The 51,467-nt window shown below is 35.8% G+C and overlaps 1 protein-coding gene, 1 non-coding gene and 1 pseudogene across 4 annotated transcripts; 1 reads left to right on the top strand and 2 right to left on the bottom strand.

Moving 5' to 3' along the window:
- Positions 1-6,593: 6,593 nt before the first annotated feature.
- Positions 6,594-10,871, bottom strand: STM (KNOX/ELK homeobox transcription factor). 3 transcript variants are annotated; one of them, XM_021103882.2, is made up of 5 exons: positions 10,714-10,835; positions 10,062-10,261; positions 9,725-9,965; positions 7,087-7,334; positions 6,594-7,004 (listed from the first exon to the last, which is right to left on the bottom strand). In XM_021103882.2, the coding sequence occupies exons 2-5, from the start codon at positions 10,233-10,235 to the stop codon at positions 6,801-6,803; spliced, it is 867 nt and encodes a 288-aa protein (XP_020959541.1). In that variant the 5' UTR covers positions 10,236-10,261; positions 10,714-10,835; the 3' UTR covers positions 6,594-6,800. The 3 variants fall into 3 exon arrangements, with proteins under 3 accessions (XP_020959541.1, XP_088358063.1, XP_016195470.1); XM_088501937.1 differs by having other exon boundaries at positions 10,430-10,826; XM_016339984.3 differs by having other exon boundaries at positions 10,062-10,871.
- Positions 10,872-20,266: 9,395 nt separating this feature from the next.
- LOC148578616 (uncharacterized) lies at positions 20,267-21,970 on the bottom strand (annotated as a pseudogene).
- On the top strand, positions 21,966-22,071 carry LOC148578615 (small nucleolar RNA R71). The gene has a single exon (XR_015903755.1). It is a non-coding gene; the product is annotated as a small nucleolar RNA R71 (small nucleolar RNA).
- Positions 22,072-51,467: the final 29,396 nt, after the last annotated feature.

Here is a 51,467-nt window from a genome sequence, read left to right as displayed (position 1 = left end):
TGAAGAAAATTCTGTTACTTGGTCGGTCCAATTAGGAAGAGTTTATGCTTTTGGGCCTAATATGGTGACGTAAAGGGTTCTTATGTTTAGTTTTCCTCCTTTTTCTAATGGAAAAATGGAAATTATTTCTTGGATTTGGATTTAATTTGTCATTCTTACATGAATACAACTAGGAAAATTTCTGAAAACATTATGATCATACATGGTTCATTCATGACCATAATCAAAGAATAATATTAGAGTATATATAAGGAATGGTACGGTGTTGTCTACCATGTTTCATTCTTACATTTTATGATATAAATACAAAAAGTGGAATCTATACTTTTTTTTTTCTCACTTTTTAAGCAAGTTAGACACTAATTTTTTAGACACTATAAAATTCCCCATAAAAAATAGATAAAGAAGCTTTTCAAAACGAAAACATTAAGAACTAAAAGTTTATTTTTAACCTAATTTTTTTTAGGATAGGATATATTTAAAATTTGTTTTAAAAGATATATGCCTCATAATTTTTAATTTTTATATTTTTCCTTTTTAATAATTTCAAATATTAATTATTTATTCATAAAGTAAATCGATGAATTGATATTGGAGAAATGTGCGCTTGCTTACAATAAAAGATATTTTTTATAGAGTAATACTACGTAGCCAAAACATTATAGACAATAAATAAACATATATGATTAATAACATTTGTGCGTATAAGAGAGTGTGAATCACTCTCCTAATTTAATTGACATAATAATTTTTTCTATAATTATCTTTTCTCATTTAATTATACTAAAAGTTAATTCCAAATTTAATGAGAATCAAATTCTAAAAATTCCTCTCTTATTATTACTACATGCATTTTTTTTGTTGCCCATAGTATTTCTAGCTTGACTCGAACCCTGACACTTGCTTAAGCGGACGAGTGATCTTACCACTCAATCAACTCAAGTTAGTTTACTACATGCATTTATAATTTTATAATTTTTTCTCCCAAACAAAAATTTCAAATTCTTATATTTTTAATTCTAAAAAAAATCTCAAATCACTTCAACAGTACACATTTTATAAAAAATAAAAAATCTTAAATTTGATTAGTCGCTATATATTGAAAATTAAAAACATCTAAAATTGTTAGTTTATGACCTGCAAAATAAAATAATAATAATAAAGTAGCACTAATTCATTGATTATGGATATTATGTGTATAAAATTATAAATATTATATGTATAAAAGTATAGATGTTAAATTGGAGAATTTAACAACTTCTATTATACAACTCATATTTTACATATAAACTATTATAAAATGAAAAATAAAATATAAAATATAAACAAAAATTAAGAAATAAAATTTTAAAAATAATTATTAACTTGTCATATTAAAATCAATAAATAAATATACATAAAAATAATAAATAAAAAAGATTAAAATTAGGACAATTTACGCAAATAAAATGATTGAGAAAAACGTTTACGCAAATACAACATTGGCAATTTCCAGACGCAAATGCAACAAACGCAACTATATATAATCCGCTACACCCTGCAGCGGAATTTAATTGCACGTAATCCGCTACAGGGTCTCGTGGATTACGTTGAGTGCGAGGTTACACATAAACCGCTACACCCTGTAGCGGATTATGTGTATAGTGGTGTTTTTATGTTAGGGTTTTAAACCCATGATGCATTTAGCACGAATTGATACAAAATACAATCGTCATTCGCAGTAACTGGTACAAAAATACTACAGGTATAATTATACATAACTAATACAGATATAACTGTCACAAGTCGTTAACCCTAACAGAAAATAAATAAGTCATAATTCATACATGGATAACTGTGAGAAATTAAGAGAGTCGGACGCTACTGCTGGTCACCGTCAACATCATGGTCGCCTCCGAATGGACCAAGTAGGTGCGAGCCTGTGCCACATCGAGTCGGTCGCCTAACCCTAGCCGCTCGTCGATCTCCCGGCAGAGCCTCCTGTGCCGCAACTCCAAATGCAGATGGTGGCGTCCCCCCCATCCCGAATCAAGTGTCGTACGGGCTGCCTGCGGGCTCATTCAGGTCGACCGGGAGCTGGGTCTCAGGAACCTGGGTCTCAGGCATATCCGCTGGCTGTGGCCTATACTCCATAGGGTCTGAAGGACCACCTGGGATCGGGCTCTGGTACTGATGAACGTCGTCACCCCGTATGATCTCAGCAAAATCCGTATAGAACTGGGGTCCACCCAACTGATCGTCCAAATTCATGGTGAAAGAAGTGGTAGCAAGATCGGCTAACAGCTGTGTGCTACACCCATGTAGTACCTGAGAGTTAGAGACGTGGGTAAAAGGTGTACCACCCATAGTAGCCTCCGCGGTGCCACCAGCATGAGTGTCTGTATGGTGCTGACGGGACGATCCTGCCTCGTCATCGTGGTGGACGGGAGGTGCTCCTCCACCACGAGCAGCTCGTTGTCTAGCAGAAGATCGACGAAAGCATCGTCCGGAACCTGGGTCGGCCTGGGGTCGGCGAAAGCAACTCCTGGTGAAAGAATCCTATGTGCAACTCGGTGCCACCAGTCCAAGTACTCAGGGGATGGACCAGGATCAGGAACTCTATGGACACTCAACACAGAACGAACTCGCTCGTCCCAATGCTGATGCCATGTCCTATAGTAAGTGGGGAACCATCTATCTCCACCCCTGTCGTCCTTACTATGAAGATACTCTATGTTGAGCGCTGGCTCAGGTAAATGCTGTACGCAGTGCATATATGCGCACAGTCTTCTCCGAAGCATCCGCTGGTAACACCCTGAACCGATCATGAAACCATGTGAAGTGGATTGTGTATAACTTTCTCTTATCAGGTGGCAGAAGCTCACCAAATAACTCCTCGAACCACTCCCATGCCGGTCTGGCCCCCTCGATGTGGATGTGGAAGTCTGTCATGTACCCGGAAACAGCCTGGCCATCCACGGGCAGCCCGAGCTGGTATGCCACGTCCTGGAGCGTGATAGTATACTCTCCGAATGGCATATGAAAAGTGTGGGTCTCAGGACGTCACCTCTCAATAAATGCGCTGACCAGAGGTTCATCCAACCAGAACCAATGCGCGTTCAGCCTAGCCAGGTGGTACAACCTAGCCCTCTCTAGGTAAGGTATGATCCTATCATGTAACGGCATATTCTGTTGCCTACGGACGCTATACACACATTGGGTTGGCTGCATTTTCAGAAATAAAGAACACCTTAAATAATTTCTAACAATAACATCAATAACCAAACTATAGCTTGTATCTCTAGTCTTAAGCTACTTGGGTTTCGAAATTACTAATTTACCTCTCTACCTTGACTATTAATTGTTAGATGTCAAAGTTTATATTTCAAATTTTCATTTACAAACCAAAACCTAAACTAAGTCTCTATCTATCTAATTAATAAATTACTTCCTTAAGATTGAATGAAATATACATTTATTAAAATAGTCTTTGGAAATATAGACACTTACCTCTGCATCGATGGTTCCGGCTACGTGAGCAACGCCGTCGAGCCGGTACAACCGCTGTTTATCCTCCATTCTTCCAAACCACTCAAATATTTCAAAATTTCTCTCCCTTCTCTCTACTTTCTCTCTCTAACTTTTTTGCAAAATAACATCAACTGATTTCCGCTACAGCCTCACGCGGTATATATAGCCACACCACTATACACATAATCCGCTACAGGGTGTAGCGGATTATGCATAAACGCAATCTGGTCATAAACCGCTACAGGGTGTAGCGGTTTATGTGTAACCTCGCACTCAACGTAATCCGCGAGACCCTGTAGCGGATTACGTGCAATTAAATTCCGCTGCATGGTGTAGCGGATTATATATAGTTGCGTTTGTTGCATTTGCGTCTGGAAATTGCCAATGTTGTATTTGCGTAAACGTTTTTCTCAATCATTTTATTTACGTAAATTGTCCTTAAAATTATGATCCTTTAATGCACATGTGAGATAATTTGAAATATATAACAAGACATATAGTTTAAAATAATTTGGTAATATTAATTATAAAAATGTGTTAATTATGAATATTATATGTATGAAATTATGAATGTTATGAGTATGAAATTATGCATGTTATTAAAATAAAATTTTGGATGTTATATGTACCATACCTAACTATAAATGTTATGTGTATCAATTTATGAATGTTATGAATAAATTTGTCAATTAAATAAATTAATTTAAATATTTGACATTCTTTTTACAAATTCAATTATAGTAAAATACTAAAATTTGAAAATATATGCGAATCAGAAGAAATCATTTCACTCTGAGAAACATGAAACAAATTTTTAAATTATCAAAGACGATAATTTAAAAAATTATACGCTGATTTAAATATATGATGTCTTTAAAAAGGAAATATTAAAATAGTTTGAATCATGATTTATTATTACTTTATTAGTTTATATATAAAATAATTTGAAATATGTAATAAAATATAATTTAGAATTAAATAATTATAAAAATGATGGGTATGAATAATAAATGTTTCATAATAAATAAAAAAATGTGCTTTTATTATTATAATGTAAATTAAATACCATAAATATAAATTATGCATATTCATTTAATAAGGATGTAAATTGATAAATGTAGATGCTTATAATATGTTATTTAACACCGAACAATTAGATATCTTTTAAATATTGTCTTTTATTTAGTCTTTAGAGTAGGGATGTTCAGATCCAAACCGATCCAAATTAAACCGTTCATCCAATCCAATCCAAACCGAAAATCGATTAAAACCGCACTAATTCGGATTTGATTGGATCTTATTTTTTGCAAACCGCTGGATTAGATCGGATTTCGGATCTACTTTTCACAACCGATCCAATCCAATCCAGACCGTACAATGTGTTATAATATTATTATTTTATTATTATGTTTACAATTATACTTATAACATATTCAATTTGTTATACATTTTTATATTTTTCATGTATTATTATTATTTAATAGATGTTTTATGTTCAAAATGTGATTTATTTATTTATTTTAACTAACCTATAATTTTATTTCTATTGTTATGTTATCGTTGGTTTTTTAAGATATTATTAAGACTTGCTATGTCATTGTTGATTATTTGAAATTTGATGTTGAGACTTGTTATCTATATTTAATTTTTTTAATTTACAAAACCGTAAATCCAATCCAATCCAAATCGCTCGAAATTAGATCGGATCGGATCGAATTTTTTTAAAAAGATCATCCAATCCAAACCGCACTGCAAGTAAATATAGTGTTTGGATCGGATGAGTTTTGACTCAAAACCGATCTAAACCGCACCGCGAACACCCCTACTTTAGAGGAGAGAGAAAATAAAAAAACAAATAACTTTCCTAATTTTTTAAACAATTGGTACGCAAAAGTGGATATTTAAATTAATTAAATAATAATAAATTCTTAAAAAAACTAACTAAAGGCTGAATTTTAAAGGACAAATAGCATTTTTGTATTTAATATATACAATCAATGTTTTTATATATAATAAATATTACAGTAAAAAAAGATAAGGCGTGTGAAAGTAAGGATGTTCATTGATCGGATCGTATCCGCAGATCTGCGGTAAATATCCCCATCCGATCCAAAAATTGCAAATACGATCCGATCTGCAGAATGATCGGATCGGATCGCAGATATCTACTCAACATCTGCGTATCCGATCCGTAGATCCGCACAATAATATATATATATATATATATATATATATTATTTTTAGTATTATATTTACTTGCTTGTATGTTTTATTTAGTAGTTATTATTTATATATTGTATTATTTTATTTTTGTTATTTAAAAAAAATTGATTAAAAATATTTTTGGAATAAATAAGTTTTAAAAGTGTAAAAGAAACATTTTTATTGAATTTTTTACATAAAAATATAATTAAAAAGAGAAAATTCAATTATGCAGATATACCCGATATCCGATTCGCAAATGTGCGAATAAGATCCAACACTAAAAAAATGCGGATATTATATCCTATCCAATTTAATAGAAATTGTGCGGATCCAATCCAGATGTACGTGAAAGGATAATAATTAAACTTTGCTGCTCATCTCGTTAAATAAAGTTAAAAATAAAAGGTTTTGACTAGTTTTTGGTTCAGTAAATTTGGTTTTCAAACTTTTTTCTTTGTTGTTTTCTACATCATCCTTCAATCCGATATTCTAAAAATTAATTCACTGGAACTTTAAATTTTATTTAAGAATTTATAATTAGTCAATAAATTATTATATATAAAACAAGATTTAAATCCTCAAAACTTTCTTTAATAAAGTTATATATATATATATATATGTATGCCTCTTGTATGTTTTTTTTGTTTGATATTAAAAGTGATTACCAAAAAATTACACCATAAAAAATGTAAAAAGAATAATGTAAACATAATTTTTTTATTTTTATTTTTATTTTTTTGGAGGTTCACATTGAACTGTTTCTTAAACCTAGGTCTTAGATAGAAGGAGAAATTTTACCCGCCGAATTTTATGTCGTGGCCAAACCGCCAAGTCTGACGTTATATTTTGGCCCGCCGTGTGAGAGAATCGAAAATGGCTTCGCTTATGTTTGGACTAATGAATGGATCAAGTCCTCTCATTTTCTTTAATTTAGAAGCTCCAAGTCCAATTACAAAATACAGTTTATGATTGAACACCTAGGTTCCGTTAACTACTTAAGACGTGCGTTGCTCTCTACATACATTACATTTATATCATCACATTAAGTTTGAAGTGATGAATGCCTTTGCATTCATTTTTGTTTCTCAAAGCATTGTGTGAGAAAAATCCATGGGAAAGGGATTGGCCACAACATTGTCAATGTAATAATGTGGATGGCTTTGATCCATCACCACAAACTGCATATCCTCTGAAGGCTTCCAATGCCGTTTCCTTTGATTAATAAACCAGTTGTTTATCTGTTTCTGGTCCAAACCTGTTGACTCTGCAAGCGCCACCTTCTGTGATTCCTGTTCATACATACAAATCTCTACATTTTTCTATCACATATTTCACAAAATTCAAGATCATGATATAGTTTAAGGCACATACAGATGGGTAAGGCCATTTGTGATGTCTGCTCCACCATTCAAGTAGCTGTTGCCTTGCTTCTTTAGGGAGCTTCCCTTTTTTCCTCTTCTTCATGAATTCCTGCTTCAGACTACCAAGGTATCCGCTGTACTTGCGCAATAGCTGACCCTTCAGCTCCCGGTCCTCTGCTTGCGGATCAATTATTGCATTGTTTTGTAAATCAACATCATCCTCGGATGATCCATTCCTATCAACACCTTCATTACCGGCTGATTTGTTTCATATCAGCCGCATTAAGCACCAGAACTCATAAGATTGAATATTAAAGAGTAAGGCATGATCAAGACTAATCATATTTTTGTCAAAGAAAAGTGTATATGCAACTCCTTTTAACATTTGGGCTCAGAATGTGCAAAGAACATCACATCTCAATTTTCTTGATCAAGAAAACCAACAAATTATTCAATTACTTCAATTAATGTTATATGTAGCTGTAATAACTAACCATGTCAAACAATTAACACCAATGAATGACATCTTCAGCAATATGCCATATGTATTAGGCTACACTTTATCTAACAACTTACTGAACTTAGGCATTCATTCTACACCAAATTGGCAACTGCGACGAAACAGTCTAAATACATAATATAGGATCTCCGGTTTAATAAGCTTAATCAAAGACTAAGCTGCACTCAATGTTTTCTCATTCACCTTACATTGGTCACTTGCATAAGTCATAATGCAGCAATAACCTTGGGATGTATGTTCTTGGAGGAACCGTATCAGTATCAGCAATATCTCTAGCAAGAATATCAACAATTGTTGAAATCATAGAAGCTGATAGCCATAACCATAATTCAATGGCTAATTATCCTTAAATATTTATTAGTGGTGTATTAAACTCCTTCACCAATACCATTAAGGTGAAAAGGGGATGAATATTTTTTATTATTACTCCTTAAAATATAGACTTGGATAGTCTTAAGTCTGATAATTAACCACACCAGGACAATTTGCTAGGATCCATTCCCCCCCAATAATCCAATTCCATAATTAATAATGTTAACTTTAGATGAACTAGCTAGTCACACACGTGGGGGACAAAGGACAAAAATATACTATCCATTGATCTATGGATTTATCTCCAAAACCATTTAGCCTTACACTTTAAACCAATCAATGGGGGAAAGGATACTATATTTGGCCCATCAATAGTTGAAAGATTGAGAACATTGATTCACTTAAACAGGTTAAGTTTATATGCAAGCTAAGGCGATATGCAATATGCGATGAACTTTACATGTTTTTCCATCAGTCTTTGATACTTTAGCAGCAAAGTTTGACATTATGGTGGGGTGGTATTGAATTGACATATTCATTATTTACATGAAGATAAAGACAGTGGTTATCCATTTTTAGTTACAAGACAAGCAAATAAATAGTACCACTACATCTTGTTACAAACAATTATAGCAATAATAAGCATATCAAGGATAATGCATCTGCAAATCATGGTAATATGCATCTGCACCTACGGATACAAAAACGCCAAAATGGACTCTATCCGTAGTAATGTAACATTGCACACGAATACATACATTGAATGTAAGTTTTTTTTTTTAAATAATTAAATTGTAAAAGAAAGTTTCCTTGAAAGAATAAGTCCTAATGGGGTACTTGATTGCCAAAATCTTAATTTTAAAAGTAAGATTTGGTTGAGATAGGAAGAGCCATTCTTTTCCCACATTCATTTATCACCACAGAATGGTTAAAAAATAGAACGGAGATAATATAATAACAAAAATATAAATGAGCGATTATGAGACAATAATATGGAATAAGAATTTTTCTAGTTCTCTACGATTATAAACTTGAAAATTTACTATGAGTAATTCCTAATCATTTTTCTAGTTTACTGCTACTATAGTTACTTCTAAAACTCTAATGTAGAAAAATTCTTAAAAACACATAAAGAAGGTAGTAAATTAAATGTGAATAATAAGCACCCTAGAGTAAAGTAAATGCACTTATGCACAAGCCAACTTAAAAGCTATATGAAATTATCAAAATCTAAAAAGACCAATTCAGAAAAATTCATTATTGATCATCATCCATATATATATGATATAAAAGTATGGGTGATGAAATGATGGGAAGCTATACCTATTCAAATTTGGTGGAATGCAACAAAAAACAAATGCTCATCTATGAACTAACTATAGAGTTTCATATTTTAATTTTTTTGTTATTTTTTTCCCCCAATAATCCATGCCAAACAGGACAAATACTCCACCTGGGGATGAACACTAGGCAGCACCAGTTTCCAGAAACCCTAGTAGGTTCATGATAGTCACGGTAAGCATGTGAAATGGGGAAATTTTAATAAACTGACAAATAAATATTTGGATTCTGCTTTTCCAGAAACAGCTGAAATTATGCGAATTTAATTTAAAGTAGAGTAGTTAGATGAGAGAAGCTTCATTCAATGCCCTAATACCGAGAAGACTGAGTTAGCTTGCACACATACATATGTATCTACCACTAGTACTAGTACTAGTACTTTATTTTAAAGTTTTTTCATCAAACAAAATAGTGATATGGTTATTGATAGAAAGAAAGAAAGAAAAGAGCGTTATGGAAGTAGTTGGGTGATCACCGAAGTTATTGGAAGGAGAAATGGAGAGGGATTTGAACTGGGACTCCATGCGCTGAAGGAAAAGCATGGATTCCTTGAAGGGTTTGGAGAGTTCTTGCTCGTACTTGATAAGCATCTCACAGTAGGCCTCCATGAACTGATCCAGAGCTGGATCTTCACCTATGCAAGAAGTTGCTGCCATTGCCGCTGCAGATTCACATGCTTCTTCTAACCTTGCCACCACTTCAGGCGGTGCTCCAACCTGCACAACTCTAACCAGTCAGGGAAACAAAAAGATCCGATCGAAAGTGTGTGATGAAGATGAGAGTAGTCTAAATTGTTTGTTGTTACTGTTCACCTTTTGACAATTGACGTATGCAGCCAAGAGGCGATGATAGTGAGGATGAGACATGATCTTGGCCTTGAGAGCTGAAGAGGAAGAAGAAGAGCTTCCATGGTGGTTGTTGTGTATGTCCATGAAGTAACATATCCCAGTGTTGTTGCGGATTGGTTCTTGATGAGTAGTAAGCATGGGAAGAGGGAAGGAACTATTTGTGTCTGCATTATCATTACTAGTATTATTAGGATTAGAGTAATTAAGATTAGGAAGAGGATTAATAACTGGGGTAGTGAGTAAAGGCATCATGATGATTGGATAAATCCCACTATTATTACTAGTACTCATGATGTTCTCGCCAAAAGCCATCATACTATAAGTGCCATTACCCTCCTCCTCCATTTCAGGTCTCCTTAGAATAAGCAGTTAACATGAGGATGAGGATGATGCGTGTGTTTCAGTCTCTCCCGGAATTTATGGTAGAAAAGAAAGTTTCAGGGTTGTTTTTTTACAGAAGAAAATCCGGAACAGTTGAGTTTGCATGGAGGAGTAGTACTAGAAAGGATACAGATTTGGTGTTGCTTTGGTGTCAGGAGGAAGAGAGGGAGGGAGTTGAAGCAGCAGAGAGCACGCGGGGCACACAGAGAGTGAGAGAGTGAGAGAAGGGCCTCACCTCATTCGTGCACTGCTACCCTTTTACCTTCCCAATGAATTTCCTTCACTACTGCCACTGCAACAAAGAGAGAGATTCAATCTTCAAACCAAACTGTAAGGAACGATCAAATCGAGGACCACCCAACAAGTCACAGGACCCTTATATCTTCTTTATATATTTATCTCTTTGTTCCTTATAATTTCATTTTTGCACAATTATGTCAAGTAATTTTAGATCTACTTTCAATTACAAAACCTTATGTTATCAAAAATAATTATTTTGTATACATATAAGTATATTAAATTTAATTTTCATAAGTTAAAAGTGTAAAGTATAAACTAGCTAAAATACACTCTTTAGAAAGCGAAAAATGTTATATATGTATTTAATTATGCAATAATTATATAAGTAAATAATTACTACGACGGGAATGGTCTTTCAAAAAATAATAAGATTAGATTATTATATAAAATATTTTATATTTTTAATTATCAAAATTAAATTTTATACTATTCATATATATACTCATAATTCCAAAATTATTATTATTAGTAGTATTATAAGAAATACTCAAATGGATCTATATAAAATTTTCATATCAAATACTTTATGTTATAATAAATTATTTTTGCCAGATAAGTTAATATTTGATTTTTTTTTATTTTGGAAGAGATTACTTTGTTACGTATATATTAAAAATTTAATACAAAATAATCAATTTATATTTTGTTTGACTAATTCTTAAAAATGTTATTAATAATAAAAATATATCAAAAACTAATATTTATTGTGATCATCCCGTTCTCTTCTTTAACCTTTAATAAAAGACCATTATCGTTGTCGTTCATTTTTTCTTTCGACATGATTGTTAATTCTCAAATTAAAAATATAATTGAGAAAAGTAGTTTTCAACAAAGACGAATTTTTCTAAAGAAAAAAGAATATATTTATTTGGCTAAAGCTGTATGGTGTGATAATTGTTGCTTAGCTCCTCCAACTATATATACTCCCGTGTGTAAGTGTAGCAGTGACGATGATGATGATGGCCCAGCATCTAATCTAATGTAGAGTAATAGAAGAAGATTATGATGATGATTATTATTATTGAGCATAGAGGAAAGCGCGTACGCAGCTAAGGTAGTAAATAAAGCTGGTAAAGTTAGTGGGACAGTCCGAATGTCTCTTCTTTCTCTCTCCTTTTCTCTATGATTATCATGTCTACAACCATATGTATTTCTCGTTATACATGTACGCTGTATATAACTATATACACCTGCTCCATAACAAAGACTCCGCACAGTATTTAATACTTGATTATATATGATGTACAAACACTAATACGAATACGGAATATAATACGAGATGTATTAATACACTAATTTTAAAATTTTGTAAGACACGAAAACAAATATATATAAAATATACAATATTTTTTATAGAAATTAATTTTTGTTCATCCTACTATTTTAGATATGGGTCACTACTATAGACGTGATTCTGGCGATTTTGCGTGATTACTCATCAATTCTATACGAACACTAATTCTCTAAGATGCACAGCAAGAACATTATGAAAGAAAGGAATAGAATCGCAAAAACGTACAATTTTGCAAGTTAACTCGTGATTCTAACTATCTTGACAGCAACAATAACAATTACAAATTCAAAAAAAAAAAAAAATAACAGCCAATAAAAATTAAGAAAAAAAAGAACAGTAAATCAAGAAGTGGAAAATCAATAGAAGAACAGAGAAAATAAAAAAAAATAAAAAATACTAAGAAGAGGTTTAGTCAGAAATAGAAGAATAAACTTGACTTAGACTCCATTCTTAATGAGTTACTAATGAAGACAGAGTAGTAAAGTGCAGGGACGAGGACGATGGAGAGAGAGAGAGAGCACTATGAGGGCGACGGCGTGCTGTTGGAGAGCTGCTGCGGCTTGCGTGGAGACGTGGAGGACGACGACCTACTACTAGGAGAGGACGAGACGTGATGCGTGCATGGAGCCGTGCTGTGGAGGACGACAAAGAGAGAGGGGCACTACAAAGAAGAAAGAGAAAGAAGAAGAGAAAATATAGCCATAGGATGCGAGTCAGGTTTATGCTGTCTGACAGTGACAATGACAGAGGCACGAAATAAAGAGAGGACGATTTTTTTTTTGCGCTCGAGAGGAAAAGGTGTGAGGAGGCTAAGGGAGGGGTAAATTTAGGGTTCATAGCAAGAAAATGGATTATTTTTGGAGTAAAGAACTAAAAATTAATTTTTTTTAAGGACTTTTTTTCCAAGTCAGGTATAAATTTGGGTATATAAATTAGTGGAAAGTTTTCTTTTAAAATTTCACATACTAAATTATTTTAGATATTTTTTTATAAATGTTTTTTTATTTTTTCAGATCACTCTTATAAAATATTGTATTTTTAATCTAAAATGTTGTTTAAATTATTTGATATTGCAACGTTTTATATAAGTACACTCTTAATTATTAAAGACAACACTTCTCACTATTTGAAGAAAAAAAAATGCTTTTGTCATGTTCAAATACAATTTCCAGTAAATGTTATTTTTGCCTATTTAAGACAACTTTCTCAAGTGTTATCTCGAGTAAGGATTATCTTTGGCAACAAATATTGTAGTGACAGTTTAGTAAAAAAAAATAAAAACCATTAATAACAATGGTTTCCATATCAGCTAGATACATAGGCATGTCTTCTCAATTTCTCATCACCCCATGACAACAAATACGATTGACGCACGCACGGAAGTAAAGATCGAGCAACAAGAAATAAGAGGGCAGAAATATAAGTACATATATCAACAAAAGAAATTCAAGTAAAAGCAATAAATCTGTGGTAAACATTTAAAATTTCCTCCACGATTAATGTAAGAATTTCTCTAGAATTTATAATTTCTGGCGTGTGGTGGCGCCAGTAGTCTCGAGTTTTGGCAAACTACTGCAAAAAGATGCAGCTGATGAAACCTAATCCACTGATGTAAGCAAGTGAAGGTTCGGTTTAATTTGAGAGTACACAGTCCAGACTCCAGACAATAGAGACAAGCAAGCAATAGTTTTCTTTCTTTCTTTCTTTCTTTCTTTCTTTTTTTTTTTTTTTAAGATAAACAAGCAATAGTTCGCATTCATACACATGAACGCTCCATGATCAATCCAATCAGTGGGTCCTAATTCTCCTGACACCTTTATTTATTTATTTATTTTCTCTAAAATATGATTATTGATCAGTTCCAGTTTTACATGCTTCTCATTTGGTGAAGGAGTTTGATTGGTGTAAAATTATGACGATGAGCATGTTAGTTAGTTGATAAATGATTAGGGATAAGTGTAGAGAAGAGATGAGAAGGGAGTAACCGTGAAGGAAGTGGTGGAATGGCGGGGCATATAGTATTGAGGGGACAGCCATCACATAGAAAACAGGAGCAACCCTAGCAGGTAGCAGCTACTACCCCCTCTCTCTATCATCCCCTTTACGTCCCATCTATCCACAGCTCCATGATTGATAATAAAAAATATATCCTTATTTGCGAAAAGAATACCCAAATACATATACTACTAGGTCTTTATCTTAGAGAAAAAAGACCACAACTACTACCCAATCCCACCTTTTGTGTTAACTGGCTACCACTCTTCCTTTTTCCTACTAATAATGTCTTTTATTTTTTTTATAATCAATTTGAGATGGTCAAATAGTGAGCTTATTTATTTGTTTAAATAAGTATTGTGAATTTAAATTTTATCTTATGTATGTAATAATTTATTAGTTAATAACAAATTTTTAAATAAAATTTAAATTTACAACAAATTAATCTTTGATAAGTTAAATTAAAAAAAACAGTAAATAACCAAAAAAATATCATTTTTTTATTTAATATCTCGGCAAATGATTATGTTGATCATTCTATTAATGGACATGGGTTTTTATCTATCTTTTTATATTTTTAAAATATTTTTGTCTTTATTATATATTTAAGCATATTTTTGTAAGTGAATATATAATTTTTAAAAAAATATGGTTTTTCTTGTAATAATTTTATTCAAGGGTTGAAAATTTGATTCTAATTTTAAGAATACAATATTAAAATGATATTTGATGGTTTAAATTCTGACAAGATAATCTTAAAAGATAAAAAAAGTGGAAAAAAATTGTAAAGAGTTAAAATATGACAAAATATTAATATATTAGATATATATTCTCAAAAGATTTTAAAAATAAAATTTTGATGAAACATTTTACAAGTATTAGATAAATAAACTTTTTCACATTCAAAATTTGATGATTTTAAACTATTCAATTTTTTATTTTTTGTGAAGGACTGAAAATAAAAAAAAAGTCTAAAAATTAAATTTTACTCTAAATTTGTGTATATATTTTTTAAATAGTTATCAAAATATTTGCACAAAAATTCGAATAAAATATATGTATAAATTGTTTATTGAATATTAAAGTCGTTTGTCACTTATAAAAATATATTTAGGATTCAAACTGTTCATACCCTAACTTAAAGACACAGTCAGACCCAAAAAGAATAAAGGTCCATACAAGAGATTATATATCCTCTATACCTACCTAACCTCTTTGAGGTCGAGCGTGATGGCGGCAGTTCAACTCTACTTATTTGAATAAGTAGTTAACTCTTAAGATATCTCCTAGTTATTTAGAAGGGAGATCTCAAAAACTTTTCTAAAAAAGGAAACAGTTATCCACCATTAAAAGTGGAACTACTTTGAAAGGTGGTTGGTGCACGAAATTGTGATCATCAACAATGGCGCCAAAGAATTGGAGCTTCAAACGTGAATCACACTTTGTCACAATTCCGCACAACTAACCAGCAAGTGCACTGGGTCGTCCAAGTAATAAACCTTACGTGAGTAAAGGTCGATCCCACGGAGACTGTCGGCTTAAAGCAAGCTATGGTCATCTTGTAAATCTCAGTCAGGCAGATTCAAATGGTTATGGAGGATTGATAATTAAAGATAAATAAAACATAAAATAAAGATAGTGATAGAGATACTTATGTAATTCATTGGTAGGAATTTCAGATAAGTGTATGAAGATGCTTTGTTCCTCCTGAACCTCTGCTTTCCTATTGCCTTCTTCCAATCATTCATACTCCTTTCCATGGCAAGCTTTATGTTGGGCATAACCGTTGTCAATGGCTACTTCCTGTCCTCTCAGTGAAAATGTTCTACGCACGCTGTCACCGCACGGCTAATCATCTGTCGGTTCTCGATCATGTTGGAATAGGATCCATTGATCCTTTTGCGTCTGTCACACACCCAACAATCGCGAGTTTGAAGCTCGTCACAGTCATTCCTTCCCAGATCCTACTTAGAATACCATAGACAAGGTTTAGACGTTCCGGATCTCAAGAATGGCCACCAATAATTCTAGCCTATACCACGAAGGTTCCAATCTTAGATTAGAAACCCAAGAGATACACATTCAAGCTTCTTTGTATGTAGAACGGAAGTGGTTGTCAGTCACACGTTCATAGGTGAGAATGGTGATGAGTGTCACATAATCATCACATTCATCATGTTCTTGGGTGCGAATGAATATCTTGGAGAAGAAATAGACTTGAGTTGAATAGAAAAACAATAGTACTTTGTATTAATTCATGAAGAACAGCAGAGCTCCACACCTTAATCTATAGTGTGTAGAAACTCCACCGTTGAAAATATATAAGAACAAAAAGTCTAGGTATGGCCGAATGGCCAGCCTCCCAAAGAGGGTTCAATCATCAAAACATGATTCCAAGATGATCAAAAGATTAAAATACAATAGCAAAATGTCCTATTTATAGAGAACTAGTAGCCTAGGATTTACAGAAATAGGTAATTAATGCAGAAATCTTTTTTCGGGCCCACTTGGTGTGTACTTGGGCTGAGCATTAAAACTTTCATATGTAGAGACTTTTCTTGGAGTTAAACGTCGGCTTTTGTGCCAGTTTGGGCGTTTAACTCCAGCTTTTGTGCCAGTTCTGGCGTTTTGACGCCAGAATTCTTAAGCTGACTTGGAATGCCGGTTTGGACCATCAAATCTTGGGAAAAGTATGGACTATTATATATTGATGGAAAGCCCAGAATGTTTACTTTTCAACGCAATTGAGAGCACGCCAATTGGGCTTCTGTAGCTCCATAAAATCCACTTCGAGTGTAGGGAGGTTAGAATCCAACAGCATCTGCAGTCCTTTTTCAGCCTCTGAATCAGATTTTTGCTCAGATCCCTCAATTTCAGCCAGAAAATACCTGAAATCACAGAAAACACACAAACTCATATTAAAGTCCAGAAATGTGATTTTTATTTAAAAACTAATAAAAATATAATAAAAACTAACTAAAATATACTAAAAACATACTAAAAATAATGCCAAAAAGCGTATAAATTATCCGCTCATCACAACACCAAACTTAAATTGTTGCTTGCATTGTCCCCAAGAAACTGAAAATCAAATAGGATAAATAGAGTAGAATATACAATGAATTCCAAAAACATCTATGAAGATCAGTATTAACTAGATGAGCGGGGCTTTTAGCTTTTTGCTTCTGAACAGTTTTGGCATCTCACTTTATCCTTTGAAGTTCAGAATGATTGGCTTCTATAGGAACTCAGAATCCAGATAGTGTTATTGATTCTCCTAGTTAAGTATGTTGATTCTTGAACACAGCTACTTTATGAGTCTTGGCCGTGACCCAAAGCATTTTGTTTTCAGTATTACCACCGGATACATAAATGCCACAAACACATAACTGGGTGAACCTTTTCAGATTGTGACTCAGCTTTGCTAGAGTCCCCAATTAGAGGTGTCCAGAGCTCTTAAGCACACTCTTTTTATTTTTGGACAACAACTTTAACCGCTCAGTCTCAAGTTTTTACTTGACACCTTCACGCCGCAAGCACATGGTTAGGGACAACTTGGTTTAGCCGCTTAGGCCAGGATTTTATTCCTGTGGGCCCTCCTATCCACTGATGCTCAAAGCCTTGGATCCTTTTTATTTTTCCCTTACCTTTTGGTTTAAAGGGTTACTGGCTTTTTCTGCTTGCTTTTCTTTCTTTTTCTCTTTTTTTTTCTCTTTTTTTTTTGCATATATATATATTGCAAGTTTTTCACTGCTTTTTCTTGCTTCAAGAATCAATTTTATGATTTTTCAGATTATCAAATAACATTTCTCCTTTTCCATCATTCTTTCAAGAGCCAATAATTTTAACATTCATGAATCAACAAATTCAAAAAAAATATGCACTGTTCAAGCATTCATTCAGAAAAATAATAGTATTGCCACCACATCAAAATAACTAAACTGTTTTAAAATTTGAAATTCATGTACTTCTTTTTCTTTTTCAATTAAAAGCATTTTTCATTTAAGAAAGGTGATGGATTCATTTTTATAGCTTTAAGGCATAGATACTAAGACACTAATGATCATGTAATAAAGACACAAACATAAATAAACATAAAGCATAATTTTCGAAAAACAGAAAATAAAGAACAAGGAGATTAAAGAACGGTTCCACCTTAGTGATGGCGGCTTGTTCTTCCTCTTGAAGATCTTATGGAGTGCTTGAGCTCCTCAATGTCTCTTCCTTACCTTTGTTGCTCCTCTCTCATGGTTCTTTGGTCTTCTCTAATTTCATGGAGAAGGATGGAATGCTCTTGGTGCTCCACCCTTAGTTGTCCCATGTTGGAACTTAATTCTCCTAGGGAGGTGTTGATTTGCTCCCAATAATTTTGTGGAGGAAAATGCATCCTTTGAGGCATCTCAGGGATTTCATGATAAGGAATTCCCTCATGCTCTTGGCCATGAGTGGGATCTCTTGTTTGCTCCATCCTTTTCTTAGTGATGGGCTTGTCCTCATCAATGAGAATGTCTTCCTCTATGTCAATTCCAACTAAATTGCAAAGGTGACAAATGAGGTGAGGGAAGGCTAACCTTGCCAAAGTAGAAGACTTATCCGCCACCTTGTAGATTTCTTGGGATATAACCTCATGAACTTCTACTTCCTCTCCAATCATGATGCTATGGATCATGATGGCTCGGTCTATAGTAACTTCAGATCGGTTGCTAGTGGGAATGATGAGCGTTGGATGAACTCCAACCATCCCCTAGCCACGGGCTTGAGGTCATGCCTTCTTAGTTGAACCGGCTTCCCTCTTGCAACTCTTTTCCATTGGGCGCCCTCTTCACAGATGTCCATGAGGACTTAGTCCAACCTTTGATCAAAATTGACCCTTCTAGTGTATGGGTGTGCATCTCCTTGCATCTTGGGCAAGTTGAATGCCAACCTTACATTTTCCAGACTGAAATCTAAGTATTTTTCTCGGACAATTGTAAGCCAATTCTTGGGGTCCGGGTTCACACTTTGATCATGGTTCTTGGTGATCCATGCATTGGCATAGAACTCTTGAACCATTAAGATTCTGACTTGTTGAATGGGGTTGGTGAGAACTTTCCAACCTCTTCTTCAAATCTCATGTCAGATCTCCGGATATTCACCCTTTTTGAGCTTGAAAGGGACCTCGGAGATCACTTTCTTCTTGGCCACAACTTCATAGAAGTGGTCTTGATGCACCCTTGAGAGGAATCTCTCCATCTCCCATGACTCGGAGGTGGAAGTTTTTGCCTTCCCTTTTCTCTTTCTAGAGGTTTTTCCGGCCTTTGGTGCCATTAATGGTTATGAAAAAACAAAAAAGCTTTAGCTTTTACCACACCAAACTTAGAAGGTTGCTCATCCTCGAGCAAAAGAAGAAAGAAGAGAGTAGAAAAAGAAGAAATATAGGAGATGGAGGGGGCTTAGTGTTTCGGCCAAGGGGGAGAAGTAGTGTGTATGTTGTGTGAAAATGAAGGAGTGAAGATGGACTTATATAGGAGTGGGGAGGGGGGTATGGTTCGGCCATTATGGGTGGGTTTGGGAGGGAAAGTGGTTTGAATTTGAATGGTGAGGTAGGTGGGGTTTTATGAAGGATGGATGTGAGTGGTGAAGAGAATGGTGGGATTTGATAGGTGAGGGATGTTTGGGGAAGAGGTATTGAGGTGATTGGTGAATGGGTGAAGAAGAGAGAGAGAGAGGTGGGGTGGGTGGGGATCCTGTGGGGTCCACATATCCTGAGGTGTCAAGGATATCTCATCCCTGCACCAAGTGGCGTGCAAAAATGCCCCTTTCTGCCAATCCTGGCATTAAACGCCAGGTTGCTGCCCATTTCTGGCGTTTAACACCAGCTTCTTGCCCATTCCTGGCGTTAAACGCCAGTCTGGTGCCCATTTCTGGCGTTAAATGCCCAAAATGGTGCCAGACTAGGCGTTTAACGCCCATTCTGCTACTCTTACTGGCGTTTAAACGCCAGTAAGTTTCTATTCTAGGGTGTTCTATTTTTTATACTATTTTTTCTTCTGTTTTTGCTTTTTCATTTGTTTTTGTGACTTCACATGATCATCAACCTACGGAAAACATAAAATAACAAAAGAAAAGAGAAATTTAACATAGATAATTAAAGATTGAGTTGCCTCCCAACAAGCGCTTCTTTAATGTCAATAGCTTGACAGTGGGCTCTCATGGAGCCTCACAGATGTTCAGAGCAATGTTGGAACCTCCCAACACCAAACTTAGAGTTTGAATGTGGGGGTTCAACACGAAACTTAAAGTTTGGTTATGGCCTCCCAACACCAAACTTAGAGTTTGACTGTGGGGGCTCTGTTTAACTCTGTATTGAGAGAAGCTCTTCATGCTTCCTCTTTATGGTTACAGAGGGATATCCTTGAGCTTTAAACACAAGGGAGTCTTCATTCACTTGAATGATCAATTCTCCTCTGTCAACATCAATCACAGCTTTTGCTGTGGCTAGGAAGGGTCTGCCAAGGGTGATGGATTCATCCACACACTTCCCAATCTCTAGGATTATGCAATCAACAGGGATGTAGTGGTCTTCAACCTTTACCAAGACATCCTCTACAAGTCCATAAGCCTGTTTCTTTGAATTGTCTGCCATCTCCAGTGAGATTCTTGCAGCTTGTACCTCAATGATCCCTAGCTTCTCCATTATAGAGAGAGGCATGAGGTTTATACTTGACCCTAGGTCACACAGAGCCTTCTCAAAGGTCATGGTGCCTATGGTACAAGGTATTGAGAACTTCTCAGGATCTTGTCTCTTCAGAGGTAGTTTCTGCCTAGTCAAGTCATCCAGTTCTTTAGTGAGTAATGGAGGTTCATTCTCCCAAGTCTCATTACCAAATAACTTGGCGTTTAGCTTCATGATTGCTCCAAGGTACTTAGCAACTTGCTCTTCAGTAACATCTTCATCCTCTTCAGAGGAAGAATACTCATCAGAGCTCATGAATGGCAGGAGTAAATTCAATGGACTCTCTATGGTCTCTGTGTGAGCCTCAGATTCCCATGGTTTCTCATCAGGGAATTCCATGGAGGCCAGTGGATGTCCATTGAGGTCTTCCTTAGTGGAGATCATTGCCTCTTCCTCCTCTCCAGGTTCGGCCATGTGAGACGTGTTTATGTCCTTGCACTCTCTCTTTGGATTCTCTTCTGTATTGCTTGGGAGAGTACTAGGAGGGAGTTCAGTAACTTTCTCACTCAGCTGACCTACTTGTGCCTCCAAATTTCTAATGGAGGACCTTGTTTTAGTCATGAAACTTTGAGTGGTTTTAATTAGATCAGAGACTACAGTTGCTAATTCAGAATGGCTTTGCTTAGAATTCTCTGTCTGTTGCTGAGAATATGATGGAAAAGGTTTGCCATTGCTAAACCTATTTCTTCCACCATTATTGTTGTTGAAGCCTTGTTGAGGCCTCTGTTGATCCTTCCATGAGAGGTTTGGATGATTTCTCCATGAAGGGTTATAGGTGTTTCTATAGGATTCTCCCATGTAATTCACCTCTTTCATTACTGGGTTCTCAGGATCATAAGATTCTTCTTCAGATGAAGCTTCTTTGGTACTGCCTGTTGCTGCTTGCATTCCAGACAGACTCTAAAAAATTATATTGACTTGTTGAGTCAATATTTTATTCTGAGCCAGTATGGCATTCAGAGTGTCAATCTCAAGAACTCCTTTCTTCTGACTTATCCCATTATTCACAGGGTTCCTTTCAGAAGTGTACATGAATTGGTTATTTGCAACCATTTCAATGAGTTTCTGAGCTTCTACAGACGTCTTCTTCAGATGAAGAGATCCTCCAGCAGAGCTGTCCAATGACATCTTGGACAGTTTAGACAGACTATCATAGAAGATACCTATGATGCTCCATTCTGAAAGCATGTCAGAAGGACACCTTCTGATCAATTACTTGTAACTTTCCCATGCTTCATAGAGGGATTCACCTTCCTTCTGTCTGAAGGTTTGGACTTCCACTCTAAGCTAGCTCAATTTTTGAGGTGAAAAAAACTTTGCCAAGAAGGCATTAACTAGCTTTTCCCAAGAGTTCAGGCTTTCTTTAGGTTGTGAGTCCAACCATGTCCTAGCTCTGTCTCTTACAGCAAAGGGGAAGAGCATAAGTCTGTAGACCTCAGAATCAACCCCATTAGTCTTGACAGTGTCACAGATTTGCCAGAATTCAGCTAAGAACTGATGAGGATCTTCCAATGGAAGTCCATGAAACTTGCAATTATGTTGCATTAGAGAAACTAATTGAGGCTTAAGCTCAAAATTGTTTGCTCCAATGGCAGGGATAGAGATGCTTCTCCCATAGAAGTCAGGAGTAGGTGCAGTAAAGTCACCAAGCACCTTCCTTGCATTATTGGTGTTTTCGGCTGCCATGGCTTCTTCTTGTTTGAAAAGCTCTGTTAGGTCCTCTACAGAGAGTTATACTTTAGCTTCTCTTAGCTTTCTCTTCAAGGTCCTTTCGAGTTTAGGATCAGCCTCAATCAGAATGTCTTTGTCCTTACTCCTGCTCATATGAAAGAGAGAAGAAGAAAGTATGGAATCCTCTATGTCATAGTATAGAGATTCCTTGAGGTGTCAGAGGAAAAGAAAAATAGAAGGAGGAAGTAGAAAGAGAAGAATTCGAACTTATCAAGAGGGATAGAGTTCGAATTGTTGATAGTGGAGGAGTGTTAGTCCATAAATAGAAGGATGTGAGAAGAGGGGAAGAATTTTCGAAATTAAAGTAAAAGATTTTGAAATAATTAAAAGAAATTTTGAAAATTTGATTGATGATTTTTGAAAACTAAGATTGGGAAAGAAATTAAGTGATTTTTGAAAAGATTTTGAAATTAGAAATAAAAAAGATATGATTGAAAATTAATTTTGAAAAAGATGTGATTGAAAAGATATGATTGAGAAGATATGATTGAAAATCAAATTAAAAAGAGAAAGTTTTAAAATTAAAGTTGATTACTTGACTAACAAGAAATTAAAAGATATGATTCTAAAATTTAAAATTTGATCATTTCTTAATAGGCAAGTAACAACTTGAAAATTTTGAATTAAATTACTAATTGTAGCAAGGATTTTCGAAAATAGTAAAAAAATAAAAATAAAAAAATGGAAAGAAATTGATTTTGAAAAGATATGGTTGAAAAGATATGATTTGAAAAAGATTTGATTTTGAAAAATTATGAAGATTTGAAAAAAATTTGGATTAAAAACAAAATCTTCCCTCTAGTGTCATCCTGGCGTTAAACGCCCAGAATGGCATTCATTCTGGCGTTTAACGCCCAAAATGCTACCTTTTTGGGCGTTAAACGCTCAGCCAGGGTACCTGGCTGGCGTTTAAACGCCAGTTTTCCTTCTTCACTGGGCGTTTTTGAATTCCCAGCTTTTTCTGTTTAATTCCTCTGCTGAATGTTCTGAATCTTTAATTCTCTGTATTATTGACTTGAAAAGACACAATTTTGAAAATATTTTTGAATTTTAATGATGAGAAACAATAAAAATGCAACTAAGATCAAATAAACAATGCATGCAAGACACCAAACTTAAAAATTAGACACTAGACTCAAACAAAGACATAAAAATATTTTTGATTTTATGATTTTATAAATTTTTTTGTGATTTTTCAAAAATCATATGGAAAAGAGAATAAAGAGATTCAAAACTTTTAATAAGAATTCCAGGAATCATGCAATGTTAGTCTAAAGCTTCAATCTAAAAAGATTAGACATGACTGGCCAAGCTTCAGCAGCTAAATTGATGAGAATCAATCAGCTTTTGTGATGATAAGAACATCACCTTGAAACTCTAGAATCCATTCTTAAAAATTCTAAAAAATAAAAAGAAAAGTACCTAATCTAAGCAACAAGATGAACCGTCAGTTGTCCAAACTCGAACAATCTCCGACAACGGCGCCAAAAACTTGGTGCACGAAATTGTGATCATCAACAATGGCGCCAAAGAATTGGAGATCTCAAATGTGAATCACACTTTGTCACAATTCCGCACAACTAACTAGCAAGTGCACTGGGTCGTCCAAGTAATAAACCTTACGTGAGTAAGGGTCGATCCCACGGAGACTGTCGGCTTGAAGCAAGCTATGGTCATCTTGTAAATCTCAGTCAGGCAGATTCAAATGGTTATGGAGGATTGATAATTAAAGATAAATAAAACATAAAATAAAGATAGTGATAGAGATACTTATGTAATTCATTGGTAGGAATTTCAGATAAGCGTATGAAGATGCTTTGTTCCTCCTGAACCTCTGCTTTGCTATTGCCTTCTTCCAATCATTCATACTCCTTTCCATGGCAAGCTTTATGTTGGGCATCACCATTGTCAATGGCTACTTCCCGTCCTCGCAGTGAAAATGTTCTACGCACGCTGTCACCGCACGGCTAATCATCTGTCGGTTCTCGATCATGTTGGAATAGGATCCATTGATCCTTTTGCGTCTGTCACACACCCAACAATCGCAAGTTTGAAGCTCGTCACAGTCATCCCTTCCCAGATCCTACTCAGAATACCACAGACAAGGTTTAGACATTCCGGATCTCAAGAATGGCCGCCAATAATTCTAGCCTATACCACGAAGGTTCCAATCTTAGATTAGAAACCCAAGAGATACACATTCAAGCTTGTTTGCATGTAGAACGGAAGTGGTTGTCAGTCACGCGTTCATAGGTGAGAATGTTGATGAGTGTCACATAATCATCACATTCATCATGTTCTTGGGTGCGAATGAATATCTTGGAGAAGAAATAGACTTGAGTTGAATAGAAAAACAATAGTACTTTGTATTAATTCATGAAGAACAGCAGAGCTCCACACCTTAATCTATGGTGTGTAGAAACTCCACCATTGAAAATACATAAGAACAAAAGGTCTAGGGATGGCCGAATGGCCAGCCTCCCAAAGAGGGTTCAATCATCAAAACATGATTCCAAGATGATCAAAAGATTAAAATACAATAGCAAAAGGTCCTATTTATAGAGAACTAGTAGCCTAGGGTTTACAAAAATAGGTAATTAATGCAGAAATCTTCTTCCGGGCCCACTTGGTGTGTGCTTAGACTGAGCATTGAAACTTCCATGTGTAGAGACTTTTCTTGAAGTTAAACGCCAGCTTTTGTGCCAGTTTGGGCGTTTAACTCCAGCTTTTGTGCCAATTCTGGTGTTTTGACACCAGAATTCTTAAGCTGACTTGGAATGCCGGTTTGGGCCATCAAACCTTGAGCAAAGTATGGACTATTATATATTGCTGAAAATCCCAGGATGTCTACTTTCTAACGCAATTGAGAGCGCGCCAATTGGGCTTTTGTAGCTCCAGAAAATCCACTTCGAGTGCAGGGAGGTCAGAATCCAACAGCATCTGCAGTCCTTTTTCAGTCTCTGAATCAGATTTTTGCTCAGGTCCCTCAATTTCAGCCAGAAAATACTTGAAATCATAGAAAAAACACACAAACTCATAGTAAAGTTCAGAAATGTGATTTTTATTTAAAAACTAATAAAAACATAATAAAAACTAACTAAAATATACTAAAAACATACTAAAAATAATGCCAAAAAGCATATAAATTATCCGCTCATCAGTGGTTATCTTTTCCACTATAAATACACTGACATACTCAAGTATATTCAGGACCCAGTCTACAAAAAAACCTGCTTTGAACCCTTATTAACTTAAGTATCGGAGTCACTTGCAGATACTACCTCCACCTCCTCACGAGGAACTCGGACGACGGTACTTCGACACCAGTTCAAGTCGGACGTTGCCATAAAAAGAGCCTAGATCTCACGTCTAGGCCCAAATATAACCCAGTTTCAGGTAACTCTCGGAACATTACCGCCGTTGTCGGGGACCTGGAAGTTTATACCTAATCATGGCAGACAATCAATTCAAGGACGGTCACATGGCGTTTGAGTCAAAACCAGAACCTCATAACGATGACCGAGCACTCGTGATATCTCCACAACATGAAAGAATGAGTGGCCCCACGAAGAGGGTACATCGGGAAATCCTCTACCATGGCGAATCCATTCTGAAGTTCATCCACCCGAGGATGAGGAGCCCCCTCATCCAACAGAGATCATGAGACTTGTACACAGCCACCATGGCCGATTATAGCAACTTGAGCAAAAGATTGAGCGACAAAGAGAGGCGGAAAGAGATTTACGAAAAGAGGTACGACAACGAAGAGAGTTAGAAAAAAAGCTCTCACAACTAGTAGAGGCCGACCTTCGAAGTCGGAGTAATTGGGTGGATCAGGAGGAAAGTTTTCTTGGAGGAGATGATCCGTTTATTGAAGAGATCATGCGAGCTAGGGTTCCTATAGGAAATTCAAAAGTCCTAACATGAATCTCTATGACGAAACGACCAACCCAAGACACCACCTTAGCAATTTTAAAAGTCGAATGTACCTGGCTGACGTGTCCAATGCAACTCGCTGCAAATCTTTCCCAACGACATTAACGAAAGCGACGATGAAGTGGTTTGATAGTCTACCACCTAGGATAATAACTTGTTTCGACGATCTAGCAAGAAATTTTCTCACCCACTTTTCGATCTATAAAGATAAAGTCAAACATGCTCCTAGCCTACTGGGGGTCAAACAAGAAGTCGGAGAAACTCTCTGATTTTACATGAAGTGATTCAACAAAGCCTGTTTGGAGATCTAAAATTTACCCACAGAAGCAGTAATAATGGGGTTGGTTAATGGTTTTAGAGAAAAGTCATTTTCTCAATCTATATCCAAGTGACATCTGACCTCTTTGTATGAAGTACAAGAACGGGTGGAGAAATACATTAATATGGAGGAGAATTTTTGACTTAGAGAACCAGTTCCAAGGCCAAACCCTCCCTTCAAGTTCAGGACAAAGATAAGGAAGCGAAGAAAAAAGAGGAATACAGCTCAGAGAAGTCTCGAAGATATCATAACTTCACCCTGCTCCGAGTTTCTCTAGTCGACATCTACAGAAAAATTTGCCACACTAGAAAACTTCCACCTTCTTATCCTATTAAGCATAAGAAAGTCGAAAGTTGGACAAAATATTGCGAGTATCATAAAGTATATAGGCATTCCACCAATGATTGCTATGATCTGAAAAATGTGATAGAGAAACTGACTAGATAATGTCGATTAGAAAGATACCTTGCCGAAAGTTTGGATGATCTGGAAAAAAGGAAGAGAGGTGATGAAAATAAGGGAGGACGAGATCGGCTACCATAGACCCCCTGATAGGCAAATCCACATGATAGCTAGAGGATTTGCAGGAGGAGGGGTAACCAAGTCTCCTCGCAAAAGACATCCAAAAGAAGTCTACCAAGTTGGTGAAGAAAGTAAAGTTCCCGACTTACCCACAATCTCATTCACCAAAGAAGATGCCCAAAGAATAACCCAGGGCATGACGATCCTGTTGTGATTACAGTGATATTCGCTAATGCAAATCTCCACAGAACTCTGATAGATCAAGGGAGCTTGCCCGACATCTTATTCAAGCCTACTTTTGACAAGCTTGGACTAGAAGAGAAAGAACTAATAGCCTATACTGACAATCTTTTTGGGTTAGGAGACACATCCATTCAACCCCTCAGCTTCATCTCCTTACATACCACTTTTGGTAAGAAGTAAAAGTCCAGAACTTTGAGTATAGACTACATTGTGGTCGACGTAGCATCAGCCTACAATGTACTGATAGGTCGGACAACTTTGAACCGACTAGTTGCAGTTGCTTCCACTCCTCATCTCTGCATGAAATTTTCGACTTCAGAGGGAATTACCACCATAAGAGGAGATCAGAGGTTGGCACAAAAAAGCTATAATGAAAGCCTGAATCTATGAAAAAGCATAAAAGGTAAAGAAGTCAATACTTTTGAGCTTGGTAGTGTCCAAGCACGAGAAGAGCTACGACCACAACCTGGCAAAAAAAATTGAAGAGGTACAAATCGAAGACCAGGAAGAGAAAACAACAAGATTCAGAGCCAACATCGGGAAAGAGTTAAAAGCAGACCTCATTAATCTCTTACAACAAAACTCCGACCTCTTGGCTTAGAAAGCCTCGACATGCCCGGGATAAACCCTAACCTCATGTATCATAAGCTCGCTGTCTACCCGGGTTCATGTCCTGTTCAACAGAAGCGATAAAAGCTCGGGCCTAAAAGAGAACAAGTCGTAGAAGAACAAGTACAAGCCTTATTAGATGTTGGGCTTGTAAAGGAAGTAAAATATCCTTTGTGGTTAGCTAATGTAGTCCTGGTGAAGAAACAAAACAAAAAATAGAGAATGTGTGTTGATTATACCGACCTCAATAAAGCTTGTCCCAAAGATCCATATCTTCTTCCCAGCATTGATGCCTTGGTTGACTTAGCTTCAGGATATAGCACTACAAGAAAATGAAACATTTGTAACAAAAAATTTGTATCAAATTTAAAATTGTTACAAAAAATAAGTTTTTTGTAATAATAATTGGTAATTGTTACAAAAGAATAATGTTTTGTAACAACAACATGATAATATTTTGTAACAACCTAATTTTTTTTGTTACAAATTACATTAGTTTTTGTAACAAGATGGTGTTTTATTACAAACTATTATAATATTTTGTAGCAAAAAAAAGTAATTGCAAAAATTTGAAATATTTTGTAACAAAATATGTGTTTGTTTCAAAAACTCTAATTGTTTTGTAACAAAATATTTTTTTGTTTCAAAAACTCCAATTGTTTTGTAACAAAAAAATAATTTATCACAAAATTTAATATTATTTATAAAAAGTTATTTGTTTGTCACAAAATATAAGTATATTTTATAACAATTTTTTTTTCAAAATATTAAACACTTTAAGAGTAAAAAAAATTATATATATATATATATTTTAAAATAATTTTATTTTGTTTCAAAAAATAAAATTTTTTACGTACTGTTTGTATTCATTAAGTTTTAAAAATGATAAATATTATTTTATATTCTTTTAAAAAATTAATATATAATTTTTATTAATAATCAGATTTTTAAGATTAACAAAATGGATTTGAATTTTCTAAATTTTGAATTTTATTTTAGACATTATTTATTTCATAGATAGAAATAAAAGAGAATATATCTAAAACAGTTATTTAAAAATGAGATATCACACTTTTATAAATATTTTAAGTTTAAGACAATTAATAGTTATGTACAATTTTTATTATAATTAATTATTTTATACAAATTAAAATTAAAATTTTGGTAATAGAAAAATAATAAAATGTCATATAATTTAATTTAGGCAATAGATATTTCAGGTTTAACCTGTGTTTCATAAAATGACTAGAATATTCATTTTATGATTTAAATTAGAAATAATTATTTGAACATTGATAAATTAATAAAATTATGTGTTCCGAAATTAATTTTTACAATATTATATTTGAACCCTAAATTGTCATTCTATTTCAAATATTTTATACAATTATTATATTACTTGTATATATTTTACCTTAACTCTAAAATTACTAAATAAAACCCTAATTTTACTAAATTCCTAAATCTATTACCCTAAATCCCTAAACCAGGGGAAAGAAAGGAAACGGAAAACCCACAGAAGGAAAAAAGAGGGAATCAGAGAAGAAGAGGAAGGAGAAGAGAGAGAAGGGATGGCGCCGGGAAGGGTGCCACTGTCGCCGCCACTGCCGTCGTGTGGGTGAGAGGGAGAGCTCGCGAACGGGGTTGCTGCCCAAAGCTGTCGTCACCATTGGAGCTGCACGAAGCCATCTCCATCATCGTCACCTAGGGCTGTTGTCGTCGTGCTTCATCGCTGCCGTCGCTAGGGCTCGTCACCATCGTCGTAGCCATCGCCGTCGCACGCAGAGGGGAGAGAGAAGGGAAGATCCGCGACTGGCCAAAAGAGAGGGGGGAGTCGAAGGACACGTTGGTGGGTGTTCTCCTCGCCGCCGCCGTGGAAGCTCGCCACCACTGTGAAGATGAACTGAGGCAAGCATTCTTGCTCTTGGTTTCCGTTCTGTTTTGTTTTTGGTTTTTGTTCTGTTCTTGCTTTTAGTTTTCGTTCTGATTATTAGGGTTTGCGATTCTGTCCCCTTTGAAGCTACTGCCGTTGTCGATTGCCACTAGAGAATGTGCCGCCGACCTTCTACTGCCGAGAGCCAATGCTGGAGCTGTCGTGATGAGTCTGAGACTGCTACTTTGATTCTAGGCTGTGTGATTGCTCTTAATTTCCATCCAATCTGAATCCTCTATTTTGCTACAACCCCGGTCACTGCTATGAAGACTATGCTTCTGCCATTCTGGTTGCGTGGAAGTTGCCACTACTGCCATGAAACTAAAAGAGAAGGGAGTTGTTATGTTAAATTATGCGATTGCGATATCGAAGTAGGGGCTTTAACTTAAATGATTTTAATTTTAGAATGCCCATAAAGTTTATTGAATAACTGCAAATAGGTTTAATTATCATGAGTAATTAATTGATTATATGGATGTTGAATTATGACTGTGAAATGTGATTGGAATTGTTGATTCAGTGTTATTGATTGATTATGTGGATTGTGAATTGTTTGACAAATAATTATTGTGAATACTAGATTTGATGGATTATATTGGTTGATTACTGTTGAGTTGGTTATTAAATATATTGTAATGGTGGTGGAATTGGTTGGTGATTATTTTGAGATTTAATTTTGAGAGGTACTGAAAGTTGAATCTTGAAATGCTAAACTTTTTGTTGAAAATATGGTTTTTAAGATAAACGGCAATTTTGAAAAGCAGACCAGCAATTCGATAGTGATCGAAATAATATGAGATTAAAAGTTAAATGAATTACAATGAGTATGGTTGCTAAGATTCATATTTAAAAGTTTTCGTATTAATTAGAGAATTAGTTATGATTTTTCAAAGTTAAATTATGAAATCTGATTTTCTACATTTCTTTTAAACGAAGTCAGAAACTTTGAAAAGTTATAACTAATTCTGTGATGATCGAAATTGCATGGGACTAAGTTTGAATTAAACTTGAGAATATAGGAAACTGGACTGGAAATTTTGAGACATTTTCGTTAAATGTACAATTTATAGAGAATTTTTAAAGTTAGGTCGATAAATCTGTCCTGGAGCAGAAAAGTTCAAGCAGGGCAGCAACTTATTTGTCTTCTTGCGACTCCTCCGAGCTGAGTTTTGGAGAAAAACTAATTTTGTTTTAAAATTCGATTAACTTGGTTTATTGCTCTAAAATTTTATAATTTTAAAAGTTAAATATTGGGAGTTGTGAATTTTTTAAAATTGGTGATCAAAGCTGGAAAGAATAAGTTTTCAGCAAAGTTTGCATCAACTTTCAATGCTTGCAACTCTTGGAATTGAATAGCGATTGAGTTGCAACCAAGACACACTTGTTACTAAATAAGTTAGGAGTCTCCAAACTAAAATTTAGTTTAATTGAAGTTTTGTAATAAAAGTTATGTAAATTGAAAGATACTAAGCTTAGTGATTTCTAAAACAGATTTTGATGTGATTTTCTTTGTGTAATTGTGTATTAAATGATGTAGATATTTTATTATTTCATTTCTTTAATATTATCTCTGTGAGTTTTATTGTAGATTACGTAACATAATGGCCTCACGAAGGTTGACAAGGGCTACTGCATCTAGTTTTACAACACCAGCCCCCTGCTCTAGCCCTAGGTGCCCCTGCTTCAGTCTCGGCAGCCCCTGCCCCAGCCCCGGCATCCCCTGGTCCGAGTAAAAGCTCAACTGGAATCTCAACAAGGCGTTGTGAACTCTTTCATAATGCGCTTTGACAATGAAAGAAACTAGACAATTAAAGGTACTCCTAAAATTGCTTAAGGTTTTAATACATATTTCTAGATGATTCATATATTATTAGTATAGTTTAATTTGTATATAGATCTGTTTATCACATTTTACTTGTGTCATGATTGAGAAATGACAAATGTCTTATTATTTGGTTTGATAAATTTGGTTGTGTATTGGCGGAGAAATAAGTAGTGAATTGGTTGTTTTTGTTGGAATTGTAAACGGTGGAAATATCCAAGTTTTAGGGGGGTTCTGCGAAAAATTTTCTAAACATTTTGGATAAAAGTTAATGGAAAAAATTATAATTAGTGTTATATCTTGTTTCTAATTTTTTTTTCGGTCTTTCTTATATACAGGAGTGCTAAAATGGTGACAACATGCTACCTTGAGGACTCAGAAATATTTTGATTCATAGAGACACTAATCTATGTTAGAACTTTTAACTTTTGGTTAAACTTGTGGAAGAAATATAACTTATAAAATTAATCAATGTACTTACTAATGTTATTTTGTTTTAAAACAATTTTAGCAAAATGAGACATATTTGAATTATATATGTTTTTACATATTATATAAATGTAGATTTGCTTAGTAAAATAGTTAATATATTAGTGATGAGGGAAAAACGATTCCACACAAACTCACCGGCAAGTGTACCGGGTCGTATCAAGTAGTAAAACTCACAAAAAGTGAGGTCGATCCCACAGGGATTGATGGATCAAGCAACTTTAGTGAGTGATCAGTCTAGTCAAGCAGACAGTAGTGAATTAGGTGAAATTGGAGCAACAGAAAGTAAATTACAGAGAATTGTAAATTGCAGAATGTAAATCAGCAGAAACTTAAAGAGAAAAAAAAGTAAATTGCATCAAATGTAAAGGGAATTGGGTGCTGGAAAATTAAATGAAAGCAGTAAATAAGAACTCAGAACAATTGCAGAAGACTAAATTGCATGAAAAGTAAATTCAGATCACGGCAAGCTCAAATGTAAAGTTGCAGAAAGTAAATTTGCAAAAGAGAATTATCAGAAACTGAAATTGCATAAGCCAAATTGAATACTGAAATGTAATAGTGCAGAAAAATAAAAGTGTATTAACTATGCTAAACTCTCTGAAGTCTCTAATCCTCCAAGAGATATTTAGAGTCTCTAATCCTCCAGCCTGAGCCTTCTATTCTACTCCTACTCCTACTGTCCGTGCTCCTAATGAAATGAAACTGATGCCTTTATATAGGCTTTACAAAATGAAAATAAAATTGAAATTGAAAACAAATTACAATTCAAATGAAATTCCTATTCTAACTATTTCTTGTGCCTTTGAGTGATGAAAATGGGCTCTGCTTGCTTTGAATTTCACTTGGGCTTGGAATCAGATAAATTGAGCAGAAGTGATGCTTCCAGGAGAGCATAGCGTTCATTAAGTGAGCGAAACACTTTTGCACCCACGCATATGCGTCCTTTGCGCGTTTTGGGGCTTTCCACGCATACGCGTCCCTCACGCTCACGCGTGCTTTGGTAATCTGGCACATCGACGCGTGCGCGTCCCTTGCAACGTTCACCAAACGAGCGTAGCATTCTTCAATTGAGTGCTACACCACGCGTACGCATCACCTACGCGTACGCGTGGGTTTTCAAACATGCTACTGCTACGCTGCTGCTCAACCCACGCTTGCACGTCCTTCTTCAGCTAAATCCCATCGACGCGTGCGCGTCATGCACGCGTGCGCGTCGGTCGCAAAACTCCAATTCCAATTTTGAAATTGCCCGAAAACGTTCTTTAAGCCAACGTAGCGCTCTCTTTAGAAATGAGCGCTGATCATATCCACGCGTACGCATCATGCACGCGTACGTGTGGTTCTTTAAAAATCCTTGCCCGATGCGTCAGCGTCGTGCACACGTGCGCGTCGTGGCGTTTTCGCGCCAAGAGCGCTCCTTGGTTTAAATCATTGGCCACACTTTTAAAAGCGTGGCCTAAGACTCCAAAGTGTGCCCAAGCTCCAAAATGTGCCCCAGAATTTCTCTTTTCTCCTTTTTAGCTTATTTTGTGCTTTTTTGCTTCTTTTTCTTTTTATTTCCTACAAAGTTTATAAAATCAAAAGATCAAAGAAATATACCATTTAAGCACAAAAGCATTCAATATTTAAGCACTAATCATCAATTTCTTGTATGAAAAAGCATAGAAAAAATATGACATGATGACATATCATCACAACACCAAACTTAAACCTTGCTTGTCCCCAAGGAAGAAAAGAATCATGCAGTAAATTTTGACAAACCAAGGTGAGAAGAATAACAAGTTAATGTTCATGGTTAGCTAGTTTTCTATGCATGCTACAATCACAATAGAAATGTAGATGATTGATGCTTCTATCTAGCTCATTTTATGAAATCTTTTCCTTATATTTCTTCCTTGAAACAAGCTTTTCATTTTCTTATTAGCTTCTCCTTTTGGGTGCTTTGCCCCATGAGTTGATAACAAAGCTACGACTCTAAATGCTTTGTTTTCAAGTATTACCACTTGATACATAAGCACCACAAGCATTTAATTAGAGGACTTCTTTAAGCTCATTTGTTTTTTTTCTTTACTCTCTAATCATTGATGCTCAGAGCCTTGAGTTTTGAGGGAGTGCTCTTGCACTTGAGCCTAGCCTTGACTCTAAGTGTTTTGTTTTCAAGCTTTTTGCCTGATACATAAATACCACAAGTACTTAACAATTGAATTGTCATTGGTACTCAGAGCCTTCAGCTTTCTCATTCTTTCCCTTTTGCTTTTCTTGCCTTAATTTGTACTTGCTTCTTCAAGGTTTTCATGATTTCAAAAATTTCATAAAATGTCCTAGATGAAAACTTCAATTAAATAAAATCTAATGCAATTGAGCAACAGTTAATCATTCTAGCCTTCAAATACTTTTATGCACATGCTAAGTTCTTCTTTAATTCCTTGTTTGTTTATGATCATGATACTTTATTACTTTTGAACTCACAGAATTCAAGTTGGTAGTCATAATGTCACAGCAAGATGTTACAAATCAAAATTCAAGCTATGCTTATTCATACCACACATGCATACAGAGAACATAAAGACAATCATGCTCTTTAAAGTACTAGAAGCAAATAAGAGGAAAAAGAACTTTACCACCTTGTAGTTCATCTTCACGGTTGTTGTCCTTTTCCTCCTATTCTTCCCCTTCCCATACCAACTTAGGGTGTTTGCTCATCCTTAAGCAACAATTAAAATAATGGTGATGGGGCTAAGATGGATCGTGAGTGTCTTTCATAATGAAATGTCAGTAGCACATGTGTTTAAGTAAGCAAAATTAAAAATAACCATGAAGGCACAGGAGACAGAGACATTGTGATTGCAAAAATAAGAGGGTGTGCATGATATATTGTATAAAAGATAAGTGGCACACCAAACTTAGTGTGACACTTTCACTTGGAATTGATGCAAGTATCCAGTAAAGATTGGAAACAAATTTTGTTGCATAGCATCACCAAACTTAGAATGCAATCATATGTCAATTTATTTGAACTAAAACTAAACAAAGGAAACTGTTACATGTTAAATACAATCACCAAGTAAAGAATTTGTCATGAATAAGGATTTCTTGATGAGGTATTTAACAAAAACAGTTAAGGAGCAAAATAACTGAAAGCATTAAAAACAAAGAAATGACTAAAACAAAGATAATAGTAAAAATGTTACACCAAAAGAAAGATAACCTTGCAGAGGCATTATGATTATGCAGACAAGTGGTGTTGTTGAATAAATTGCATAGAAAAATAAGTGGCACACCAAACTTAGAATCTTAGTGTGACACTTTCATTTTAGATTTGATGCAATCATCCAGAAAGATTGAAAACAGATTGTTGCAGGGCAACACCAAACTTAGAATGTAATCATATGTCAATTATTTTGAAATTAAACAAAGCAAAGGAAGAAAATAAATAAAGTAGAGAAATGAAATATTACCTAAGGTTGGGTTGCCTCCCAATAAGTGCTCTTTTATTGTCATTAGCTTGACATGTTGTTCCTCACTTTCTTCCTCTTCTTCCAGTTTGTTAAGAGGAATGACCCCAAGAGGGGAGAAGATTCAGCTATTGTCCCCTGTTTTGGTCTCTCCACAACAAGCTTCCTTTTGTTATTCGCTGGATTGAGCTTGCTTGCTGGATCAGGGATAGGATTGTTTGCAGTTGACCTTTTGTTGAATGTTGTCCTTGGTATTTTGGTCACAATCCTCTCTTTGGTGTTCTTGTTGGTTGCCTTCACTCCTTGGATATCAAGACATGGTTGCTGTGTGATTGTTGGAGCTTTATCTTCATCAAAAGCCTTTTGAATTGGTGGTTCAATGAGCCCTTCTTCTATGCAACTTTCTGCCTCACTTGAGTATGGACTTTCTTGATTGTCTTCCTCACTTTCTTGTTCTTCTACTTCCTCTAGGGGTGGAAATAGGTCAGGCCAGGCCAGGCTTTGCTCTTAACAGGTCTAGCCTGTCATGTAGTTAATTGGCATGAGCCTGGCCTGCAGCCTGCTATAGGTTTTTTTTAAAGTACTAAGCCTGGCTTGGCCTGAAGCCTGTTAAAAGGCCTGCTAATTTTTTTTACAAAAATAAAAATATTATTTAGAAAATTTTTTAATAAACATATTTATATATAAAATGTCATATTTAATATTTATAAGAATTTTTAAACTTTAAAATATTTAAAATATATAAAATTATTTATAATTAAATATAGTAAATTTAAAATATCTCATTATTTTGTTAATAATAAAAAAAATATTTATATATATAATTATATATTAAAAGGCCCAAACAGGCCTGACAGGCCAGGCCAGGCTAATTAGTGAGCCTAGGCCTGGCCTATTAACATAATAAGGCTTTTATAACAGCCTGATCCTGTGCCTATTTTATAACAGGTCAGGCCAGGCCAGGCCAAACACAGGCCAGACTGTAGGCCCCTGGCAGGCCGCCTGGCCTTTTTCCACCCCTAACTTCCTCTTTTGCACTCAACATTTGATGTAATAGTACTTTCATAGAGGAGGTTTGTTGTTCTTCCCAAGATTTCTTTATCTCATCTTCATATCTTTCAATCATAGATTCAAGTGTTGAGAGTTTTTGGTTCAGGAAAGTTTGTGGGGGTTGTGAATTTTCATGTTCCCTTGTCATCTTAAGTGGCTTCTGTAGATGTGCAGTTTCAGGTTCAAATACCTCCACCACCTCATTCTTCATCGAAATTTTGCTTGACACAGATGCCTCTTCTTCTTGTTCTTCCACTTCCTTCTTCACATCCACCAATTGGTCTTCATCTTCCTTGCTCAGCAGTTCTAAGTTTTTCCTCATTTGCTCTAAGTGCCCATCCATCTTCTTGAAGAGGATCTCTTGCTCTTTCCAGGATTGTTCTTGTCTTTCCAAGAGTTCTCTAGTTTTCTCCCTAGAGTCTATGTCACTTTGCAGATATTGTTCTGCTTGTAGCAAGAGAGAAGCAGATTGGGGTGGATTTTGTGGGCTTGTGGGTATTGTGGTGAAGTTATGTTGAGGGATATGAAATAGATTTTGTGAGTAATCAGGTGTGTCTTGTGGTTGGTGAAATGGATTGTATGGATCTTGGAGGAAACTTTGTGTTGAGGTATAGTCAAGTGATGAAGGATTTTCAAATGAAAAACGGGGAGATAAAGTTGGATAACTTTGCATAAATGAGTTGAAGGTTTGCTCAAGTGATGATGGCTCTTGATTAATAGAGTGTGACACATTGAGTGCTCTCTGATTTTGATCCTCCCAAGCACAACTTGAAGAATTGTTGAATTCATCATAGTATGGATCATCTTGTGGCATTGGGGGATAATTTTGCATGAATTTATTGAAAGCACACTCCAGTGATGATGTCTCTTGATGAGTGGAGTATGAACTATTGAATGTTGTTTGGTTTTGATCCTCCCACCCACAACTTGAGTGATTGTTGAATTTATCACAGTGTGGATCATTATGTGGCATTGAGGAGCAATCTTGCATGAATTCATTGAAAGCATGATCAAGTGATGATGTCTCTGGATGAATAGCATATGGAGCATTAGAATTCCCTTCCCAGCCATAGTTTGTGTCAGTGTCATAACAGTATGATTCACTTTGTGGCTCTGGGAGGAAATTTTTTTCACTTGATTGTTCACACTCTTGGTGATATTTCCATCCATAATTAGGATAATGACTTGAATCATTTCGCGGTGGTGGGCAATATCTCATGAAATTGTCTTGATCATTTTGTGGTTCTGAAGCATATCTCCATTGATTGGAGTGCTCAGAATCTGTGATTTCTTGGTGATATTCCCAGCCACCATGAGGATAATGACCTGAATCATTTTGTGGTGTGGGGTAATATCCCATGAAATTGTCTTGCTCATCTTGTGGTTCTGAAGCATATTTCCATTGATTCGAGTGCTCAGAATCTGTGATTTCTTGGTGATATTCCCAGCCACTATTAGAATAGTCCATTGGTGATGGTGGGTAATATTCCATAAAATTTGTTTGATCAAAAGATGAGGTGAACTCCATTTAAATTTTATAAAACACATCACCAATGAAAATTGAAATTCATGTCACAGATGAGAATTTCTTAGTGAGGCAATAACTCAAACACCTTGGTATCAGCTCAAAACAGAAAATCAAAAACAAAGAAAATGCTTAATCTAGACTTCTCACCCACTTAATCATTGTCGATCTATATCAATCCCTGGCAACGACGCCAAAAACTTGATGAGGAAAAAATGATTCTACATAAACTCACCGGCAAGTGTACCGGGTCGCATCAAGTAGTAAAACTCACAAAAAGTTAGGTCGATCCCACAGGGGTTGATGGATCAAGCAACTTTAGTAAATGATCAGTCTAGTCAAGCAGACAGTAGTAAATTGGGTGAAATTAGAGCAACAGAAAGTAAATTACAGAGAATTGTAAATTGCAGAATATAAATCAGTAGAAACTTGAAAAGCAAGAAAAGTAAATTGCATCAAATGTAGAGGGAATTGGGTGCTGAAAAATTAAATGAAAGCAGTAAATCAGAACTCAGAACAATTGCAGAAGACTTAAATTGCATGAAAAGTAAATTCAGATCACAGCAAGCTCAAATGTAAAGTTGCAGAAAGTAAATTTGCAGAAGAGAATTATCAGAAACTGAAATTGCATAAGCCAAATTATATAGGCTTTACAAAATAAAAATGAAATTGAAATTGAAAATAAATTACAATTCAAATGAAATTCCTATTCTAACTATTTCTTTTGCCTTTAAGTGATGAAAATGGGCTCTGCTTGCTTTGAATTTCACTTGGGCTTGGAATCACATAAATTGAGCAGAAGTGATGCTTCCAGGAGAGCGTAGCGTTCATTAAGTGAGCGGAACGCTTTTACACCAACGCGTACGCGTCCTTTGCACGTGTGTTTCCTTTGCACGTTTTGGGCTTTTCACGCGTACGCGTCTCTCACGCTCACGCGTGCTTTGGCAATCTGGCACATCGACGCGTGCGCGTCACGTACGCGTACGCGTCCCTTGCAACGTTCACCAAACGAGCGTAGCGTTCTTCAATTGAGTGCTACACCACGCATACGCGTCACCTACGCGTACGCGTGGGTTTTCAAACATGCTACTGCTACGCTGCCGCTCAACCTACGCTTGCGCGCCCTTCTTCAGGTATATCCCACCAACGCGTGCGCGTCATGCAGGCGTGCGCATCGGTCGCGAAACTCCAATTCCAATTTTGAAATTGCCCGAAAACATTCTTTAAGCCAACGTACCGCCCTCTTTGGAAACGAGCGCTGATCATATCCACGCGTACGTGTCATGCACGCGTACGCGTGATTCTTCAAAAATCCTTGCCCGACGCGTCAGCGTCGTGCACGCTTGCGCGTTGTGGCGTTTTTCCGCCAAGAGCGCTCCTTGGTTTAAATCATGGGCCACACTTTTAAAAGCGTGGCCTAAGGCTCCAAAGTGTGCCCAAGCTCCAAAATGTGCCCCAGAATTTCTCTTTTCTCCTTTTTAGCTTATTTTGTGCTTTTTTGCTTCTTTTTCTTCTTATTTCCTACAAAGTTTATAAAATCAAAAGATCAAAGAAATATACCATTTAAATACAAAAGCATTCAATATTTAAGCACTAATCATCAATTTTTTGTATGAAAAAGTATAGAAAAACATGACATGATGACATGTCATCAATTAGTTAATTTAAAAAATAATTTAGTAAATTATGCATGCAATTTGTATTAAAAAAATTGTTACAAAATAATTATTTTGCTTTTGTAACTAAAGAAAAAAAATATTACAAAATCAAGCTACATTTTGTAACAAAATTTTATGATAGGAAAAATGAGATTGTCACCAAAAATATTTTGAAGATCAAAATTTGTTACAACTTTTGTAACGACTTTTGGTTTTTGTATCAGAAAAATTTATTATAAAATATCACTTTGAATTGTAACAGTTCCATTTTTTGTTACAAAAATTTTTTGTAACAAGACATACTGCAATGGCCTCTTTTTTTGTTACAAAATCCTTTCGTTTCAAAATTTCGATTTTTTGTAACAATTTTTTTGTTACAAATATTGATTTTTCTTGTAGTGTAGGTACATGTCCTTTATGGATGCATACTCGGGTTATAACCAAATCTCGATGTACAAGCCGGACCAAGAGAAGACCTATTTCATCCCTCCAAAAGCTAATTATTGTTATATAGAAATATCTTTTGGATTGAAGAACCTTGGAGCCACATATCAACAATTAATGAATAAGGTATTCTCACCTCATCTTGGAAAATTAATGAAAGTGTATGTGGACGACATGCTTGTCAAGACAAAAGAAGACGTCAACCTCCTATCCAACTTAACTGAAGTATTTAACACAATCAGAAAGCACGGGATGGGACTAAATCCCTCAAAATGTACCTTCGCAGTGGAAGTCGGGAGGTTCTTAGACTTTATGCTCACCCAAAGGGTATTGAAGCCAACTCAGACAAATGCTAGGCAATATTGGAGATGAAAAGCCTGACCTATCTCAAAAAAGTGTAACAATTAAATGGAAGGTAGGCAGCCTTATCCAGATTCTTGACAGGATCAGATCTGAAGTCCCTACCCATGTTCTCAATACTTAAGAAAGGGAGTCGATTTCAATGGACTCAAGAATGTGAACAAGCCTTTCAAGGCTTAAAAAATTTTCTAAGTCAACCACCAATCTTCACCCTACCTGTTCTAGGGGAAGAGCTCATGCTGTACCAAACAGAGCCATAGCCTTAGTCCGGGAAGATGAAAACGAACAACAACTAATCTATTTTATTAGTAAGGCTCTACAGGGGGAAGAACTAAACTATCAAAATATAGAAAAGTTTTTATATGCCTTTGTTGTCACTTCTAGAAGGCTACGACCTTTTTTTCAAGCTCATACTATAAAGGTCCAAACTAATCAGCCTATGAAGCACATCTTATAAAAGACGGATACTGCAGGACATGTGCTACAATGGCCAATAGAGCTATCCAAGTTCAACTTAAAGTATGAAATTCGGACAGCAATCAAATCTCAATATTTAGCCGACTTTATGGCCGAATACACTGAAGCTAAGGAAAGCCCTGTAGCTTAGAATTCGTATGTAGACGGATTATCCAATAAAGCTAGAAGTGGAGTAAGAGTTATTTTGGAGAATAAAGAGAACTTGGATAGAACTTTCATTGAAATTTGAGTTTCCATCCTCCAACAATCAAGTCGAGTATGAAGCTTGACTTGCTGAAGTTGGGGCAGTGAAGTTGATTGTGTTTAGTAATTCTCAAGTAATAACCTCTCAAGTTAATGAAACTTATCAGGCTAAAGATCCCAACATGATGAAGTACTTAGAAGAAACACGAGAACAATTAGCTCAATTTTACGAAGTAAAAATCCGACATATAGCTTGGGAATCAAATATCCGAGCTGATGCTCTTTTCAAGTTGGCCAGCACCAAGTCAGGTGGTAACAATAGAACCTTGATCCAGGAAACTCTCCACACACTATCAAATAACTAAGAAAGTTGACAAGTTGGGCACAATGACCATATCCAATCTAAGTTTAGGGTGGATGGCTTCCATCATCGAATATCTCCAAGTTCGATATTGTCCATAAAGAAGAAAGAAAATCAAGGAGGTGCACAAGGAAAGCACAAAATTACACCCTGGTTCACAACATCCTTTATAGAAAAGGAATATCCACATCTCTACCAAAATGTGTCTTGATGTCCAATTCTAACGAATGTCTAAAGGAAGTCCAGAGCGGCATAGACAGAAACGACCTAGGAGCACGGTCGCTAGCTAAAAAAGTGATTTGAGCTGACTTCTTTTGGCCGACCTTACAAAGGGAGGAAGCCGACTTCGTTAAAAAATGTTTGCCTTACCAAAAGCATGCTAACTTTCATGTGGCACCCCCAGAAGAGCTCATCAGCATCACTTTACCTTGGCCATTTGCAAAATGAGGCTTAGACCTCCTTGGGCCATTCCACAGGCCCCCAGACAAGTTAAATACCTTATAGTGGGTATTGATTATTTCACTAAGTGGATTGAGGCAGAACCTTGGCAACCATCACAGCTTAAAGAAGTCATAAGTTCTTCTACAAGAACATTGTCACTCGGTTTGGAGTTTCACACTCCATCACCACAGATAATAGACTCAGTTCACCGACTCAACCTTCAGAAGCTTGCTGGTAAGCCTCAAGATTAAGTACTAGTTCACATTGGTAGAACACCCTGAGACCAATGGACAAGTAGAAACTACGAATAAAGTCGTGTTGGTTGGATTAAAACACCAACTACAAGATGCAAAGGGAGCATGGGCAGACGAGCTTCTTCAAGTCTTGTGGGCATATCGGACAACACCCCACTCATTAACAGGAGAATCTCCTTTTCGACTTGCTTACGGCATAGAAGTTATAATTCCTATAGAAGTATCCGAAGAATCTCCAAGGGTTAGATTCTACGACAACATAGAAAATGTTCGAGCTCAAAAAGAAGAACTAGACCTCCTCCCAGAAATCGAGAGCAAACTCGGATAAACGAGGAAGCATTGAAACAAAAAATGGCCTTATGGTATAACAAGAAGGTCATCAAACAAAGCTTCACCCCAAATGACCTTGTATTAATTCGAAATGACATTGGAAGACAGAAGTTGGGCGAGAAAAAATTGGCTGCGAACGGGAAAGGACCTTACAAGATCGTTGAAGTCTTAAGCAAGGGTTATTACAAAGTGTCTTACCTAAAAGGGAATGAGCTCCCAAGGTCATGGTATGAATGTAACCTAAAGAGGTACTATAGTTAGAAAGCACACCTTATTCCCTGATGTACTCTTTTTTTTTTCGACTTCATGATTTTTTCCTGAGAAAGGGTTTTCCTGAAAGGGTTTTAACGAGGCACCATAACAAGAGATAAGGGTAACAAAAGCTCTTAGTAGCAACAACACTTATGTAAATAATTTTTTCTTATTTACGATAATTCATTTTCTCATAAAAGTTTTCATTTCAAATGCACTAATCTAAGCTTGAAAAATCGCAAAAATTATTGTTCGACCTATATAGACTACAAGATGAAGCGACGGGATACAAATTAGTGTAAGAAGTTATATAAGCAAATCGTGGTCCGACCTCATTTGAAACTGAAGAGTAAAAAATGGGTGGATCTAAAACAAATCGCAAAAGTAACTTGTCAAAACCAACTACTTAAAGTCGGAATGAAACTAAGGGAAGTACATATTCTGATCCTACAAAAAGATCAATAAGGGACCGACTTGCTTCAATCGACATCTTTAGAAACTTAACAAAATTATCATTAAAAGCTATCAAGTGATTTAGGTTTTTAGTCATAAAAAGATAAAGAAACAGCTACGACAAACAACATTAACAAAATTCATCCATATCTAACTGTCCCATACCAAAATAGTAGGAAAAAGTTTGTAAAAACAACAAAATAAAAAGAAAAATTGTTCCAACTACAACTATTACAAAGCCAAATTATTCATAAAGACCCACAAGTCGGGCCATCCAAATACTTAGAAATTTAAAAGCTAAGGAGGAGGGATGTGTTCACTGGAAGTCATGTCTTCGGGTTGCGGGGAAGAGGTCAGAAGAATTTCTGGCTGGGAAGGAGCAGGCTCATCATCCACTCGAGGAGCTCCCTCAGCTCGGACTTCAGGAACCTTCAGGTCAGACATAGGAGTGTCCTACTCATCCTCAGGCATAGGGACTATCTTCCCTTTCACCACAACATTGTCAAAACTAATGAGGAAGGTCCACTTCGAGAGCTATAACTCGAAACTGGGCCTTCAAATTTTCTATCAACTCATCCATTCCTTCAGCTATAGTTCCCTCCAGCTCCGCATATTTTTCTCTAGACTTGACGACCTCGTGTACTAAATCAAGTTTTTTCTCCGAAGACCCTAGTGTAACTCTCTTCAGCCTTCTTTTCTAAGTCCTCTGCCATGGCTAATACAAAACCCACCAAACTAGTAAATAATTAATGAATAAATTAATTATTTAAAGAAATTAAAAAATAGAATTTTATGATTTAATAAGATAAAACTTATTAAACTAAGAATTTTGACACTAATTTTAAAGAATTTGGCCCAAGATTGGGCCGAACAGGCTAAATTGGTCGAACCGGACCCAAAACGGGCCAAGGCCCAACCCAAGTTAATGAAATAAAAGAGCTTCAGCTCTCTCTTCCCCCTTTTATTATGAAACACATTGAAAGCTTTGAGGGGAGGAGCAAACAAGGGTTCAAACCCTTGGTACCAAATTCAATCTCAAATAACTTTTGATCCGGAGCTCCGATTGACGAGCAGTCAGTGGCCACGCATTCGTCTCGAAATTCTCTACAAAGACCGCTAATTAATTTGATAAGAAAACCTCAATCTCACTCTCAGTCTCTCATTCCCATATTTGAAAGTTTGATATTTGGGTGTTGAGATTTTTAGTTGTTTTGATGTTCTAGGGTCAAATTAACTGGAGAAAATTAGTGACTCTTGCTTAATTGATGCATAAATAAGGTAAGAACCTCAAGCCCTTGTTGATTTGTGATTTAGCAATCTTGAATGTTGATTATAGTGTTATGTTGTGGGATTAGATTGGATATTGTTGATTTGGAGAACATTGATGATGTTAGGAGCTTGATTGTTGGACCTTGGTGGCTAAGATTCAGTTCAAAGAGGCTTTGAAGTTGTGGACTCTTGAAGAACATTGACCTTGAGGTGTCCTTAGGTGTTACGAGGAATCGGCTAAGGTACGGTTTAAGTTTTATTTAAGTACCGTGTAATATGATGTGAATTCTCAGGTTAGATGCCCCTAGAATTAAGCTTGAATGATATGTTTGGATGGATTGATGTGTGTAGAGGATGCATGAAGGAAATTGATACGGTATTTATGAAATTGATATTGGTGTTGGATAATTATTATATATTTATAAGTAATGTTGAATTGATGAAATATTGGGTCGGAGGCTGGAAGGAGGTAAGAATGGTAAGTGATGGTTGGTGAATGAAATTTAGTTAATATGTATATTGGTTAGTAATGTTGAGATTGTGGTTGAGGTTGTGATGTGTAATATTGTTTGTGAAGGTTGGATATGATAATGACGATGTATATTATTGTATATTGTGTTGAATTGAATGTGGAATAGTTGAGAATTGGTTATGTATGACCATGAATTGGTTGAACGAGTATGTGTTGGCATATGTAGAAATGTTGTTGTATAATTATTGATGAGTATTGACTTGAAACATATTAAGTTGAGAATCTTGAATGAGTTGAGGAATTGAGAGTTGAATAGTTTAAATGGTTGAATTATTGATTAAAGGTTGATAAGCATTTGGCATTGATTATGAGTGTTTTGGAAGTGTTTTGGTTGATAGTGGTTTGGTTTGAAAATAAAAATTTGGTAAAAATAGAGGTTGGTATTTTTGAGGAAAAATATAGTTTTTAGCCGAACTTTGGTGTGCTATAACTTGGATTCCGAACCCCCAATTTCTTTCAAATTTATTTCATATGAAAATTGGGTTTGTGAAGTTTACGCCATTTGAAGAACGGATGAAAAATGTTTTGAAACGAAAAAGTTATGCACGTCGAAAGTTCGGAGGGCAAAACTAAAAATTCTGCAGCATTCAACATTTTTGCTGTTCTGCATAGCTTGCGTACGCGACCACCTGCATGCGACGCGACCAACCTTGTCGGGTTGGGCATCTCGGGTACACAAGCAAGGTGCTTGCATACGCGAGGAAGAAAAAATGTATGCCCACGCGTACACGTGTCCCCTGTTTCAGCAAACAAGAATTTTGTGATTTAAAGCTTAATTTCAAACTTCTAAACCTCTATTTTTACTCCTTAGTGTCCTAAACTTAAATTTAATTATAGAAAAGAAGTTGAATATTGAGAGAATAATAACTTGTGAGTGAAAAAAAATTGTAAAGGGGTGATGTAAGTTGAAAAGTTTAACGAGGATGTTGCTTTGTAAATAAATGAGATATATGTGACCGGGTAGTAGGCAGTGGCGATGTCCACTTGCTCCGGGTATGAGATAGGGAAGAATAATTATGAAGAAATGAATTTAATTATGGAGTTTTGAATGAATGTATGTTTGTGATACCTGGGTAGTAGCAAGGGTTGTGGTTCGTCCCACTTGCTCCAGGTCAATGCTTGAGATACCTGGGTAGTAGCAAGGATGATGGTTCATCCCGCTTGCTCCAGGTCAGAGATTGTAACGCCTGGGTAGTAGCAGCAGTAGTGGAGTATTCCACTTGCTCCAGCTTAAGCTTTTAAACATCTGCTTGGGTAGTAGCCGTAGTAGTGATTATTCCACTGGCTCTGGGTTAAGTAGGTAGTAGTAAGGGGGTGGTAGCTCAAACCCACTTGCTCCGCATGGGTGTTTCAATCCATGGTTAGCTACCACGACGTGTCAGGTTGGTTATATAACCGACAGATGATATCATCAGCCATATGGCAGGCATTCTTCATATGTATTTGTATGTTTTGTTTGAGTATATATTGTCTTGGCTTGCTTAATTGTTTATTCATGTTAATTGCTAACTACCTACTTATTATATATGCTTTTTGTATGTGCTTGACTTTGTCTGTTTATTTGTCTGTGTGACTCTATTGGTGTTCTGGAAGATTGTGGAGGAAGAGAAATAGTTGAGGAATTCAGCTCTTGTTTTATTGGTTGGAAGGTAGTGAAAGTATGGAAGGAATTGGGTTAGAATAGAATCTCCTATGATAGTGGCCAAGTTATGAATTAGTAAATACATTGTATTTATTTGGCACTTTTACCGTACTGGACTACTGGGAACCCGTGGGTCGGGGGTTCTCATTCCGTATATATCTCTTGTTTTTCAGATGCAGGTCCTTGTGTTCAGCAGTGAGCAGTGGTTCATCTGGGAAGCGGCAAAGTTTACTGGATTTCTTATTTACTTTTATTTTAGGATCTCTCCTTTTAATTTGGAAAGACTTTTATTGATGTATATATATTATTTTTGAAACTTGCCTATAGGGGCTGTGATATATTTTGGGAGAGATAGGAACTTCTGTTGTCAATTGTTTAACTCTGTAACCCTAGTCGACCTAAACTTCGCGGGTAGCGACTAATAGCTAGTATACTTATATTTATGTATATTTTGTTTTATCCTATTTCTTCCTTATATGCTTTAGTTATTTCATTTGTTAGCCAAACGCGTTAAGTTTTCTTATGCTTCGATACGTGAATGTTACGACTTCGCGATTTTATTTTCATTCTTTTCAGGTATCTCAAGTTAATACTCCTTTCAATTATACTTATATTTATATATTAAAAATCCACCTAAGAGTCGTACCATCGTAATATCATTGACTTATGACTCGATCATAAGGATTTGAATATTAGGGTGATACGGCTAAGGCGGCCTCAGATTGTTTTACCCTCTCCCGAGCCTTGCTAAGGTTAGAAATAAGTGACTCCTTCTCACCCTCCAACTCCTTTTTTGATTCCCTTAAATATGCCACCTCAGCTTGTAGATTAGTCAAAGTACGCTGAGTGGCGCCAAGGAGAGTCATCTTTAATTCCCTCAACAAAGCTGCACACACCCCGGCCGTCTGAATTTCACATCGGGCAAGCCATTGAAGACGACTTTTTACGGAAACATCATCCATGCTAATAAAGCTATTTGGAAGAATGTGTTTCTTGCACCAAGCTACTTCATCAAAGCCTTGCTCATAAATGCCCATCGATTCAGAAGTCTTACATTATTTAGGGTTCGTCCCGGGATTGGGAGGTGGAAGAGGAATTGTTTGATTCCCCGAATTAGATGGGGGGAGTCGGGTGGGGAGTCGGGTAAGCAATAATTTTTACTGGGGCTGAGGCACCTGAGTCCAATTTAGAAGGAGAGGAAAGGACACCAGATTCACCGACCTCTTTTAGCTGTATGTTTTAGGCAACAATATTTTTTCTGGCAGTTCGAAGAGTTTTCATAGCAGCTGATTTAGGAGCCATCTTTTCTACACGACATTAAAGTCGGGTCATATTAGCCACAAAAACAAAACTATATCTACAAAAGTAAAAAAGAAGGCTACCTAGTTCAAATTGAAGTTGGCTTGGATTTCCTAAAAATTTCTTGGAATCCAGATAAGGAGCTTGGCCCCAACACTCCTGGAATAAATCGATTACGCTTTTCTTAACTTCATCTAAGTCAACCAAATTATACTTAACTATTACGGGATATTCTTCTCAATACAAAGAAAAAAAGGGCTTATATCCCTCACCCAGAAAGAAAGGTCGGATACCCTCAACAGAACGGATCTTAAAAAAATAATTTTTAAAGTCATAGAAAGAATCATCAAAAATGGCAAAAACTTTCCTCCATTGAACAACACGAAAAGAGATCCAGCCCTGTTTCTTTGAGATGAAAGATTTGGTGAGGACAAAAAGATAAAAGAAAATCTTAAGAGAAGGGAGGACGTCAAGTTCCTAACAAAGAAATTGATATATTTTCAAGAAATCTCAAGAATTAGGATGAAGTTGGGAAGGAGCAACATTACATACCTTAAGGACCTCGGACTAAAATTTGGAAAACAGAAGGCTAACTTCTAATTTTGTAAAAAAACAATCATACACATAGATGAAATGACGCTTCGACTTATCAAGTTGGGGAAAACAAACACTCTCCTCAAAGTCGGCAACCACAATTTCGTATCTTCTCTCATCCTTCCGATTCAAACATAACCCATGATTCCTGTGAAAGGTTTCAGCATACTCATTATCAATAACAGGGATGGGAGTAAGAACAGATATATCTACCCAAGTCAAGTTGGACAGGACTTTAGAGGACATGTTGTAAATTACTGAACGAGAGATAAAAGCTATACCTACAATACAATAAACAAAGAAAAATCGTCACAACAAGTCAAAAAATTGGGTATAGCAAAGTATCTACAAAATCACAAGAAGTCAGGTTGTCATCAACCACACCAACCAACGATATAGTTCTTACAAATTCTCATAACCACAACAACTACCACCACATTATCAGATACAGAAATGACACCTTCAATTAATAAAATGGCACCATTTGAGGACAACACAATGCAAAAACCCACTCAAATTCGCAGCAATGACAACAAGTTCAAAACCAAGAAAGAATCAAAATTTCAAAACTAGCAACATTTTAAAACCACCATTCTTTTCAAAATGCCAAAATAAAGAAAAGAAGTTCAAAAAGGTTAAAAAACCAACCTTGAAGAGATTGCGAAGCAAAAATGGTGCACAACAACAACAAGACACAAACATTCCACTCAAAAGTGCAGACAAAGCCTTCTAAGCCTCAAGATAGAAAAAATCTTGAAGGAAAAATGGTTGCAAAAAAAGAAGTTGATGAGATTTGTGGAAAGGAAGAAATGAGCCCAAACGTTTCAGAAGAATGGCGAAAAAGAAGAAAGAAAAATGAGTTTGAGTATTTATAAGACATTATAGACAAAAGGGGGATTTCACGACCCCTTATATATGGCGCACGGTTACCAAGGTAACCGTAGAGTAACGTGCATAACATACGAAAAGATGTAACATCTTTTAATTTAAAACACGTCAAATACCTGACGTGATCCTGGAAAGGCGGACTGTCTGACCTAAGACGCTAATCTATAAGGAACCAGTTTAATGCACAATTTCTTGGGTCTGACCTTGTAAAGACCAGACTCAAGTAGGGGCAATGTTATACTAGGGGTGTTCAGATCCAAACCAGTCCAAAAAACTGCAAAATCGCACTGATCCAAATCAAAAACCATTTTAAACCGCTCAATTTTGGATGTTTTTTGGATTTTGGATCGGTTTGATTTGCGGTTCCACTCTGCACAACCGAACCAAATAATAATAATAATAATAATCCCTTAACTTTTCCCACAACACGGCACACACCTCATTCCCCTTCCCTCAAACATATACAAACTCTAATCTAAAGAAACCTTTCTCTTCACTCTTCACTCTCACTCACTCTCACTCACTCTCACCATTACACGCCAATGTTGTCTGCCGCCTCCTCTTCTCAACGATGCCCTCCGCCGCCGCCGCTTCTTGGTGACGCCACTGCCGCCTCCTCTTCTCGGTAACATAACAGCTTTTACTTTTTTTATATGATGATCATGTAAAAGTGCACATGCTTTTCTAGTCTATTTTAAGTTCAATCATCAAATAATCAATATTATATATGTGTCTTTAATTTTTAAACCATAGTTATAATAATAATATCCACGCACCACCCCCAACTCTATTTTCTTGATGACTTTTTTATTAAAAATAAAAAGAAACAGATTTTTTTCTCTATTTCTATTAATGTATTGAATTAGAAGTCAATCTGTTCTTGTTACTTTGATAATCTGTTATGTTAAATTTGTTATTTTTGACAATATGTTCTTGTTATCTTTGAGAATCTGTTGTGTTAAATTTTCTGTTGTACTTTTCCAGATTTTATATTTGTTCAGTTGATTTTAGCTTCCAATTTGAAGGTCAATAATGTCAGTTTCATATCCTGAGATAATATTCTTATTTTGTAATGTGTATGTTGGTAACAATTGAATATGTTGATTAATTGAGAAAAATATTAAAATAACATAAACTGATTTTGGTTATCATAGGATGTTCAAAGCAGTGAGTCAGGATTTACCAGTACTACTCCGTCCACTTTTGAATCAGTCAGATCTTTGGGACAATCAGAGTCAATACTGCCGCCACAGCCACAATCGCAGCCACAAACGCAGAAACAGACGTAGCCACCATCGCTGCCACCGCTGCCGCCACACAATGATAAGAACAATGAAGGAACTAGATCTAAGAGGAGGAGAGGCAAAGCAAATGTTGCTGATGAGACACCTAATCCTGGCCAGTCTGAGAAACCAGGTACATGTAACACTAAAAAACCTGTTAGACATAGATCTTGAACTTGGGAGCATTTTAAAAAAGATGAAAGTGGTCCCAAACCAGTTTTAATATTTTGACTTGGTGAAAAGTGAGCTCTAACAATTACAAATATCCTGTTCTAAGTCAAATTGCGAGGAATATTCTAGCTATACCGGTGTCAACGGTTGTTTCTGA

Source organism: Arachis ipaensis, chromosome B1 (genome assembly GCF_059453495.1).
Source record: "Arachis ipaensis isolate K30076 ecotype BB chromosome B1, ASM5945349v1, whole genome shotgun sequence".
In the NCBI taxonomy this organism is placed as follows: Eukaryota; Viridiplantae; Streptophyta; class Magnoliopsida; order Fabales; family Fabaceae; genus Arachis; species Arachis ipaensis.
The sequence above is the reverse complement of the archived record's forward strand: the minus strand, read 5'-3'. Positions and strand labels throughout refer to the sequence as shown.

Excerpts from the sequence above, each read along its gene's own strand:
- STM (XM_016339984.3), bottom strand. The coding sequence starts at position 10,442 with ATGGAGGAGGAGGGTAATGGCACTTATAGTATGATGGCTTTTGGCGAG. Across the intron at positions 9,966-10,061 it reads CATACGTCAATTGTCAAAAG|GTTGGAGCACCGCCTGAAGT; the intron begins GTGAACAGTAAC and ends AGAGTTGTGCAG. Across the intron at positions 7,005-7,086 it reads ACAAATGGCCTTACCCATCT|GAATCACAGAAGGTGGCGCT; the intron begins GTATGTGCCTTA and ends ATGTATGAACAG.